General features: G+C 42.5%; 1 protein-coding gene across 1 annotated transcript; it reads left to right on the top strand.

Annotated features, from left to right (window-relative positions):
• Window positions 1–14,008: 14,008 nt before the first annotated feature.
• Window positions 14,009–38,641, top strand: OPRK1 (opioid receptor kappa 1). The gene is made up of 4 exons (XM_044928767.1): window positions 14,009–14,192; window positions 14,563–14,858; window positions 28,344–28,696; window positions 34,829–38,641. Exons 2-4 carry the CDS (start codon window positions 14,602–14,604, stop codon window positions 35,359–35,361), a joined length of 1,143 nt encoding a protein of 380 aa, XP_044784702.1. The 5' UTR covers window positions 14,009–14,192; window positions 14,563–14,601; the 3' UTR covers window positions 35,362–38,641.
• Window positions 38,642–72,089: the final 33,448 nt, after the last annotated feature.

Genomic DNA, 72,089 nt, shown 5'->3' on the forward strand with positions numbered 1-72,089 from the left:
TCTGGGGATCAATATCCTGTGTTTTTTACCTCCTGAGCCCCCTTGGAGCTCACCCTGGGGGGTGGCTGCAGTCTGCTAGAGGGCAAATATTCTTTCCTTCCTGAGTTCCCTCAGGGCTCAGGGGCTCACCTTCCAAGGTGGCTGCAGTCACCCAAGGTGGCTGCAATCGCTGATGACATGATGGTGACATCCTTTGTTTACTGACATGCCAGGAAATATTCTGTTTCTCACCCTTAAACATAAATATGTCCATGCTCACGCCAGCCACAAATGTATAGGATGGGTTATTTACTTTTAAGTAATTAGATGACCAAGATAATCACGATGGTGTGGTCACTCACCTAGAGCCAGACATCCTGGAATGTGAAGTCAAGTGGGCCTTAGAAAGCATCACTATGAACAAAGCTAGTGGAGGTGATGGAATTCCAGATGAGCTATTTCAAATCCTGAAAGATGATACTGTGAAAGTGCTGCACTCAATATGCCAGCAAATTTGGAAAATTCAGCAGTGACCACAGGACTGGAAAAGGTCAGTTTTCATTCCAATCCCAAAGAAAGGCAATGCCAAAGAATGCTCAAACTACTGCACAATTGCACTCATCTCACATGCTAGTAAAGTAATGCTCAAAATTCTCCAAGCCAGGCGTCAGCAATACGCGAACTGTGAACTTCCAGATGTTCAAGCTGGTTTTAGAAAAGGCAGAGGAACCAGAGATCAAATTGCCAACATCCGCTGGATCATAGAAAAAGCAAGAGAGTTCCAGAAAAACATCTATTTCTGCTTTATTGACTATGCCAAAGCCTTTGACTGTGTGGATCACAATAAATTGTGGAAAATTCTGAAAGAGATGGGAATACAGACCACCTGACCTGCCTCTTGAGAAACCTGTATGCATGTCAGGAAGCAACAGTTAGAACTGGACATGCAACAACAGACTAGTTCCAAATAGGAAAAGGAGTACGTCAAGGCTGTATATTGTCATCCTGCTTATTTAACTTCTATGCAGAGTATATCATGTGAAACGCTGGGCTGGAAGAAGCACAAGCTGGAATTAAGATTGCTGGGAGAAATCTCAATAACCTCAGATATGCAGATGACACCACCCTTATGGCAGAAAGTGAAGAGGAACTGAAAAGCCTGTTGATGAAAGTGAAAGAGGAGAGTGAAAAAGTTGGCTTAAAGCTCAACATTCAGAAAACGAAGATCATGGCATCTGGTCCCATCACTTCATGGGAAATAGATGGGGAAACAGTGGAAACAGTGTCAGACTTTATTTTTCTGGGCTCCAAAATCACTGTAGATGCTGACTGCAGCCATGAAATTAATTGATTACTCCTTGGAAGGAAAGTTATGACCAACCTAGATAGCATATTGAAAAGCCAAGACATTACTTTGCCAACAAAGGTCTGTCTAGTCAAGGCTATGGTTTTTCCAGTGGTCATGTATGTATGTGAGAGTTGGACTGTGAAGAAAGCTGAGCGCTGAAAAATTGATGCTTTTGAACTGTGGTGTTGGAGAAGACTCTTGAGAGTCCCTTGGACTGCAAGGAGATCCAACCAGTCCATTCTGAAGGAAATCAGCCCTGGGATTTCTTTGGAAGGAATGATGCTGAAGCTGAAACTCCAGTACTTTGGCCACCTCATGCGAAGAGTTGACTCACTGGAAAAGACTCTGATGCTGGGAGGGATTGAGGGCAGGAGGAGAAGGAGATGACAGAGGATGAGATGGTTGGATGGCATCACTGACTCGATGGACATGAGTCTGGGTGAACTCTGGGAGTTGGTGATGGACAGGGAGGCCTGGCGTGCTGCGATTCATGGGGTTGCAAAGAGTCGGACATGACTGAGTGACTGAACTGAATTGAATCAGATGTCACTTAAAAGCTATCTCTTCCATTCACTCAACTGGTCTGTAAGAATACAGAGGTATAGTCTAATTCTTGCCTTTAAACAGAAAAGTGAGGAAGATGGATCCATAAAAAAAACCCTCCACATCCAATGAAAATGGTAGAGGAAAGATATAGAAGTTGTGTGCAAGAGATTTGATGGAAGAAATACAGTGTGTAGGCAGCTAGAGGCGACTGGAAGGTGTGAAGTAGTGGCTTGTTCTGTTCAGGGTCTCATTCTGGACAACACACTAGTTTTGTGGAGGGTGGATGTGAGGGGCCAGAGAGTCAGGTTCACAGGGAGAATATATGGGAGAATCCCGAGAAAATGGCCGATGTCTGGTCCTCTGGTCCTGGGAGCAGACAGGGCAGCCTTGGTTTCCGACCAACATGTCAGCACAGGCATCACCCCAGAACCCACCCCTCGGGGGCTCAGCGTTACTTGCTGACCTTTTCCTAATAAACTCCATTTTTGTTTGAATGGGCTCCACATCACCTAGAACAAAACCCAAACCAAACAAACAGCCTAGTGAGGAAGACTGCCCAGAAGACCCACTTTGGGGAGCACTCACATCCGGGGAGAGCTAACATTTATTAAGCCATGCAGCTCAAACAGTGCCCCAGTCCTGGTGCTTACAGAGGCTCCGATGACCTTGTTTAGGAGGAACAAGCTGCAGGGCCTTAGTGGTGCTGTGAGGACCTGGATCCCATGCAGCCTGTACTCACAGCCATCCTCCCCCCTCTTCTCAGCACCTGCCCCTCTGCCCTCTTCACACAGTAAGACTCTGCTCTCCAGCTTCACTCATTCCCAGACCCTGCCCTGTGCTTGGTATCCCTGAGCTCTTTCCTCTGAATCTCTACTGGGCAGAGCTCCCCTTGCCCTTCCAGATGCAGCCTGACTACCAGCACCTCTCCTCTGAACCCGCACCTGACACAGCAGGCCTGAGGAGCCTGGGACACGCCTGCATTTGCAGTCACTGCCTTCATCACTTAACGTGGTTATTTCCCCACGATGTGTTAATCTTTTGCCAGGAGGCGGCATCACATCTGGCACATAGTAGGTGAATGCCTGGGATGAACAACCTTGTGAATAAATAATGACTCATGGCACCCCACTCCAGTACTCTTGCCTGGAGAATCCCATGGTTGGAGGAGCCTGGTAGGCTGCAGTCCATGGGGTCGCTAAGAGTCGGACATGACTGAGCGTCTTCACTTTCAGTTTTCACTTTCATGCATTGGAGAAGGAAAAGGCACCCCACTCCAGTGTTCTTGCCTGGAGAATCCCAGGGATGGGGGAGCCTGGTGGGCTGCCATCTATGGGGTCACACAGGGTCGGACAAGACGGAAGCAACTTAGCTGCTGCTGCTGCATGTGAGTCAATGGTGCTGGCAACTATAGGAAGTATCTGCCTTGAGCCACAAGCTCCAGGAGCAGGATGGAGGGTTTTCAGGTGCTGGGTGGACCCTCAAGTCTCAGGAAGGAAGGAACTTTAGAAATATAAGCAGTGACGATTTGAAGACATCTCTCTTATGCCATGTTCCCTGTTTTCCAAGACACGTTTATTATGCTGTGGCCGATGGGCAATAATGAGCTATTCATGGTTTCCCACCAACCAGAGATGCCTGTCAGTTGCCTTGACGTGCACACAGGAGTCAGTATCTGCCTGCCACCCCATCTGGTCTCTTGGCAGACTGTGTGCACCTGGAACCCCGTGCTCCTCTTCTGTGGCACCATGGCTGTTTTGCCCATGTCGCCCATGTTGCTGGACAGCAGCTGCCTGTGTGACATCTGCCCTGGGTCTGTTAACTGGTGGAACACTGAATGGGCAGCACGTGGCAGAGAGTTGGAGGGGATGGATGGGAAGATGGAAACAGACTCATGGTCTTGCATGTGCTGTTAGAGATCTTACATGTACGCGGCAACATACAAAGTTCCTTGTGCTTTAAACATATTTTATATTACAACATGAACTATGGATGTGTACGTGTCAGCTGTTGGAATCAGCTGGCGCGGGAATGTTGTGGGGCCATCTGTATGTGTCAAGAGAGAAATGGCAGTACTGCTGGAAAGATGCTCTCCCCGCCTTAGAAGGCAGGAGGGGGACGGCTTTGTATTGTGTTAGTTTTAACTGGGAGAGTCATAGAAATCAAGAGCAGGTTCATAAGACAAAGAAACTCCCTGTCTCTTTCACAGGAACCCTGCCCCTGCAGTGAGGAATAACTCTGTTCCTAAGGTGTCCTAGACAATCAGACCTCATTATCTCAAAGGAAAGTCAAAGTTTTAGTTACTGTTAACTCAACCAGGGGAGGTCTGGTTGTTTTCAAGTGTCAAAGCTTTGTAGTTGCTTTGTATTATAAATGTTTGTAAGGCACTTAAAACACACACTGCACAGAGACTTGGATAAAGTACTCACACATGCTCAAATGGGAAATGGTTTATTTAACTGTTGTGTCCATTCACTAGAGAGCATGTCCATGTATGAAAACTTGTGAGTAGGTGGAGAGCCAGGGATCTAAGCTGGGGATCTCAGAGATAGGACAAATCTACTGAGTAGAGGTGCATGGAAGATAGATGGCTTTTTTGGAAGTGATTTTGGGGCTTTCCTGGTGGCTCAGATGGTTAAAAATCTATCTGTAATGCAGGAGATGAGGATTCAATCCCTGGGTCAGGAAGATCCCCTGGAGAAGGGAATGATTACCCACTCCAGTATTCTTGCCTTGAGAATTCCATGGACAGAGGAACCAGGTGGGCTACCGTCCACGGGGTCACAAAGGGTTGGACTTGACTGAGCAACTGGCACTTTCACTTTTTCACACATCAGCTGTCATTTGTTATGAGACTGATTTGCTCCTCATCTAAGAACCACAAGAACAAAGTCCCACAGCACACTGTGAAGCTGATCAAGCCTGGCTTAGGCACCTGCTTTCATGAGGTCGGTCTCCAATTTCACTTGGTGTCTAGGGTACCTGCCAGGGGTCACACATCCATGTACACGTTTAGGGGCTTGAGGTACCCAGTGGGTGGCTGCAGTGCCAGTCTCTCCTCTGCTCAAGTGTCTCTCAGTGCACCCTTCCACAGCCTTGCTCAGCTCTGATCATGCTTAAAGTGCTGGTGGTGATGTTAGCTGTTGTTACCATCTCAGAGGTCTGTGGATTTTCCCAGGGAAAATCCTTGTTTCATCCTTCAGGTCTGAAACACCTACACAAACTAACAAGAATGGAGTCCAAACAATAAGGTGCTCTTTATTATGACAAGTCAAGATTTGAAGCAGGTGCCGAATTCCCTGGCGATCCAGTGGTGAGGATTCCATGCTTTCACTGGGGGGGCCCCGGGTTCAATCCCCGGTTGCAGAACTAAGATCCTGCAAGCCACGTTGTGCGGCCAAAATAAATACATAAAGGAAAGCAGGTGCCCATCGAATGATATCCTGTAGGTTTGGAGAGCCATCTTACTTTTGGGATGAGTCTTGACTGAGTGCTTGGAGAGCAAAATGGATGGACTGAGGAAGAGAGTAGGGAAAGTGGGTAGAAGAAGGAGATGACACCAGATTTAGGACACCTTGAACCACCTGGGGCAGGGGGACAGCAAGAAGCAGGTGTCTGTGCAGCCGTGATCATGAAGAGAGGAGCACACAGGAAAAGGAATTCACAAGTTCACATTGGAATTTTAACTAGATCTACCCTTGTTCCCTTGTGTTCTCATTTACTCAAACTGATTATCTCGGCATATTAGAACACTACAGTAGCAAACACAGTATTTGCTTGTCAACAAGCTCCCTTCATGTTTGCATTCTCCAAAAATCCAAGTAGTTTAGCCCTGTTGCTTCAATCCAGAAGCCACACTCACATGACATGATATTCATCACTACAAAATGTGTCAGCAATGCTCTACATGAAATATGAAAGGCCAAGGAAAAGCAAAAGCTATAGTATTTTCTAACTTTTCTTTGTCACCAACCAGATTAATGAAAGCAAAATAAAATGGCTATTGAAAGTCATACATTGTATAATGTTTATTTCCATCAAAGGAAAAAGAAAGGTCTCAGAAACCCAAGAGCTCGAGACTGATTGCATATTAATAAAAAGCATCACATTTTTGCTTCATTACATTAATCCTTCACTTCATCACACTTGGTTGAAAGAAGCCAGGTAGTCACAAAAAGCCACACATTCAGGCCCATTTTTCTTTTCTTTGTAATTTATTATTTCTCTGCAATCACTCGATTTATATCACCATTAAAAGAAAACATTTATAGTTGAGGAAAGGACAATACTTAATTTCCTGCATAGGCAGGTGGTGTTAAATGCCAAAGATGAATGGCCCTGGAGGAATCAGCAGTAGACTTGAATTTAACATCCCAGTCAATTTATTGGTTACCTTGAAAAAATGGTGTATTACCTGCTAATTTTTTTTTACCTGCTAATTTTTAAACTGCAATTACAAACAACAGTCGACTGGCAGTGGAACAGAGTTGAGAGCAGCTAAAATGCAAAAATGCCAAGAATTCCCAGGCAAATCCAGAAAGAAAAATGTTTATACAGCATGTGTGCATGTGTGCTAAGTTGCTTCAGTTGTGTCTGACTCTTTGCAACCCCATGGACTGAAGCCTGCCAAGTTCCTCTGTCCATGGAATTCTCTAGGCAAGAATACTGCAGTGGGTAGCCATTCCCTTCTCCAGGAGATCTTCCCAGTCCGGGGATAGAACCTGGGTATCCTGCATTGTGGGCGTATTCTTTACTGCCTGAGCCACCAGGGAAGCCCTGTGATGTAATAGAAGCTTGCAAAATAGAAAAAAGTAATTCTTGAAATTAAATGCTCAGTGGATCATTCAAAGAGCAGATTGGACACATCTTAGAGGAAATTAGTAAATGAGAAAAGTGACTTGAAATACCTATAATATAGCACAAAGAGATGAGGAAAAGGTGTTGGGGAGATTAAGAGACCTGGAGAATGGGGGGTCTAAGAGACACTCTATATTTGAGAAGGAATGAACACAGAAAGGGAAGATCTAATATTTCAGGAAAGAATGGCTGAGTAGTTAAAAAATTGTTGAAAGACATACAGACTCATAGTCAAGAGGAACACAATATTCTCAGCAGGATTTGGGGGGAAAGCAGCCTGCTGAGTAATTATAGCTGTTATATCAATTGTGCAATTGATAATTGTAGTTAGAGAACTGAAAGAGCAAAGACAAAGATCTTAGAAAGCAGGCAAAAAGCAAAGACAGATGTCTGCAAAGCAGTGATACTTGGACCAACAGCTGATGTGATTTACAGACACTGGAGCCCAGGAAGCAGTAGCGATATGACAATATCCACAAAGGGCTCAGAGAAAAGAGCAGTGACTCTAACGTGATGTAGTCAGCCTTTCATTATAAATAAGTACAGGGACTTCCTGGGCAAACCAGTGTTTAAGACTCCGCACTTCCAATGCAGGGGCGTGGGTTCAATCCCTGGTTGGGGAACTGAAACTAACATCCCACATGGCCAACAAAACAACAGCAACAAAATTCACGAACAGATAGGTACAAAACAAAGACACTGTCAAACTATTTCCAAATACCAAAAGGACATTTGAATTTTAAACATTCACTATTTCTATGTGTAGGAAAGTTTCTGAATGAAATTATAAAAGGAACAATGCTCTAATATTTTTTGAAAAATGGTAATATTGTTGGTATAAGCATAATTTTATATGTCTCAATATATTCTCTTTCTTCCTTCCTCCTTCCCTCTTTATTTCCTTCTTTCTTCCCTTTTTCCTTCTTTCTTAATGACAATGCTTTAAGCTTATAGCAACTCACTTTTGTCTCATAAATCCAAAAATGTGATTAGATACTTGCATATGTATGATAATTTAAAAAGTTGATTTGTCAACAATTCTAGACAGAGAAATGAAGAGAGATAGGAGAGTCCAGTCTCACCCTATAATCTATGTATTAATACCATTATACTTTTATATTGCACACTGGAAGTCAATTTCATGCCTTTGCTTTATTCTAAAAGCTACATATATGGAATTAATTCCGCGTAGGACCTTCTATCTTCTCACTTGAGGAATTTTATGTATTTAAAAGAAAAAACTAACGTTATTCCATAACTAAATTTATATTACTGTCTCTGCCAGAAAAGAAAAGGCAGGATTGTCAGCAAGTGTGCCTAAAACAAGTGTCAGTCATTTGACTCTCAGAACACGCGCTGAACACGATTCATAACAGCACTAGGGCCCGTGTCTCTGAGGTGCCTCCTTTGCAACTTGGGTACAATAAACTTCTCAAAGGCCAAAGTTCCACCGAATAACTGTTAGAGAAACGTTAATTAATTAACTTTGAACTTTTTATTTTGCATTGCAGTATAGCCAATTAACGATGTTATGATAGTTTTAGGTGGACAGCAAAGGGACTCAGCTATACCTATACACGTATCCGTTCTCCCCTCAACTCCTCTCCCATCCACACCACCACGTGACATTGAGCAGAGTTCCCTGTGCTGTACAGTAGGTCCTTGTTGGTTATGCATTTAAAATACAGCAGTGTGTACCTGTCATCCCAAACAAGACACATTAATTTATATGCAATTTTCTTGAAATTAAACTGGAATGAGTAATGTAATACTTTTCTTCACAAAAGAAACTAACCATCAGATCAAAAATTGATACATAATTGTTTGCAATGTCTATAAAAATGTAAAACAACTGTTGACTTGGAGAGAAGGTGACAGCGGGAGATTAAAACAATCCAAATTTCTCTTTGAGAAGGACTGGTTACACAAGCTGATAGTTCCATGAAATGAAATGCTCTGAAACAGTTAGATTCTTTTAAAGAGAATGAAAAAACTATGTATTGACATAGCACTATCTATAGTATATACTGTTACATGAAAACCACATGGTGCAGAACAATGAATGCGTTTTTCTGTGTAAAAATGTAAAGAAAGCAATTTAATTGCATGTGCATAAAGGCACACCCTCAAAATACAAAGGAAATGAAAAAAATTTACTTATATGAGATGGGAGTTGGATGTGGAAAACAGAGATAAGACTACTTACAATACCTTTGTAAATAGTTCTGAGTTTTGGTCCATGTAAATGTATGGGAAAGACTGAAGGCAGGAGGAGAAGGAGACAACAGAAGATGAGATGGTTGGATGGCATCACCGACTCGATGGACTTGAGTTTGAGCCAGCTCTGGGAGTTGGTGATGGACAGGGAAGCCTGGTGTGCTGCAGTCCATGGGGTTGCAAAGAGTTGGACACGATTGAGTGACTGAACTGAACTGAATGTCTAAGCAAGTAACAATCTTTTTAAATGAATAAAATCATTGTCCATTTTAACTATAAATGATATTTTCTTAATGTTTACCAACTAAATGATAAATCACACTATATTTCTATAATTATAAATAATTGTATTTCTTTCATATGTGCCATGTAACCTTGTTCATATCAATTATTTTTCCCAGAATTAACATATGTGCAATCTTTACTTATTCAGTATCTTTCTTTGAATCGACTGTGGAATTGATCAGTCTACCTTCCTTCTGCTTTAGTTGTCTGAATATACCCCCTTTAAAGGGGAGTTCAACATACTGACATTGGTGTAATTTTTCAACATAATTTCCATTGTATTTATCTCCATTTCATAAAATAGATTAACCACCTCTTGCATAGCGGACAACGAAGCCACAGCTCATGCTTCAATGTCAGAGCAAACACTTGACATTCTGCTCACATTTTAATTTTACTTGTGTGACTCATCTCTGCTTTCATTCAAACTACAGTATCTGTGCAAACTGGGACGGTGAAAAGATCACAGGGTGGGATTTAAAGGAACAATCCTGTTCCTAGTACCTTTTCTTATTAAATGATTACGGTTATGCAACTTAACCCCTCAAAGCCTGCTTTTAATTATAAAATACAGACAGGGTTATTCTGCATGAAGCACAAGGAAGTTATCATGACCAAGTGAGATATTATCATGGGAAGTACTCTGACAGAATCAAAGGCTTGTACACATTTTTATATTGTTATTGCTGTTGTTTAGCTGTTAAGTCATGTTCAACTCTGTGACCCAGTGGACTGTAGCCCGCCAGGATCCTCTGTCCATGGGATTCTCCAGGCAAGAATACTGGAATGGGTTGCCATTTCCTCCTCCAGGGGATCTTCCCCACCCAGAGATGGAACCCTGTCTCTTGCTTTGGCAGGTGCGTTCTTCACCACTGGGCCACCTGGGAAGCCTATGATCTTTTAATATGCTGCATAGATTTTGAAATCAGAAAGAAAAACTGTACTTTTCTAATAAATCTGGGTTCAAACTTTGCTGTTTTATTGAAAAAATATTTATATGTCGGTTCTAATTTTATTTACTTGCATCTCTTTACCTACTCCCTCTGCTGTTCAACTATCCTATTAAACTGGGGAATGGGGGGAGGTCAGAAATGAAGTCAAACAGGATTCACCTTGTGTCACCCAAAATATTCTTGTAATTATCTCTTTCTAAGGGTAGATTCCGAGAAGGCAATGGCACCCCACTCCAGTACTCTTGCCTAGAAAATCTCATGGACGGAGGAACCTGGTGGGCTGCAGTCCATGGGGTCGCTAAGAGTCGGACATGACTGAGCGACTTCACTTTCACTTTTCACTGTCATGCATTGGAGAAGGAAATGGCAACCCACTCCAGTGTTCTTGCCTGGAGAATCCCAGAGAAGGGGGAGCCTGGTGGGCTGCCGTCTATGGGGTCGCACAGAGTCGGACACGACTGAAGCGACTGACTTAGCAGCAGCAGCAGCAGCAAGGGTAGATTATTCAAACATTGGGGTTTTTTTTGGTAGCTTGTAGAACTAGGCTTTGATAGTCTTTTAAAACATCACTCTTTGGGTGCAGTCTAAAAGTTTTTAATTTTAATGGCACATGCTTTAAAAATGCTAGAAATTGGAGGAGGTCTTATAAGACAAAGGAGTCAGCAGAGATGTATTATTAGATTCAGGAGCCATTATGGCTTCTCCACTCAGGGGATTTTTGTTTCCTGACTCTGAGTGCTAACCAAATCATCATGAAATTGATTGCAAAACAAGAAACATTTTTGGCAAGCACTGCCTCCAAATACAAAGCTTGATCTGAGTCTGAACTCTTTGGAGTCATGAACTGCTAAGTTTTATTAAGTTTGGTGAGTTTATTGATCTTAAAAGTGCATGATGCTCCATAGGATACAAAGGAATCCACTAACCCATTTTCTCTAGATTTGTTATCCCTTGACTTCCGCCACTATGCTTATAATTTTGCTTGAAGACTTATGTAAGAAAAAGGGAAAGAAAATGCTAATCAAATATAATAACTGTCTCGAGTTAACGCTACCTTTCAAATTCATGCTAACCTTCCATTAGCATCTTTTCTGTTTCCAAGCCCACACATCTGCATTTGCCTTTTTACTGTGAAGTATGCCATATTCTTTAAGAAATTAATTAATCGGTTTAAATGTTTTATTTTGTATTGGGGTATAGCCAATAAACAATGCTGTGATAGCTTCAGGTGAAGACCAAGGGGACTCAGTCATTCGTATACATATATCCATGGTGGTGCTAGTGGTAAAGAATCCACCTGCCAGTGCAGGAGATGCAGGAGATGTGGGTTCAATCCCTGGGTTGGGAAGATCCCCTGGAGAAGGGGATGGCAACCTACTCCAGTATTCTTGACCGGAAAATCCCATGGACAGAGGAGCCTGGTGGGTTACAGTCCATGGGGTCGCAAAGAGTCAGACACGACTGAGCACACACACACACACACACACACACACACACACACATTCTTCCAAACTCCCCTCCCATCCAGGCTGCCACATAGCATTGAGTAGAGTTCCTTGTGCTGTATGTGAAATATGACATATTCTTAATTCATTCAGTTAATATGTGTTTTGTAGATGCCAGACAGTATATGGGGAACATCAGCAGTAATATCATTAGGAATATTTATTAAGTCAAAATGTTTTTCACTCTTTGCAAACAGAACGGTGGATTTGGTGAGGTTGAGTGAATGAGGCAGGGGGTGGCAAGGTTTTGTGTCTGTGAGAGGCCCTGGCCACACTCTGAGGGGTCCTGCCTGGCTCCCCTACCCTGGCCATTCAAGGGCAAGACAGAAAGCCAGGAGTCCCTCAGACCCTGGGAAACCAGTTTCCCTTCAAACCTGGAGTCAGTCAGTTCCTCAACGATGGACAGCACCTTTGTCAGCCGGCCCCCAATGTCCTTACTGCTAAGCTGTACAGCAGCAGTCATGGTTGTTCCTGACATTCTTGTTCTCCCTTGAAACTATCACTCCATCACCTGGTGCCTGACGTGGGATTGGCACTAGAGTTTCAACTCTGTGGATTCAATTTGATCAAGAGTTTCAGAGTTGTAGAGATTAAATGTTTCAGGTTTAAGCCCCTGCTCCATGACCACAGGAAAGTCATGTGCATGACACGCAGGTATGGGGTTCACTAAGATGCCTTTGTGTTATGACAGTGCATGACACTGATTTGCAGTGGTAAAGAATCCACCTGCCAGTGCAGGAGACGCAAGAGACACAGGTTTGATCCTTGGGTTGGGAAGATGCCCTGCAGCAGCAAACGGCAACCCACTCCAGTTTTCTTGCCTGGAGAATTCCACAGACAGAGGAGCCTGGTGGGCTACAGTCCATGGGGTCAGAGTTGGACACGACTGAGTGACTGAACAAGAACAAGATGTGATAAAACATTTTCAAACCTCCAAGGGCACCAGGGTTGAAAGGATACAGTTGGGCTCACATCACATTTCTCAGAGGAGCTGCACATTTCCAGGCTGGGATACAACTCTGGAAGGTGTATCTCATTTGGGGGGTCATTGTGTCACAGAAGAGGTGGGAGCTCCCTTCTGCTGCCCGTCGATGGGTGGGATGACTGTCTGGGCCGTGAGTGCCCAGGTGTGGGCGCAGATGCGAGCCAGGGCAGCAGCAGTGGGCTCTGTTTGTCTCCAGAGGTCAGTCAGTCTTAGACAGGAGTCCACTCAGGACACTCCGGTACCTTGGTCTCCTGGCACCTGCCTTCCAACACCAGCTGGGTGAGGCGGACTTCCCCAGTCTCCCTCAGGGTCTCATCACAGCGCCTGAGTCCTGCTTTCTTACCCTCTGGTCATTGTACTGAGGGCCTCTCTCACCAGCAGAGTCTGCTCCCTGCACTGGCAGAGTCATGCGGAGGAAGGAGGATGGGATTTCTCTTTGGGGCTCAGGCTCTTGGAGGTGTCAGAGAAAAGCTGCCTTTGTGAGGGAATGTGATGGCTTTCGAGGCTAACGTGGGAGAAAGGACCCTGTCACCGAGCCGCACCCACACTGTGGCCTGGCCTGGGGAGGGCCGTGTCTTCTCTCCGGCAGCTGACAGCAGGACATACAGCTGGTACCGCAGGGTGCATCCCGTGCATCCAGGAGAATGAAAGGGACAGAATATTCTATTTATGTATTTGTTGTTGTTCAGTCGCTCAGTGGTGTCCGACTCTTTGCCACTCTATGAACTGTAGCACGCCAGCTTTCCTTGACCTTCACTATCTCCTGGAGTTTGCTCAAATTTAAGTCCGTGAGTCAGTGATGCCATCCAGCCATCTCATCCTCTGTCATTTTCTTCTCCTCCTGCCCTCAATCTTTCCTAGCATCAGAGTCTTTTCCAGTGAGTCGGCTCTTCGCATTGGGTGGTCAAAATCAACCATTAAAACCGTGTGGTCTGGTCTTGCTCTAATTGGATCATTTTGCTACTGTATTTGGACGGGTCACTCACATAAAATAACCATTTTCCTCCTCAACCCGAAAGCAGACGTGTTCTGAGAACTAGGCCGGCAGCAGTTCTAGACACACTGTGAGTAACCCTGATGTCCACTCGCACTGGACAGGCGCACCCTTCTTGACCCTAAGTCTGAATCGCCCAGCGGTTCACAGTCAGGCGCCGGGGAGTCCGGGTGCCATGGATGGAAGCTGTGCTCCGGGTGAGCCGGGGGGCGCGGGGCGGGGGGCGCGCAGCCGGGTAGGCGGGGCGGCAGGGGCGGGGTCGGGAGGGGAGGGATGTCTGGGGACCGCGCGCACTCGCGGCGTCCAGCCCTGTTCAGCCGCCGCCGGTCGTGGGAGCCGCGCGCGGAGTGGCGGGGACGCGCTCGGGGTTGGGGGGCGGCGTCGGCGGCCAGAGCGCGGGGTCCGGGTCTGAGAGCCAGCGGCGCAGGGCTGCGGATGCACGGCGACCCGCGAGTGGGATTCGGGAACGCTGGGTTCCGCGCGGTCCAGCATCGGTGTTCCGCTGCGCGCATCTCCCGAGCCGGAGGTGAGCCTTGGGATTTCGAAGCGCGGTCCTTGGCAGCGAGGGCTCTGTGCTCCAGGGGTCTCTTGTCCCTGGGGTCTCCGGGCCGCAGACTGGGGACAGGTCCTCCCGGGAGCCGTGCCTAGAAAAGTGTGGGGGATTTCAGGCACCAGGGGAAAGGACGGCGCGCTCTCCGCCTCTCCTGGTACCCGCGGCGCGTCTGCTGGCCGGGGTGGCACCCAGAGAGAGGTCCGTGCCCCTGTGCCTCCCAGGGGTCTTCCGGCCCGAGTGGGTATGAGCGGGTCCCAGACCCAGGCACCGCCGCGCTCGCGCGCTGTCTCGGACGCGGCCGAAGTTCGCTTCCCGGGTCCAGTCGGTTCTCTTGCCCCAGCAGGTGCCGCCTGTCCTCGTCCCGCTGCCGTAGCCGCCGGACATGGAGCCCCCAGTCCAGATCTTCCGCGGTGAGCCGGGCCCCACCTGCTCCCCGAGCACCTGCCTGCCCCCCAACGGCAGCGGCTGGTTCCCGGGCTGGGCAGAGCCGGACGGTAACGGCAGCGCGGGCTCGGAGGACGTGCTGCTGGAGCCGGCTCACATCTCCCCGGTCATCCTGGTCATCATCACGGCCGTCTACTCCTTGGTGTTCGTCGTGGGTTTGGTGGGCAACTCGCTGGTCATGTTCGTGATCATCCGGTGAGCGCGGGGTTCCGGCGCTACAGTGGCCGCAGACGGAGGGAGGGTCGGGTTGGTCACCAGGACGCGCGGAGGGACGCCAGCCGGGTAGTGGGGACCCCATTCCGTCCGGGCTCCGGAGAGGCCCAGAGGGCGGCCTCTTCGAAGTGAGATTTCCTGGGAGACGTTTTGCTGTGGGACTGCGAGGTTAGCCCAGGACGAATCCAAGGGACCAGAGGTGACGTGAAGGTTTAAGGGTGACCCTCCCCTGCGCCCCAAATCCCTGCAGAAGACCCTTCGGATGGAGATAATGGGGTGTCCCTGCAAGGGACAAAGTCAGTGTCTCCTGGGAAGGAAGCTAGTCCAATCGCCTGGCCTTTTGCCTGATTGCCTGCACCAGTTTGGAGCACTTTGTTTTGCCCCTGCAAATATTTCTTTAGATAAAATTCATGCCCACTCAATGCCCTGAAGAGAATTCAGGATTTCCTGTGACTCATCAGAATGATGTTATGGTTTATGAAGCAAATCCAGTATACTATTTAGGTACCCACATGTGAGCCTTGTAGTACTGACATGCCATCTTATTGGTTTAGAATGCTGGTCACTTTGGTACCGAAACCATCTAGTATTTGTCTCCTCAAGTATGGGTGCTGGAGGTTTCCAAAAATTGTTTTGCTTTTTATCTCCCACCGTGGGAACTGGAGCTTTCTTTTTATTGTTCTTTTGTGGGCGCATTGAAGTCAGCTTCCAATAATAAATACCTAAATATCTGCATATATGCTAATTTTCTGGAAAGTGAAGTGATTTCTATTTTGGCCTCTCATAACAAAGGAAGCAAGAAAAAACAGAAATCCTACCATTGTCTGGATACCCTTTGAGAAATTTCCCTTCCTGGGAGACTTCATGGTTTTCAGCTGCACATTTAAGAGTGAATATGAAGATGAGACGTTCCTGTGAATAAAGGAAGGATGCAAGTCAATCTGCTTAGAAGCATAGAAAGGATGAAGAACTTTTTTTTTTTTATCTTGACTTTAGTTTTGAAACATGCTCTTTATTTATTATGAACTTTAAAGACAGTATCTGCAGTAGCATGAATCTTTCAAATACGTGTTTCATTTCTCTCTCTCTGACTTGGGAATGTCACCTCTTTTATCCTCATCTGTGCTGCAGAACTGAAAACCATCTTTTAAGCCTCCAAATACATATTATAAAGCTCTTTTCACCTACAGTTAGTGTCTCTAGCTTGGTGACCTTGCTTTCCACAATTGCTTATTGCCTTCCACTGGACTTCTATCAGTGATGAGTACAGGCTACAGAAGTAATATTTTACAAGCCAATTGTTCTTCCAAATCCTTAGTAATTGCAGGGCTACTCTCCATTAGAGAGAAGATTATAGTAACCAAGAGAAAAGAAAAGACAGCTGTACTCTAAACTATAATTAAAATTTCTAGGAGATCTTTGCTACAGAGGCTGTTGTTTTACAATCAAACGTTGTTACAGAGAAAGGGGATGCCAGGAGCAAACCCACTCTGTTCCTGCTCCATCATACTTAGGTGCTTGAGTGAAACAGATACACTTTACTGTCACTTGAAAGAGAACTTGAAGTTTTGAGTTTGAGAGGGCTTTTTAAGTTGCTCTATAACTCCTTGTATAGCCCTGCAGTCTAGGATTAAAAAGAATAAAGAATCCTAAAATATGTGAAAAGATAACTCCACGAGGAGCATTAGACATGTCAGAAAGAAAGAAGAGTCACTGTAGATTGACTAGAATTTTTAAGATAAATACAAAGAAATATAAATATAAGCTAAATATGTCTACCTCAAAGACATCCAAGACTAAAGTTTGTGAAAAGGGGATAAATTCAGCTAAAAATACAAAAAGAGTTATAGAGTTCATGTAATAATATTATGCATCTACCCACTCCATTTGATAGTAAATGAGGAGTGAAGAGTTCTATTATCATCTTGGAAAGCCAAATATCAAAATAATAGTTGGCTTAAATCTATAGCAAAGAGCATTAAGAAGCATTTAGAATTTGTTCAGACTGATACAGGGCCAGAGAATTGAAAAATAAAACCTTAGAAGAAAACTTGATGGACTTGGGTTTATTTTGCTAAGGAGAAGAAAGGACTGAAGGTTGGAGCCAGGCATCAGACGCCATGTGCTCATCAGAACTCAGAGCAGAACCAGAGGGTGGAATTCAAGTGTGGCTTTTGTGATTGACCTTGGCTGAACAGTGTCACTTGAAAAGATGGAGGATCACTTTTGAAAAGGATGTTATTTTAAAATATTGAACTTGCCTAAGGGTCCTGGTTGAGTCATCTAGGAAATCATCCTAGAGATGGAATTCAGATGCTCGGATGGCAGGGCAGGCGCAGGTCTGGGATGGCCATCTCAGACCTGGGAGGACGTGAGGGTTGTGGAAGAAGCATTGACTGCTTGTAGACCTGCCTTACAAATGGCTTTTCTCCCTTCAGCACCTGGAATGTCATCCGGTATCTTCTGAAGATCATCTAATGTTTCAAGGATTTTCCTCCTTTAATGTGTAGCAACTACTACAGTTGCCCAGTGTTCTGTAACCTTTCACTGTGAACACCTTAAAATTCAAGCACTGCAGCCTCCCTCTCTCCAGGTATAAGGGTTTGTGGTCCTGGCTCAGGAAGGTCTTACCTCAGCCCTTGATTCATGTCCTTGGGTCCCACCAACACCTTGGGGTGCCCATGGTGATCCTCAGGGTCCTAACCCCATGTTTGCTTCACTTCTCCTGTGCAGGTCACCTGCAGTGAATGCTATGATGCCCACCCAGCCCACGCCTGGGACATTGCCAGGCAGCCCCACCTCTAGTACCTTATATTCCTTTTCCCACCCTAACCACAACTTCCAACACATATGGCTGTCTCCTCTCTTGGTGAAAATGATTAACATTTAATGAACACCTAATATATGTACTCTTGCCTGGAAAATCCCATGGATGGAGGAGCCTGGTGGGCTGCAGTCTATGGGGTCACACAGAGTCGGACACAACTGAGCGACTTCACTTTCCCTTTTCACTTTCATGCATTGGAGAAGGAAGTGGCAACCTACTCCAGTGTTCTTGCCTGGAGAATCCCAGGGACAGGGAGCCTGGTGGGCTCCCGTCTATGGGGTCACACAGAGTCGGACATGACTGAAGCGACTTAGCAGCAGCAGCAGCAATATATGTCAGGCTGGTAAAGCTGTGTGGTGGTTGGTGGTTTAGTTGCTAAGTTGTGTCCAACTCTTGTGACCCCATGGACTGTAGCCAGACAGACTCCTCTGTCCATGGGATTCTCCAGGCAAGAATACTGAAGTGGGTTGCCATTTCCTTCTCCAAGGGATCTTCCCGACCCAGGGATCAAACCTGCATCTCTTGTGTCTCCTGCTTTGGCAGGAGGATTCTTTACCACTGGAGCCATGTGGAAAGTCCATGGGTATGTTTCCACATACCCATTTAACAGATTATGTTCCCTTAGCTAACATCCTTTCTTCCTCCTGTCTGTCTTGGGTAAACCTCTTGGAGGAATAACCCCTGCCCATCGCTTTGGTGTCATCCATCTGTTACTCAATCAGGGCACTTGAGTTTCCTCCCTGATGCTCGTCTCTCGGACGTGTAGGTCTCACGTCCCAGGTGATGTCTCAGGCTGGCTGTCCCTCAAAGTCCATGGGGATTCAACATGCTGGACCAATCTCACCTTCTCCTTGACTTCCTTCCACACACAATGGGTTTCTTGTCAGTCTCCATCACAGGCTCCTCTTTCCTGATGTGTCCTAAATTATCATCTTTTCCTGAGCCTTCTTAGCTTTCTTTGTACTCTCTTCATATTAGTCAGGATTCAACCAGAAAAGCAGAACCTGTAGGGGATATATGTGTGTGTGGAGGGGTTTACTACAAAGACTTGGCTTAGGTGATTGTGGGGGTGGCCAGTCAGGTCTGTAGCCCTGAGGATAGGCGTCAGGAGAGGCAGAACACACTTCCAACATGGAATCTCTTCTTTCTCAGAGAAGCTGTATGCCTTGTAGTTAAGACCCTTTGACTGATTAGACCAGGCCCACCCAGGTACTCTAGGATCATCTCCTTTGTTTAAGATCAACTGATAACGGACTTTAACCACATCTACAAAACACCTTCAGAATAGCATCTTGATGAGTGTTTGAGTATTTGAAAACCATAGGCTGGCCAAGATGGCTCATCAAACTGACCATCACTCTTGATGGTATTATCCATTCTTGTGGCTATAACTGTCAGGGAAACTCTGAACAGTCCTAAACCTGTGTGTCTGTCTTCCACTTATTTGTCCCTACTTCACACTCATCTGCCCTCCCTCCTTCTGGATGGTTCTATGGGATTGTCTTGTAGGTTTCTCAGATTTCTAGTGAATCTGCCTTGCTAAGGCTGCCATAACAAGGACCACAGACGGGGTGGCTTAAATCACAAAATTGTGTTCTCTGCTTGCAGTTCTAGAGGCTGGAAGTCCAAGATCAAGGTGCTGGCTGGTTTGATTCCTGCTGAGTGTCTCTGCTTGCAGGTGACTGCCTTTTCACCCTGTCCTCATGTGGTCATCCTTCTGTGTGGACATTCTTACTCTCTGTATCCTGATCTCGTCTTATAAGGACACTTGTCAAGTTGGATCAGAGCCCATTTTACCTTAATTTTACCTCATTTCATCTCTTTGTGCTCAGTCGCTTCCGTCGTGTGCAACTCTTTTTGACTGTATGAACTGTAGCCTGCCAGGCGCCTCTGTCTATGGGATTCTCAGGCAAGAATACTGAAGAAGGTATTTTTGTTTGTTTGTTTAATTTAAAGAAAAGCTTTACTCTTATAAAGGTATGTTTCTTTTTAAATTAAATGTAAGGATAGTGTTAGTCACTCAGTTGGGTCTGACTCTTTCCGACCCCATGGACTCTTTGCGACCCCATGGCCTGGTAGGCTCCTCAGTCCAGGGAATTCTCCAGGCAAGAATACTAGAGTGGATTGCCATTCCCTTCTCCAGAAAATGTAAGGATAAGCAAGGAAAAATTATTAGAAAAAATTACAGGAAGCAGAAAATTATTTGGTCCTTGATCGTATAAGTTGTGCCTTTTCTTATTAGTTTTCATTAATTATTTGCTATCACAATAAAGACACAATAAAGGGATCAGTCTTCTGGTGACCTTGTCTTGCTCATAGAAGGCTTTGGCTTCCCTGTAATTCAGCCTGGGCAGTGTTGGAATATCCCTAAAGGGGTAACTTTGTAAGGGGTGTATTCCAGATTCTTTTAAATGTTAAGGGAGCCGACTTAGCTCATGTCACCTGAAGACATGCAGGGAGACGTGAGAGGAAAGGCAGAGGTACGTAGTCGTCAGTAACTACTCACTGCTTCCTGTTCAATTGAGCAGGCTTACCTTAGGTGTTGATTAGAAAAAAATAAGTATGTTGTAATTTATCCTGATCCTCTCTTGGAATCAGTGCTCAACATTTCCTTTAAAGCAAGCATAGGAAAGATAATTTCAGAAATTATTTTCAGAGGAGCCTATCTTGAATGTCCCAAAGTAATTTTACTGTTTGACAAGCTCTTAAGAGAAAATTGGCTTCACTGCCACTGTTTACATGGATTAGCTAAATGAGATTATTTTCTTCAGTGTGGGACATGTGGTCACGGAAGCCCAAATCTTCATGGAGCTATTTCAGAGATCAGAGACTGCACAGTTGCTTGAAAAGGAAGGAAGGAGGAAAGGAGTAAGGAGGGGAGGGAGGGAGAAAGAAAGAGAAAGGAAAAAAAAACAGGAAAAAATAAAAAGAAAGAGAAAAACAAGCAACGTGGTTATCAGGTCAGAGCTCCTAAGATTTAACAGACTCAGGCAAAGTTGTAGTCTTTAAAATCACTTTTGGATGGTGGTGCCAATACAGTTTTTTTGGCGCCCGTCTTAGAGTTATTTTTAGGAGGGACTGACTTCTCGCTGGGAAATGGCAGCTTCTATTCATTTTCTGCCCAGCGATGTCTTTGGGCAGCAGGCAGCATCTTCATGAGAACTGGGCAGTTGGCATCTCCTTCTCCCTAGATTAACCTGTGGAGACACTCAATCGTGGCTGCCCTGCTTCGTGGGAGATGTGCCTCTGTGCTCAGCTAAAAACCTAAAATCGTATGTCTGCGGGATGGTTTCCTTTGTAAGATTTGGCTTCTGTGTTTCAGAGGTAGAAGGTTTTACAGGCTTTATAAAATACCGGGTTAACAAAAGATGGTTTCAGAATAACACTCATGTATTCCTCAACAGAAAATCAGCCAGTGTATTTTGTTTGTTTCTCTCTTTGGCTGGAATGCTGGCTTATATCTTAAATAAGGAAGACTTACATGAGAAGAATGGATTTTAGGAGTGGGGATAATGTTGTAAAAGGCTTATGCCTTTTTATTTAACTCACTCCACTGGCCAAGCAAGTCAGCATTTAAATGAAAAATGAGAAAAACATAAAACATGTGGATGAATTGAGATACGCCAAAGGAATTGATCTGAAGTTGAGCGGGGAAGCCTTCAGACTAAGCATGGCTGGAGTTACGTGCCTTTAGAGATAGGCTGTAACAATCAGAGCGATTTTCCAAGATTCTGTTGAATATTAATTCTTTTAAGTTCACAGCACAACTCTAAACTCTGCTTTGCTGTGTTGCTTTCCACCTAATGCAGGGGGCTCTTCCTTTCCACAGAAGACAGAGCAGGAGAGTGAGCTTGTTGCCTCTGGGTGGCACCCTGTGGCTCACCTTAGCTAAGTCAGTTTTCGGTATAAAAATGGGAAAATAATTCCAGAAGTCTACATACGTCTAGGTATCCAGAGAGTTGTACACTAGGAAACACTGCATCAGTCATTTGAGATTCGTAGTAATAGTTTTCTACCTGCTGGTGTTGTTTAGTCACTAAGTCGTGTCCAACTCTTTGAGACCCCATGGACTGGAGTCCACCAGGCTCCTCTGTCCATGGGCTTTCGCAGGCAAGAATACTGGAGTGGGTTCCTGCGTCCTTCGTGATAAACTCTCACCCTGTGTGCACTGCTGGACACTCTGGACAGTACCTCCTGGGGAACAGGGCTGTGACTCCAGGGAGGGGAGCACTTCCTGGGGCCCGGGCTAAGGCAGTGAAAGCACTGCTTCAGCACTGCTTCCTCCCCTGCCCCACAGCACCCTCAAGGACAGCCCACCAGGGCCTGAGGAGGTGTCTGTCTGCCTTCTGACTGCACCTCACTGCCAGCCTGGTACCTGCAGTCCCAGGAGTTGGGGCTGGGGTATACCCCGCCCCCTCCTCTGTTCTTCTCAGAGCTTTTGCTCAGCCTGTGGTACAGTGTCAAGGGCCTGATACCTACATGAATACGACGCCTTTAGAGTACTATCAATTGAGCCTATTTCAAAGTCAGATCATTGGAGAAACAGCAGCTCAATTTCCCTTTTTTTTTTTTTTTTAAATTGCAAGCTACTGCCCTTTAGTAAAGAACCATAATTTCAGTAGTAAACAATCTAAAAGGATGTTTAGCCAATTCATTGAGATGAACTGGAAATATCTGGATAATTTAATGAAGCAAACTTATTATATTTTGTAAAAAAGTTCCCCTGAGAATTTGCATTGATACAGCTGTTATGTCTGGCTATTTTATTTTACTTTTTCAAATTTTGTTTATTTATTTAGCCAGGTCACCTGGCATGTGGGATCTTGGTTCCCCATCCAGGGATTGAACCCATGTCCCCTGCATTGGAAGCACAGAGTCTTAACTACTGGACCACCAGGGAAGTCCCCAATGTCTGGTTATTTTAAACATAAAATCTAGAATGCTGTGTATCTGGAAAACATGCCCAGGGGGATGAATACGTCATATGGAGAAAAGATGCTGAAGCCCACTCTCACAGTGCTGTTCCCCCACCACTGGTTAAAGAGGGGTGCCTCCTCCCTGGGCCTGCAAAGCCTCCCCTTCCTGAGTTTGGTGTTCAGCCTTGCGTCTCTTGGTCCAGCCCCGGCTTGTGGGGTAGCGGCCAGCTGCCCGTGGGGCAGGTCACACTGATGTTTTCATCAGATCAGCGTTTGTTCAGGTGCTTTCTGTTGGCCAATAGGTATTTGCTGTATTAAAGGAGTCTCTTCAGATAATTGGCCAGTAGGGTGTTTGTTTTTTTGTGATGTTGAAGCCAAGATTCTGTGTCTACTCAGAAGGCTCACATTTTACTTTTCCATGGTCTCTCGAATTTGAGGAGATCACTCACTTCCTCTTCACTGAGTTCTCTCTCCTGAAAGCCACGGACATTGCTCATAGACAAGCTGAAACACCATAACCTGCGTGATGGCCTTTGTCTACCGAGGGGTCACATGCTGTGTTTTGTGTTGATATTCCCTTCTGGCTCCGGCCCTGCTTCTTCATGTCAGATGCTTCCTGCCCTCACAAGGTGCAGTTAACCACACTTACCAGAATGTCTCTCAACCTTCAGCTGCTGGAAGGAGCGGAATTCCGAGTATCCTGTCATTTCTCTGGTACAGTTTCTGACTCCTTAAGAAACTTTGGAATATGGCCCTGAATTCCTTTACTTATTAGAGATTAGATTCTCCTCCTGCCCTCAATCTTTCCCAGCATCAGTGTCTTTTCCAGTGAGTCGGATCTTCCCATCAGGTAGTCTATTCTTCTGGTTTGTGTTACAATCTTGACTCAATTAACGTAGAAGATCCTGGGGGCAGGATCTGTGTCAACTTGTTTTTCAGTCGCCTCAGTGTCCAGGATGCTGCTGTGTATGGAGTAGGCGCTAAGACTTGGTGTTGAAATGATAAGAAGATGTGGCTGGGGAGGGAGCATGAGCCAGCTGAAGAGTAGAGAGGATGTCAGCCTGGCAGACGAGGGCAGGGATGAGCCACAAAATACCAAAATCCACAAAACCGAGAATGTGTCTGTGTTTAAAGATATATGGTGATTAGCCATCAAGATTAGGGGTTTATTATGCTGCACCAAAGCTAAAAAGCATCCCCTGATTTAAAAAGCCTCATACATTTAAGGAAAAGCACTGGGGCAGCACGCCTCAATAGTAAGGGATAGTAATGCTCCCAGAGTAAAGTCTCTACCTGGATGGTCTGCACCGGGCAGGTGCAGGGCCGGACAGGAAGCCGTGAGCCTGCACTGTCACAAGGTCAGTTCCTCCCGCGACAGCCGTGCTCTCCTAGAGTCTCTGCCTGGTGATAGGCTCTGAGTCAGCTTCTCCTGCGAGAGCCTTGCTGTCCTAGAATCTCTACTTGGTGACATTGGTTCCTGAGAGCTCCACAGATTCCCTTGTTCCCCTCAATATCACACTAGCATGTATGGCTGCCAGTTTAGAAGCCACTCAACAAATCTCTCTGATGAGGACCATGCTAGGAAGATCTTGAGTTTATGTGTGATGGGGAGATTCTAAGCTCCCGGGGACACCATCCAGGACCTTGCCCTGTGCTGACTTCCTCATGGCTGGCACCCTGGGCTCCCTCCTGATCCTTTTCCTGGCCTGCTTCCCGCACCCCACCATTGTCTCCAGGTTTGTGACACTGGCAAGTTTGGCGGGTACAGCCTACACACTTTGCTTTCTTAATGCCACACGCTCCTGCAGCGTGTACGCCAAAAAGTGCAGCCGCCCGCTGCCAGCCCACCCCCAGCTGCTCCACACAAGCCAAGAATTCCCACTCACACAGTGCCATTTTACTTGAAAGACTTGTGAGTCTTTGTCAGGCAGCATGGATGAAATGGAAAGTGATTTCCTATCTGATCGTGGTAAGAAAGCTTACTCGTTTATTTCCGCCAGCAGAGAGATAATAATTGAAATAACACATGCTGTTCTGTTCTGGTTCAACGCAAACAATACCCATACCCAGGGGCTCAACCAGGTTGTCTTTGAGGTGGGGGAAGGTCTTAAAATCCTGTGTTCACTGGATCCAGTCCAGTGGAGCACATAAAAGACTTAATATATATTCCTTGTACTCATAGTCTATTTGTTGTTAATACTTGTACCTGTTGAGTTCTCCTTTTCAGGGTTGTAGGCTTGTAAGCACATGTCTTCCAGAGCCCTGGAGTCAGGGCTGAGACCTGCTGCCCCCTCCTTATCCTCCCACAGGGCCCCTCCCTCTCTGACACTAGAAAAATCAATTTACTCTACTGAGTCTACTTTCTTCAGCCATATTAGGGAAAAGGCATACATGCCCTGGGCAACTCGAAGAGCAGTTGTTGTGAAAATCAAATAGGATATGTGGAAGTCAAAATACTGGGTGGGCTTTGTAAGTTATGAAGTGCTGCAGAGATGCAAGAATGTGGGCATGAGCTCAAATCCCTGGGTCTGAGTTCCTGCAGTGCCTCTTCTAACCATGCGACTCTTGAGACATTTACAACTTCCTGCGGTTCTCAGTGCCTCGTTTCTAGAGTGAAGATGCTGGTACCCACCACGCAGAGTCACAGTGAGGACTGAGTGGGATACGGCATGTGGCGCACACAGCAGAGTGTGACATAGGGAGTGTTCGGAGATAAACGGTTATTACGATTACTGTCATGAGCATGATCCACCCCATGCTCAGACATCGGATGTCGGCAGATGCAGGGGTCTCCACAGCAGGGGCTGCCAGCATCTCCCTCCGTCCCTGGCAGACGCTTTTGGCCCTCGAGCTGTAACAGAGAGCCCCTACAGGAAGTGTATGGGGAGAGACTGTTTCTTGGGGAGCACCAACTTCTGCTGAAATTAGTTTAATTGCGATCAATGTCATTTATAGACATGTTTGTTGCAGGTTGTCATCTGTCTCATTCTGAGATCTGATGACAGGGTTTGAACTCTTTGAAAGTTCAAGCCTTAAGCAATTTCACACACCTAATAAAAATATTTTTGAAAAGCTCAGGGCAAGTTATCATCCAGTATTTTTTGACTACCTGAAAGACACATATGCTGCTTTATTGTAACTCATGTATCTTTCCATTCATGGTGTGCTAGCACGTAAGGTTGCATGCTTCATTTTTACTTTTATCTTTCCTATTCAAGCTGAAATGGGTAAATACAACCAGAGGTGTTAACTACAAACTGTGTTCCCTTCTGCTTCCTCTGGTAACTGGTAGCTTCCACCCATATTAGAGCAGGGAGAGGAGCTGGAAGCATGCGATAAATTCCAGACAAAATCCAGATCAGGTGCCTTCCCTTGGTTATCTCAGGACCACTCAGAGATAAGTGTTAAGTTTCCCATTCCAGGGTGGGGAAACTTAAACTCAGGGTTTTTAGTGACCTCTCCAAAGTCTGTCAGTTGGAGGGAAAACTAAGGACTAGAACCCAGGTCCACCTAAATGTGTAAGGCAGAGAACATCAGTCTAACTTCGTAAAGATAGAGGAGAATATCATGTTACAAAACATGATAGCAGAAGTCACAGGTGTTTCTGGCTCGAGTCCTTGCTGGTATTAGGGATTGAAAGAGTAAGAGGCTGGGTTGTAAGGTGCATTTTTCAAACATAAAACCATATTTTAAGAAGACAGTATTTGAACAGATAATGTTCCCTAGTGGCTCACATGGTAAAGGATCTGCCTGCCATGCAGGAGACCTGGGTTCAATCCCTGGGTTGGGAAGATCACGTGGAGAAGGGAATGGCATCCTACTCCAATGTTCTGCCTGGAGAATCCCATGGACAGAGGAGCCTGGTGGGCTACAGTCCATGGGGTCGCAAAGAGTCAGACACGACTGAGTGACAAACACACCCTCCTACACTACTCATAGGACTGTAAATTGGTGTAGCCACTGTGAATAATCTATAGAGTTTCCTTAAAAATTAGAGCTACCAGATGGTCCTGCAATCTCACTCCTGGGCAGATATCTGGAGAAAACTCTAATTTGAAGAGATGCATGTACCTCAGTGTTCTTAGGAGCACTATTTATAATAGCCAAGACATAGAAGCAACCTAAATGTCCACTGACAGATGAATGGGTAAAGAAGACTTGGTTTATATACACAATGGAATATTACTCAGGCATTAAAAAAAAAAGACAGCACAGACACAGTGATCCACAGATACCACTGGTAATACTTTATAGCCCAAGCAGAAGTCATTTTCCGTAATCAGCTCCTTACAAATAACCTTCAGTTAAACTCAGGGCCCTAATATGGAAAAAAGTCTGGCTTCTTGAAGATACATGGGACGTGGTTGAATTAATTGTGATTAGGTCCACAACCCTGGGGTGTGTAGAAAATCATTTCCCTATGGATTTCCTCACCATATTTTAGCATCTGCCCTCAGAAAACCTGCTGAGGTAGTCTGGAACATTTCCTGCCCTATAGATCCCTGAGGAAGCATTCTCTAAGTAGAACAATCTTATTAATTCAGTTTTAATAGAAGAGGCAATTGTTCTAAACTTCATGTGAAAATGGAAAGAAGTAATTTGGGCTTAAAGGCAATCTTTCTGACTTATTTTGAAATTTTCTGTTCCCTCAGTTGGAAGATGAAACAAATTGTGTGCTTTATAAACCTCTCAAGATGAAAGTGAAAGGAACATATTTATTTCTCACATACCATACCAGATTATGTTTCATGCTATACTGTGTATAAGAGAACTCAGCCTGTTTTTTTTTTTTCACATAACACATTTAAAATTAAAAGGTGTAGGTCACTGGTTAAAAAAATCTACACTTGGTTGTGTTGTAGTTATTGAAATGGAATTATTTTAAAAATAAACCATTTAGATTTTCAAAAGACATAATTACAATGATTGATTTCTCAAAGTAACCTTAAGGAAAAGTTGGGTATGTTTTATCTTTGTTTTACACAATGAAAAAAAAAAAGCAATAAAAAATAATGAAAACCAAGCAGTCTTGTGTAGGATTAAAATGTTAGTCACAAAATAAAGACCTATATGACACACAAGTTTGTTGACAAGATCTATATGTATATTTATCCACTTGTCTATCTATTCTCGTTTCTTTTGTTGTGTTGTTTTTAGTTGCTAAGTCATTTCCAACTCTTTGTGACCCCAAGGACTGTAGCCTGCCAGTCTCTTGTGTCCATGGGATTTCACAGGCAAGAATTGTGGAGTGGGTTGCCATTTCCTCCCCCAGGGGTTCTTCCTGACCCAGGGATTGAACTCGAATCTCCTGCACTGGCAGGCAGATTCTTTACCACTGAGCCACCAGGGAAGCCTGCTTGTTTCTTGTGCTGTTGTTCAGTCCCTAAGTCATGTCTGATTCTTTGCAACCCCATGGACTGCAGTATACCAAGCTTCCCTGTCCTTCACTATCTCCCAGAGTTTGTGCAAACGCATGTCAGTTGAGTCAGTGATTATCCAACTCATTTCTTTACCCTTTTACAATTAAATAGATTTTGGAACAAAACACTAGAATAAAAGCTAAATAAAGTTGGAAATATTTGCCCATTTTTCTACTACCCCTAATGTCTGCATGATAAATACATAAAGAATAAGTGGATGAAACATTCAGTAATCCAGAGAAACATTTACCTCATAAGTATGGTATGAAGATGGAAAGAAATGATCTTGTTTCTTGTCTCTTAGATACACAAAGATGAAGACAGCAACCAACATCTATATCTTCAACCTGGCTTTGGCGGATGCACTGGTGACCACGACTATGCCCTTCCAGAGCACGGTCTATTTGATGAACTCCTGGCCCTTTGGGGACATGCTGTGCAAGGTGGTCATCTCCATCGACTACTACAACATGTTCACCAGCATCTTCACCTTGACCATGATGAGTGTGGACCGTTACATCGCCGTGTGCCACCCCGTCAAGGCTCTTGACTTCCGCACACCGCTGAAGGCGAAGATCATCAACATCTGTATCTGGATCCTGTCTTCATCTGTTGGCATCTCTGCCATAGTCCTTGGAGGAACCAAAGTTAGGGAAGGTAAGGGTGGATGTTTGCACTGGAAAAAAAAAAAAAAACTTTGTGATTTATTTTGTCCTTGTTTATAAAATAAAAAAATAATTGGAGTATAGCTGATTTATTGAAAAATTATTGAAGTGTGGTGTAGTTTCAGATGTACAGAAAAGTGATTCAGCTACATTATTTCATTTTTAGAATGTAGCTTCTATTTATACAGACTCTTAATTTGGGAGTGAGTAGGACTCATGTGTAGAAGAAAAGCCAAAAGCCAACAGAAAAATAATGCCTAAATTCATGGAAAATGAGAAAGAAAACAATTTGCATTCCTTCCTTCGTCTAACACAAGATGGGATGATGGCGTGGCCAGAACACAGACACCATCCTATCCCCTACTTAGAAAGTGCTTATGGAACCCGGAGGTGTGAGGACAAAGTAAGGAACCACAGGCATGTGGATTTTTAAAATACAATTTTGTCGCATCCTGGCAATACTAAGATATACTTCGCTCCTCTTTTTCCTCCCTAAAAAGGGTCCTAAGTCATCAAAGTCATAGGCTGCCTCTTCACTCTTTTTCCTAATGGGTTAATTTCCATGGCAACTTTATTTGGTGGTGGTTGTTGTTTAATCACTAAGTCATGTTTGGCTCTTTTGCGACCCCATGGACTGCAGTGTGTCAGGCTCCTCTGTCCATGGAATTCTCCAGGCAAGAATATTGGAGTGGGTTGCTATTTCTTTCTGCAGGGGATCTTCCCAACCCAGGAATCAAATCCATGTCTCCTGCATTGGCAGGCGGGTTCTTTACCACTGAGCCCACAGGGAAGCCTTCTTCTGAAGGTAAGTCATTCAAAATCATGTTCACAATGGATGATAGTACAGATGAGCAAAGCCATCAAACTTTGGACTCATTGCTTTTCACCCCATGCAAACAGGACTTGATGTTTTCTCTGTATTTCCAGGACAGTGCTTCTGACTCTGGGATGCATGTTAGAATCACCTGGAAGTTCACCTTTAGAAAAACTCTGCTGCCTGGGTCCCTCTCTGGAGGGTTCAGTTTAATTGATCCAAGGCACAGTCTGGGTGTCAAGAGTTTTAAGATTTCCCCAGATGACTCTGACCTATAGCCAAGGCGAGAACTTCTGCTCTAGGAATTTAGCTTTACTAGTGAAAGATAAAGCTATGAAAATATCTTTGTTTTAATATAAATTCACTGGGGTGAGGGGAGCTATTTATTGCCTTAGCAGGTATCTAAATGCTCCAGGTTATGAGAGAGGTTCATGATACCTGTGAGTACAGATAAGCAGAGACTTTCCAGGTCATAGTGAAAAGGCAGGTGCTAAAACCATAGCTTCTCCTGCATAGTACATATTTTTAAATGAAGCATAATCTTTTTTCTTTTAAAATGAAGTTACAGTGTAAATACCACAGATGTTAAGCTATAATACTTGATAAATTTTAAGAAATGCCAAGCTTTATTAGAGAACTTTAAAGTATGATTAATTCCACTAATTACATCGCAATATTACTAATTTAATGACTATTTAGTATTAATTACATTAATATGATTAATGGATATGAATTTGAGCAGACTCCGGGAGACAGTGGAGGACAGTGGAGGACAGAGGTGTGCTGCAGTCCATGGGGTTGCAGAGAGTCGAGCATGACTTAGCAACTGAACAACAGCAACAACAATTACACATAGGATTTTGCTTCTTCATGCACACAACACATGAAATAAAATTGCAGGAAACTCTTCTGAGCCTTAGGGGTTGGTGTGTAATAACTTAGGTTCAAAAGGAGATGCTCCATGAACATGAGAAGACTGGGGTTAATAATAAAAGAAGAGAGATTGTTTTTCCCAGGGCAAATAAAGAATTGATTTTTACATTTTACGTTATACCTGTTGACTTAACCACTACTCCTGTAATTGCTGTCAGAAAATGACATTCTCGAGGAATTGGGTTTCAATTAGGTTTTTGAAAGGAAATAAAGATAGATGCGGGTTTTCCTGGAAGGAGTTGCTGTAGATGAACGTGTGCAGATGTGATGGAAGAAAAGACGCAGCGGTGTCACCAGGGGATTAGTTTGTGCAGCAAATAGAGGAGGAAGGAGAGAAAACTAGTCTTGTAGGAGGGCTCCATCCTTTCTATGTGTCTTTTATTTTGTAAACACACTTGTATTATGTGATGAGAGATTGTCTCCAGGCCCGCTAGCCTGCTCATTGTGGTGTGCTGCATCACATGCGTGTCCAGATCCTGGCAGACTGAGGAGTCCTTTAGGTCATCTCCATGCCCTTGAGGCAGAGCTGACTGGCACTGGTGAGTCACAGAGTCACGGTTGTGGAGAAAACTCACTGAAAGGAGCCAGGTGTCAGTGCCTTAGAACACAGCCACCTGGACAGGAAGTCTCAACCCATGCATCTTAAATGCTTGGATGCATCCATCTGGCACTTGACTTTTCTCGTAAGGAGGCTTTTCTTTAGCCCCAATCTCTGTATCTGTTATTGGTCTAATCAGACCAATGTCTGTGTCCTCAGATTCAGTCTGGTAGGCTGTATGTTTCTAGAAGTTTATCTGTTTCTTCTGAATTGTTCAATTTGTTGGCATATGATTATTTAGTGTCACCTTTTATGATCCTTTGTATTTCTGTGTTATCGGTTGTAATGTCTCCTCTTTCATTTATATTAATAATTTTACTTATTTGATTCTTCTCTCCTTTCTTCTTAATGTAGCTGAGGTTTTTTTATTTTTATTTTTTTTAAAAAGCTGTTTTTCTATTGTTTTCCTAGTCTCTGTTTATTATTTCTGATACATTCTTTCTCATTTCTTTCCTTCTACTAACTTTGGGCTTAGTTTGTTCTTTTTCTAGTTCCTTAATGTGAACAGTTAGGTTCTTTATTTGAGATCTTACTTTTTTCTTCATGTAGCTATTTATCATTATAAACTTCTCTCTGAGAACTGCTTTTGCTACATCCCATCAGTTTTGGTATATTGTATTTCTTTTTCATTCATCTCAAGCAATTTTTTATTTCCCTTTTGATTTCTGTTTCCACTCCTGGGTTTTTAAGACTGTGTTGTTCAATTTCTACATATTTGTGAATTTTCCATTTGTTTCCTGTCACTGGTATCTATTTTCATGTGGTCAGAAAAAATACTTGATATGATTTTGATCTTCTTAATTTGTTAAGACTTGCTCCATGTCCTAACATATGATGTGTGTGTGTATATACATATATGTATATATACATATATGTACTGTAGACTATTTCATGCACGCTCAGGAAGAATTTGTCTTCTGCTGCTCTTGAGTGAAATGTTTTGTGTATGTCTGTTAAGTTCATTTTTAATTTTTCAAATCTGCCATTTCTTTATTGATTTTCTATCTGGATTATTTGCCCCTTGTTGAAAGAGTGGTATTATATTCCCCTACAATTACTGTATTTCTATCTATGTCTCCCTTTAGTTCTGTGTATATATACTTTGTATATTTGGGTATTCCAATGTTGGATGTATCATTCAGTTACTAAATCACTACTTAAGTGATTTAAATCATTAAACATTTTTGCGTTCCTACTACATTCAAGAGAAAGCTGATCCTCAGAGTTAAAAGATGTCCCCAAATTAAACATCAGCCCTTATGTTGCCTTGATTATCTTATCAAATTACTCTTCCATAATGACTACTGCACTGAGTCCATATTTTCAAGGATTTCCATGTGGTATTCATTTGTTTATTTAACAATTTATTCTCCTCAAACACCATATGTTCCTGCCTCCTTGGGTGGCAGGAATTGAATATTATTCAAGGCAGACTGGGTCCCTACCCTAAGATAGTTTACATTCTGGATAGAGAGAAAAACACTGGGAAAGGCAACATATTATTACGAAGAGCTACTGTCTGGTTTCTCTCTGGCTTCTGTCTTTGAATAATGATAAAAAATACAATGAGCATAGTCTGCTGCTGCTGCTAAGTCGCTTCAGTCAAGTCCGACTCTGTGCGACCCTATAGATGGCAGCTCAACCAGGCTCCTCTGTCCCTGGGATTCTCCAGGCAAGAATACTGGAGTGGGTTGCCATTTCCTTCTCCAGAGGATAGTATAGCGGGAGAATACAAATTTCAGAGAAGGGGACTATTCAAATGGATCTGCCTCTGTATAAATGTGTTTTTTACAATTTTATTTACTTATGTATTTATTTCTGGCTGTGCTAGGTCTGCACTGCTACGTGGGCTTTTGTCTAGTTGTGCCAAGCAGGGGCCATTCTCTAGATGCTGTGCACAGGCTTCTCTTTGTGGTGGTTTCTTTTGTTGCTGAGCACGGGCTCTAGGGCAAGCAGTCTTCAGTAGTTGCGGCTCCTGGGCTCTAGAGCACAGGCTCAATAGCTGTGGGGCACAGGCTTAGTTGCTCTGCAGCATGTGGGATCTTCCCAAGTCGAGGACTGAACCCGTCTCTCCTGTATTGGCAGGTGGATTCTTTACCACCCAGCCACCATGGAAACTCTGTATAAATGTCTTTAAAGTGACATTCAAGCTGAAGTCAACCACAAGAAAGACACTGTTGGAATACACAGAATTTAAGCAGGAAAGAAAAAAACCTTCAAAGAAGCCAGATTGCAATGTGCCATCCTAAAAAGTTGTTTAATAAATACATTTTGAACTATGATTATAGTGGTGAATTTTTTAAAAGGTGATTTTAACTGTTCTTATTCCCATAAATACTAAAGCAAAAACTAAGAGAGATGCTTGTTTGTTTCTTTTAGTCTTCCTAGTAATAGTACTTAGGACAAGAGCTTTTTAGGGAATCAAAAATTATAAGTTAATTGGCTGAAATGATTATATTCTTTGTATTTTAAAGCATGTCTAATTGACATTCTAAGATAGATTTTGTTTTACAAAGGGATATATGATTAGGAGCACATTAAGACGTTTTAGAAAACATGATTAATAGAGCTGTTTCACTGCTTGAAAAATATCCTTGTGCTATTTTTGAAGCAGATTTTCCAATGTCAGAAGACACGTTTTCATTATAAAAAACTACAGCTTAGTATCATTCATTGTTTCTTTATCTGTAAGGAAGAATCAGGGCAAAAAGAATTTAGCCTGCTCTGGGCTCAGTGGCTAGAGCTTGGGGAGGGTGGGTGGCCTCTGGGAAAATATTATAAAAGGTACTTGTCCTGAATCTCTGCTCTTTCTAATATTATGGTCACTCCAAAGAGAATGCTGTCCAGCAAAGAACAGCAGAGCAAAATAAAGTCATTTTCTAAGTAATCATATATTTGTTTTCCCTGTTACATAGTCAACATTGGCAAAAGTAAAAAATGTGTCTGATTCGTGAATTCCCTTGAAGATGATAATACTGTCTTCTTCCTCCTCCCCTTTCTTCTGTTTCCTTTTGTCTCCTTTCCTCCTCCTCCTCCTCTTTCTTCTTCAAAAGTTTCCTCATGTTTCAGCAATGCTTTTAATCACAATGACCACCACTGGTTCTATTAAATCACAGCAGCTGGGTGATATTTAGACAAATTTTGTTTACATGCTTATGGACCTACATAGTGATTTCCTGTAAACCACTTAAGGTTTTTCTGACAAGTTGGCTTTTGTTAAGTCGACTGGCTGGTTTTGCAATATTTTATCCTTTATTGCAGATAGGAGAAGGAAATGGCAATCCACTCCAGTATTCTTTCTTGGAGAATCTCGTGGGGGCTACAGCCTCGTGGGCTACAGTCCATGGGGCGCTAGAGTCCAACACGACTTAGTGACTAAACCACCATTAGTTTCTATTGCCAGAGCCTTAGATCTGGGAGAATTGTTAATACATGGGTATGCATGTAAGTACTCCTGCTGTAAATTAACAGGTAGCTCTCCTGAAAATAGTCAGCATCAAACCAGCCTCCACAACTAGATAATTCGTACTGCTGGCTAATCTTATTTACTCTATAGCAGTGTGTTTGTTACCAGTGAATGGTAACCTTTCTGACTTCATTGTTCTATGTGTGAAAAAAAAAGATGGTTAATACACACGGCCCTCATTCCTAGCTTGGTGATCAGCTTCAGGTAATATCACCTCGCCATAACTGGACCTTTGTAATGAAAGGAATTGAAATCCACATTTGAAACCCTTGGCTAACGGATTTCCCTTTTGTGGCTTTGTCCCCTCCTGCAGACATGGAAGTCATCGAATGCTCCCTACAGTTCCCAGATGACGATTACTCCTGGTGGGACCTGTTCATGAAGGTCTGTGTCTTCGTCTTTGCCTTCGTCATCCCCGTCCTCATTATCATTGTCTGCTACACCCTCATGATCCTGCGCTTAAAGAGCGTCCGCCTCCTTTCCGGCTCCCGAGAGAAAGACCGCAACCTGCGGCGGATCACCAGGCTTGTGCTGGTGGTGGTGGCGGTCTTCGTCGTCTGCTGGACCCCCATCCACATTTTCATCCTCGTGGAGGCCCTGGGGAGCACCGCCCACAGCACGGCTGCCCTCTCCAGCTACTACTTCTGCATCGCCCTGGGCTACACCAACAGCAGCCTGAACCCCATTCTCTACGCCTTCCTTGACGAAAACTTCAAGCGGTGTTTCCGGGACTTCTGCTTTCCCATTAAGATGAGGATGGAGCGCCAGAGCACAAGCAGGGTCAGAAATACCGTTCAGGATCCTGCCTACGTGAGGGAGGTGGATGGGGTAAATAAACCAGTATGACTAGTCGTGGAGATGTCCTCTTATAGTCCTCCGGGTAGAGAAGAGTTCAATGATCTAGGATTAACTCAGATTACTACCGCAGTCTGAGATGGAAAGGGAGAAATTTTAACAAACTTTTAGAAATCTTGTGGTTCTGAGATCACAAGATGCAGGCTGTGTTAGTGACTCAGGTCAGTGGAAACATCAGGGCCCTGGGGATGGAGCACAGGAGATCTGAGCGAGCAGATGCAGCCCCTTCTAGAAAGGGCAGAGAAGCGGTGCTGACTCCAAGTTCCTTTGATGACCCAAGAAATAAGCCTTTTTCTTCTGGTTCCCTACCTTTAGTTCAGGACCCATTCTGCTGAGATTTTCCTAAGCAACGTGGTGTCAAAAGCTCTATTTGGGAAAAAGAAAAATGCAGTGATTTCAGAGCTTCGTGGCTCTCCAGTCCAGAGACAACTTCAGACAGCAATGACCTCGGTAAGAAGAAGACTGTCCAGGGCCCTGCCCAGCTCACTTTATGCCAAGTGGACATGCATTTCCTGCAGCTGCATGGTGAGGATTTCAGCTTAAGACCCCACCCCTGGGGTGTCTGCTGTTCATGTGTAGCAGAAAATTATCCTGATGTTTACGAAGTTATTTAAATATACAAAAGATATTTTCTGACATCGTTTAATTTCTTGAAAACTATGGTTGGTTTGTTTCTAGCATGCTCTTCAGACAGATAACCTCATGATAAAGCATGTTCTGTTGTTAAGAGACACAAAGTGGTTTCAATACCACCAAAAATATGTACAGTTTCATCTGTAAATAATAGTATACATGCAAATAAGGAATGGGCTTGTCTTCCCACCAAGTGGCTTCCCTGGGACACGCTGATGAAATCCTGAGTCATTTAGGGCTGATGCAAAGATGTTTCATTGATGCATAAGCTTTTGTCTGGGATCAGTCATGTGTCACATCCTCTGAGTCCCTGAGCACTGTCAGCCCTTTTTAACTGGGCTCAGAACTCATATGTTAATGAATCAGGAAATATTTAACTCACTCCCAGGTGGTAGCCTTGGCAGAATCTAGTTTGTAAGCAGTATCTTTTTATGAACATATCACTATTACCAGATTCTCTCTGTTCATGGAAGGAGGGCATCTTGCTCATGTGAATCTTGAGATACTATTTTGCGGCTTTTAGCCGGAAGTGAAATTGATCCTAATGGTGGGGGAATGAGGACATTATGTCACTCTCGGTGCTGGAACATAGCTGGCACAGTATTCTGCGAGGAGCACACCTGCTGAGGATAATGCTGGCAGGGGGCACATTTAGAGCAATTTTGCTAGAACTTCCAGATAATGTATAACTTCTTCCTTCTTTCCCCTGAAACTTATGGTTTCAAGGTAATGGCTTTTTCTGCAGTTTGCCTGGGCAGAAGAAAGGGCTAATTTAGAAATAACACCCATCTCTTCTTTAAGCCTGTATGTTAGGGCAACACCCTCTGGAATTTATAGCAATGTGAAACGTAACTACAGACATCACTATGTCTTCAAGATGTGTTCACTGTGGACTTTCTACTGTGTGTACACTCTATTTTTGGAAATGTACCTTGCATGGGAGGTTTTTATGTGGCTCCAGAATTTCACCGTGATGTGTGTGCTGAGTCGCTCAGTCAAATCTGACTCTTTGCCACACTATGGACTGTAGCCTGCCAGGCTCCTCTGTCCATGGGATTTCCTAAGCAGGAGTACTGGAGTGGGTTGCCATTTCTTCCTCCAGGGTTACTGTGATGATGTGTTTTGTGTTCCAAATTTTCACAACACCTAACATGGATGGGTGAAGACAGCAGGGCAAGGTTTTCCCTAATGAAAATGAAGTGTTCTTTTGAGCATTGCTTACATTTCATTGATTTTCTTAGGTGTCCTTGTATTCTTATAACTGAAAGCACATAGGAATGGCTTGAATATTGGTTGGCTTTCACCCCATGGCTGAAAGTTCTTACCATCCTGTGGGAGGGATATTTACATGGAGAGTAGTTCCAGGAAGAAATCCTGCTGATGTGGGAAATAGGAAAACCTCCTTAAATTCACATTCCACGTGTCCTCACAGCGTCTTGCCATGACTGGAGTCTAAATGTTAGACTGAACATTGTGTAGCTCTGAGCATTATGTAGCTCTTCATGTGTAAGTTAGCACCCCAGGAGAGAGAGATACAGCCCTCAGTGCTCATGAGGTCATGGTGTTCTAAGCATCTCCTTTGTCACAAGCACCTTTGTTACCAGACCGGAAGAGGAGAGGATGGAAGAGGAGAGGTGTCATTTTGGGGCAGGACTTTAAAGAATGATGAACTGAATCACATTTGTTAGGAAAAGTACCACTTACACAGATGTATTTCTTTGTCAAAAGTGTGTATGTGTGTGTGTGCAAGTTGAGTGTATATGTGTGTGTGTGTGTGTGTGTGCATGTACCATATGTGACTATGTGTGTGTCTGGGTTCCATCTCTTAATATTCCTGTCTCACATCACAGCAAGGAGTGCAATGTCTGCTGTGTCTCTTTAGGACCAGAAATGCGTGTTTCTAACCTTGAATTCAATGTCCTCCATGAATTCTTTCCTCCCTGGTAAAATCTTCTTGGAGACAGGACCTAGTGAAGGGTCAGGAAAAATGCATAAAAAGGAAACACCTTACAGCCATGAGGATAAAAAAAATTCCTGCAATTCTGATCTGAAGGAGATTAAGAACCACTATTAGCGTCTTGGATTACTCTTATGAATCTGGATGCATCCCCTATGCAAAATTTGAGTCAAAACTCTAGGCTTAATATTAAAAAGGAAGCATAGTTTGGAAAGATAGTTTTCCAAAATCAAGGAAAATTCACAAAAGTCTTAAGAAAAATGGTTTCATTTCATGATGCATTGCTGAGAAATGAAGTCCTTAAATCTGCATAACTGTTATCCAGGCAATTTATAGATGCTTCCTCTAGTATTGGGACATAAGATAGGTAATTGGAATAAAAGGAATACATCAGCTGGCTTTAAATTAGAGCTTTTTAAGGAGAAAACTGTGACAGGGTTGTATGTCCATTCAGTGGGGTTTATTTTCCAAGCAAGAGCTGTTTGGAAGATTCAGCATAAATAGGAAATTTTTATCCCCAAAGGCCATGAATCTGCTTGCCCTAAGGCAGTTTTCTTCTCTGAGACAGGCATATTTATATATTCTTTAATGTATATGATTTATATCTTGTACTTTGTGATGATTATGCATTGTATATATAATTGTGTGCCTTGCAAGAAAATAAAAACTGTACCTGCTAAAGTCACAGCCTTTCCATTACTGTGCTCAGTCATCTGCTCTTTAATGGCTTTAATGATGCTGCACTTCAGCAAGAACGATGCTCACTGAGTCTCCAAAACATAAACTGTTGCTTTAATTTTCCATCTACAACAATGTTGTGGACAGTTAATGGAAAAGAACAGAACAGGTGGGAATCTAAACGGTGTGTGATCTTAAATTCTGAAACCCACTTAGGACTTCCCTGATAGCTCAGTTGGTAAAGACTCTACCTGCAATGCAGGAGACCCTGCTTTGATTTAGGGTCGCGAAGATCCTCTGGAGAATGGATAGGTTACCCACTCCAGTATTCTTGGGCTTCCCTTGTGGTTCAGCTGGTAAAGAATCTGCCTGCAATGTGGGAGAACTGGATTTGATTCCTGGGTTGGGAAGATCCCCTGGAGAAGGGAAAGACTGCCCACTCCAGTATTCTGGCCTGGAGAATTCCATGGACTGTATGATCTATGGGGTTGCAGAGTCAGACACGACTAACTTTTACTTTCACTTTTACTTTATCAATCACTTAGGAAAATGTATTTGTTTCCACAGTAATGCAGCCATGATTCCAGAATCGATGCATACTGCCTTCACTATGAAAAGCCACTATTTCACTATGAAAAGTATGTGCAATTCAAACTCAAGCTGTTCCACCAATAAAAACATGAAAAAATCAAATACTCCTGGAAACACATGCAGCTTCTGTCCTGCTTCCAATGAAATTCACTGTCGTGAATGGTCTCTAAACCTCATGGTATTTGAACACACAAAGAGCAATGTAAAATCAGCATCTTGACAAAAGAAAGATTTTTTTATAAATAAAAACTTAGGGAAGGAAAATGAAAAAGGGACTCCTTGGTAATTAAGGAGAACATACTAGCAAGTTGTAGTCTCACTTAGAAGAGCACATTTCTTATTACTATTTAATTGTTAACTCAGTTTTTCATTAGAGATTGGAATTCAAGTGTGTTATAAGATCCCCTTTTTGGTATATCCTTCAGCTTGCTAGTAAAAGAGGGACCAAATAGAATTGGAAAAAGTCTAAGGAAGCAATAGTTTTTCATTTAAAACAAAGTCCTTTCCTTGAGCAGGATGCTATGTATTTGGTTGTAAAAATGCTGGAATATGCGGAACATGATTAGAAATTTATTTTTTAAGGAAATTGTTAATTTACTTGACTGGAGGGAAAACTCAACATGTAAATTTTAGGCAGTTTGTTCGCCTCCTAACTCAGGGATGCGGCGTGTCTCAGGTGAGAGACACAATGGACTCAACGCTCAAATGATGACTTCAGGGTTTGTTTCACTCCTCATGTCTTTGTTCTGTGTTGCCTTCATGTTCAGGCAGTCTCTCTCTAAGGGTGGTACTGGCGGCCCCAGGCTCACATGGTCCTTACAGCTCATGATACCCAAGGCTCAGAAGGGCCGTCTATTTTCCCATACATCCAAGGAAGGGATTCCAGCTGCCCCATCTCCTAGTCAATCCCTATTATTGTGGGGTCAGGGATGCAGTACTCCATTGGCCAAAACTTGTTGATGTGTCCTCCCCCACCAGCCCCAGGGGTGTACCAGCATGGAGGAGTCCGGGAGGACAGGTTTGCCTTGAACCTCATAAAGTGGATTTCCACTGGAAGGAGGGATCCACGCAAAAGGGACTCTGGAAAGAGAAATACAGCAGCTATCCACCAGTGTGTCCATCTAGTCAAACTTAGGTCTTTTCCTCAATGGCCCTACAGGAAGAAAGGGGAAGAAACTGGTGGGAAGAGTAACATGGGGACCACAGCTTTGAAAGGAAAGTACCTGTAGACGGTGTTTGCAGGTCGGAAGAGGGTGAGCTGAGGTGTGGGGGAGCACAGGAGGGCAGCAGTAGGTAGTGTGAGGACCGTAGGATCCAGGGACACGGCGCTCTGACAACCTACGTCACATCTCTCCTTCTGTTCAGAGAACTGGGCTCCAGATTTATGTACCACCAAGAAGAAAACCCACACTCCCAATATTTATATTCCTAAGTATTAATAGCAATTAGCATTCAAATTTACAAATTTTGGATGAATAAAGGAGAATAGGGTACTCTCAAAATTAGCAAGTAGAATTTAACACATGAACCACAAAATAATGAATGCTTAAAAGAGTTCTAACACCAACATTATTTTATAAATAACACAAGGTGACATTTGTTAGGAAAAAAATTAATATTTGCAGATATTGGAATAGCACTGAAAGTGGCACTGCTAATGCAGGATACGGCGTACTGTTATCACCGGCAACTAAATCAATGCTTTCCTACACCTGCCATACCGTCCATGTCTTACCACTTTTTATATCTTCCATAAAGATGAGGCTCTGTCATATGGTGGCTATTTATACCTCCATTTAGCCTGCAGCTATCAGGTCTAAATTAGACATCATTTCAAGGAGGGTAGATCCAGGCATTTGATTGCCATGGAGAAGGGATTGTGACACAGGGATGGTGAAAGGGAAACTCACAGAATGATGTGTTCCCATCTGTCTACAGAGAAGAGGGTTCTGCCATTTGCCCTGTAGCACCACACAAAGCCATGACATATGCCAGTTGGAGCGTGTTTCCATTTGAGTGAAAATTAAGAGTGTTTGTTTTCTGAGATAATTGGAGGAATAGTGCATCGATAAACACCAAATAGATTTTTTTTTTAGTGCTGGCATTTTTTTTTTTTGTAAACTAAAATATTTTTTTCCATAGCCTGCTTTCATTTTTGAGTTCTGCATAGATGCACAGTGATAAGACGACCCTCTCAAGGTCCTTTGCCAGTTTTTATTTTTCTTTCTCCCTTCCTTCCTCTTTCTTTCTTTTTCTATGATATATCTCCTCCCAACTTTATTTTCAGATTTAAAAATAGATCTCAGTGTTTCTTTAAGTTATATTTTGAAATTGCTCCTCTGTATATAAGCATTTGTTTTGAAGGACTCATTGTTTAAGGGCTGCAGGGTATTTCCATTTAGATCAGTATTCAGGCAAAGTTTATTTGGCTTATGGAGATTTTCTTGATTATGTCACTCAAATATTAGTTCAAATGCAATTGAGGACTTAATTACCCCACAATGCATACACAAATCTCAAATATTTTGTCAGGGAATAAAGAAAATTGAGCCAACATTGTCTTTATTATGGATTGATTTGGCTAAGGTTTTCAAGCACCACTAGACGTTCATGTTTTGAGATTCAGCTGCAAGTTGAACTGAATTTTCCTGCCATGTGCACTTGAGCAGGCTTTGTAGTGTCTTCATAAACGTGCCCATAGAGCAGATCCTAATTGGTAATCCATGGATAAAGTATTAGAGCTTCCACATCCTAGGACCACAGACGGAACAAAGATCCAGCCATAGACAGTGGATATAGTAATACAATCAACTTCCGATGGTCTTTAAGGAGAGACTCATGGGATGAATAAGGTTTAACTGAAGATAGTCCCAGATCATTTATTCTTTTCATATTTGTACCATTGGGAAATCACATAGCTGATAACATTATAAAAGTATAGTTTTAAGATTTGACTCATTGAACCATTGGGAAATCACACAGCTTATAACGTTATGAAAGTATATTTTTAAGATTTGACTCATTATGGCAGATGGTATTTTCCAGAATGGCAAACAGTATCGTTCTTTCCAAGTGACCGTCATACAACATGGCTGATCTTGGTGTTCTTCCCATCATATGTCCCGCCCTTGAACTTGGATAAACCAGGATTGCTATCTCAATCCCCAGAATGTGACAGAAAGGATGCCATGCGATTTCTGAGATTAAATAATGAATTGTGTAATTCTACCTTTCTCTCTTGAGATGCTTGCTCTTGGAACCAGCTGCCATCTTGTGAGGAAGCCCAAACAAGCCCTCGGAGAGGCCAGGTGGAGAAGCCGTGGGTGTGAGAGCCGCGGGGATGTGTAAGAGCCCAGCTGAGGCCCCCAAAACCCCACGGCACCCCTGCCAGGCCACAACTCCAGACCCCAGCTGTGAAGTCACTGCCCACAGAGAACCCAAACATTGTGAACAACAGCAAGCCATCTTGCTATTTCCTAATTCCTTACCCACAGAGTCTCTGAGCATAACAAAGTGGTTGCTTCCTCCCATTCTGTCACATAGCAGCTATATGACACACAGGGACATATGGACAGAAGCATTCAGACGTAAGTGCCTCCCTGCATCAGTACCTCCCTGGTCACCTGTCCACAGTGCAGATGGAGAAGTGATGAGAAGGAACATCCTGGAAGCAGACTTAGCCTGGCTTCCAAACCTTGTACACCCACCACTCAGCATCCTTTCTAAAGAATTTGTTGCTGTTTGGTCGCTAAGTCATATCCAACTCTTTGCAAGCGCATGGAATGTAGCCCACCAGGCTCCTCTGTCCATGGGATTCTCCAGGCAAAAATACTGGAGTGGGTTGCCATTTCCTCCTTCAGGGGATTTTCCTTACCCAGGGATCAAACCCACATCTCTTGCATTGCAGGCAGAGTCTACCACTGAGCCTCCTGGGAAGACCTCCTAAGGAACAGAATACACAGATACTAAAAACTCATCTTAGACCCCCTCCCCTCCAACCACCACTGGACCAGAAGCAGCAGACAATGAATACATGAAAGACCTCTCAATATCAGGAGATAAAACAGCTGTGCTTTTATTAGTAGTGGAAACCATGATTGCAGGCATCTTATAAGAACACAGAGACTAAGTTTCATGTAGAGATGTTTCCCTATCACAGTCATTTGCAGAAAGTAAGTTTCATTGTATATTATCTCAGATTTCTAAATATTATTGTATAAAATTATACAAATGTCATCACTGATGACATTGTAGGAAAGTTGAAAGATGGTGGGTTTGTGAGGCAGAGCAATTTGAATTTGGAATTACCTGCATTAACTGGCTTGATGACCTTGAACATATTATTAAACAGTTCTCAGTCTTGGCTTCTTTATGCACTTAAAAAAAAAAAGAAAGTGTCCACTTTGTTAATATATTATCAAGTTAGATTGTTTGAATTTGGATTCAGAAGTCAGAAACACAAAGAGATATGTACTTTGGGGTACAATGGTGAATATATTTCCCAAGACAAATTATATAATGTTTAATAGGCTGAACAACACAGCAAAGAGCCCATAATTATATGTCCTCAGAGTGGTGGCATTTATTTGTTCTGAGTCAGTGGCAGGTGGGGCACGACTAGAAACGAGAGCAGGTTATTAAAGCTTTTATAGAATAAGGAGGCCAGCAGGGCTCACAGTCCACTCTCTAAAATTCAAAATGTTTTGAGTTTAGTGTCCATGACTCTCCTTTAAGACTGATAACAGGTCTTTCAGGCAAACAAAGAAGGTGGGGTTGGGGGGTGGGAGGAAGAAGTTGTATTTCTACTGTTCTCCGTGAAAGAGAAGCAGTAATTCACTTAAATGCCGGGAAGCATTTACTTCATGACCTGAAGTGCATATCTGTTTATCTCTGTACACAAATGCACACACACACTCACACACTCCAACTGTGCCCCCAGTATGATGCACAAACTTCAAATCCTCCCACCCTCACTGTTGAGCAAAGAGCTCCCAAGGCTGGTGTGCCCCCCCTACCCACAGGCTGTGAGGTGCTGACAGGGCCTGGAGGTGGCTGCCACCCCCACCTCTGGGCTCCCATCGGCAGGGGTGGTAGACAGGGCAGTGGGCCCACACCTTGGGGGAGATGTCGTGAGCAGGGGCCTGGGCCTGAGGGAGACGCTGGGATCCCGGAGTGGACCCTCATTCTTGGCCATTCCTCCACTGCAACAAAAGTGTGCATGGGAAATCCAATGATGAACGAGCAATGCGATGGCTTCATGGGAAAGAAATCCTAAAACTCCGTGAATGGTTTGAAAACAATTAAAATGACTTGAACTTGCCATGGGGTTGCCAAGAGTCAAATGCGACTGAGCAACTAAACACACACACACATTCTAGTCTTACCTTTGAAGGCCCTTAATTTTCACTGATGAAAGTAAAAGAGGAGAGTGAAAAAGTTGGCTTAAAACTCAATATTCAGAAAAGTAAGATCATGGCATCTTGTCCCATCACTTCATGGCAAATAGATGGGGAAACAGTGGAAACAGGGATAGACTTTATTTTTTGCGGTTCCAAAATCACTGCAGATGGTGATTGCAGTCATGAAATTAAAAGACACTTGCTCTTGAAAGAAAAGTTATGACCAATCTAGACAGCTTATTAAAAAGCAGAGACATTACTTTGCCAACAAAGGCCCATCTAATCAAAGCTATGGTTTCTCCTGTAGTCATGTATGGATGTGAGAGTTGGACTATAAAGAAAGCTGAGCACTGAAGAACTGATGCTTTTGAACTGTGGTGTTGGAGAAGACTATTTAGAGTCCCTTGGACAGCAAGGAGACCCAACCAGTCCATCCTACAGGAAATCAGTCCTGAATATTCATTGGAAGGACTGATGTTGAAGCTGAAACTCCAATACTTTGGCCACCTGATGCAAAGAACTGACTCACTGGAAAAGACCCTGATGTTGAGAAAGATTGAAGGCAGGAGGAAAAGGGAATGACAGAGGATGAGATGATTAGATGGCATCACCGACTCAATGGACATGAGTCTGAGTAAACTCTGGGAGTTGGTGATGGACAGGGAGGCCTGGCATGCAGCAGTCCATGGGGTCGCAAAGAGTTGGACACAACTGAGCGACTGAACTGAACTGAATTTTCACTACAAACAAGAAGGTGTGAGCAATAATCACAAATATTTTATTCTGGAGTAAACCTAATCCTTGCCTCCACCTTTATTCCTCTCTGATTTCCTGTGATCAACTTAGAGGGGAGTGGGGGGAGTTGGAAGTCAGCAGGGAGAAGAAGGTTCAGCTTTTTCCTCGAGGCATTAGTCCTCAAAACAGGTATTTTTGTCACTCAGAGCTGGGCTGAAAATGGTGCAGCTGGAAATGCCCTTGATTGGGAGAACAGGGAGTGGTCCTGCTGGGTACTTCTGAGTGGTTTCTTTAAAAAAAAAAAAAATCATTTCCTGAGATTACTTTCTTCATAAAGCCTTTCTCCTGTACTCCTGTGTATCTAGTCTACACTGAATTTGTGATAAATGTTAATTTGAAAATTGAGAGTAAAACAGATGAAAGTGTTAGTCACTCAGTTGTGTCTGGCTGTTTGTGATGCTGTGGACTGTAACTGCCAAGCTCCTCTGTCCATGGAATTTCCAGGCAAGAATACTGGAGTGGGTTTCCATTCTCTTCTCCAGGGGCTCTTCTCAACCCAGGAATTGAACCCAGGTGTCCTGCATTGTAAGTGGTTTCTTTACAGTATAGCCACAAGGGAAGCCCTAGTAAAGCACATATTATGGGCTAAACTGTGCCCCCACCCACACAAAAGTTCATGTGGTAAAATCCTAGCCCCCAGAACCTCAGAAAATGACTGTATTTGGATATAAGGCCTTCAAAGAGGTACTTGAGTTAAAATAAAGTCATTAGGGTGATTCTTAACCCAATGCAGCTGATGTCCTTATAAAGAGAGACAGACACACAGAAGACAGACCCTGCAAGAACACAGGGAAAAGACAGCCATCTGTAGCCAAGGGGACAGCTGACCCCGGTGATGCCTTGATCTCAGACATCTAGCCTGCAAAACTGTGAGAAAACACATTTCTGTTGTTTAATCCACTCAGTCTATGGTACTTTGTTATGGCCGCCCTAGCAAACTAATACAGTACATAATAGATCTCAAAATATTTAACTTATAAACAACACTCTTTAATTAGAATTTAAGTGGAAACAAGACTATACAATCAAACCGTGGAACTTTTAGAAAATTCCAAATTTTATCAGGTTTCTTTCCAACAAAATATTTACATTTTCCCCTCAACTTTATGCAGATGTAATTGACATATAGGGTTTCCCTGGTGGCTCAGTGGTAAAGAATCCGCCTGCCAACCTAGGAGGTGCTGGTTCAATCCCTGTGTCAGGAAGATCCCCTGGAGAAGGAAATGGCAACCCACTCCAGTATGCTTGCCTGGAGAATTCCATGAACAGAGGAGCCTGACGGGCTACAGTTCATAGGGTCACAAAGAGTTGAACGCAACTGAAGAGACTGAGCAAGTATGCCAAGGTCATCATTGTAATCACCATGGTGAGGATTGCCATGGTATTTGCAGCTGTCTTAGACAATGACAATAGCTGTCTTTATTAAGTGCTTTTGGGTGCCTGCCAGTCTAAGCAGTTTCTATGCATTAGCTTATTTAACTCCATGTAGGCCAACGACATAGACAATACCACTGGTCTCATTTCTTAGGTGAAGGATTTAAGGTTTCAGAAGGCTAGACAACCTGTACAAGCTTATGCTCTGGGGCCCAGTGTCAAAGTTTTTTGCAGAGAGCTGCCTCTATCTTTTTTTTTTTTTTTTTGGCTGCACTGGGTCTTTGTTTTCATGCGGGCTTTTCTCTAATTGTGGCACGCAAACTTAATTGCTCCACAGAGTGTGGGATCTTAGTTCCCTGACCAGGGATCTTCCTCTGCATTGGAGGATGAATTCTTAACCACTGGACCACCAGGGAAGTCCTGAGCAGCCTCTGTTCTCTGAGACTTTAATCGACGAGGGTGACCCAGATTCAGAGTCTCACAGATCCCATCTGGGAGGACACGACTGGTCCTGGGGAGAAGAGCTTTGAGGCCCTGATTGTACTCTATGGCTGCCCTTTACCGTGGAAAAGTGTTCATCCCTGAGAATGAGGAAGGGTCTGCGTGGACTAGCTGTTGCTGGAGCCCCCACCTCAGAGGAAATACTTGCTTCTTTCTCACTCTTGTACAATGACCTGAGAGCAAGAAGAAAACCCATCACTCATTGGTTTCGACTATGCAGAAATCAACCTTTGAAAACAGTATCTTCCCTAGATGCTCCCTGATTTGATCCTGGGACTGCCAGACAAAGTACCGCAAAATGGGGAGCAGGAAACAACAGGAAATTTGGACTCGGTAGGGAGACTAGAAGTGTGAAGTTGGGATGTTGGCAGGACCAGGCTCCCTCTGAAATTCTGGGAGGCTCCCTCCTTGTCTCTTAGTTTCTGGAGGTGGCTGGCCATTCTAGGTATTCCTTCCTATGAAGACTCCAGTCTCTGCCCTGGGTCACATAGCCTTCTCCCTCTGTGTCTTTTCCGCCTTCTTGCTCCCCTTGTAAGGACACCAGCACACCAGTAGGTCCACTCTAAAGCACCATCACCCCATCTCAACTGGATCTTAACATATGCAAAGACCCTATTTCCAAATTAGGTCATATCTGGGATTTGGGGTGGATATGAATTTTAGGGAGACACTATTTGGAAGATGAGTAGTTAAATAAATATTTGCCCCAGAATTCTGCAGTGGAGCAGAGCCAAAAGTCTGGGGTCAATTCTTCCCTGTCACAGCAAACAAAGGACAGCCCTTGGGGGTCACATGTCAGTTCTCTGCCTACCCAGCTGACGACGCTTGCAAACCGAACCCTGACATCTGACATGGATGGAGGGAGCAGAGAGCAGCAGAGTCAGTACCCGGGTGTACTCAGGCTCGGGTTGTCAATGTTTTCAAAGGTTACATTTGAAAGGAAAGGTTGGCTAATTTCTACTCTGATGCCAGTCATCTTGAGAAAGCTGAAGATTTTATTTGGAAACCTGAGACACTTCAGGTCCTCTCGATGCTTGGATATTTTTAACTGTTAATATTCAAAAACAATTGGCAGTATTTCTGTTGCCAACTGTTTGTTGGTTTGTCACCTGTGATTATATATAAAAAGCAAAGCATCTGTATGGATTTATTTTCACAGTCAGTGACCTGATGAAAAAAGTGAAAAAGTGAAAGTGTGAGTCACACACTCATGTCTGACTCTTTGTGAACTCATGGACTGTAGCCTGCCAGGCTCCTTCTCTGTCCATGGGATTCTCCAGGCAAGAATACTGGAATGGGTTGCCATGCTCTCCTCCAGGGGATTTTCCTGGTCTGGGGATCAAACCCAGATTCCTACATTGCAGGCAGATTCTTTACTGTCTAAGCCACCAGACTTGATAAAAGCATAACAAACAAGGAAACAGGGGGTCATGGCTGAAGTTCACTTGATTCTGTGTTTGAGTCACAAGCCTGTTTGATATTGCTGTGTACATTGTTATTCACTCTCTTTTCAAAAGTCTTTATTTTATTTTTTAAAAACAATGCTCATTTATTATCTCCAGATTTTTGTGGGTCAGGAGTCCATGCAGATAGCTGTGCCCTCTGCTCATGGTCTCATGAATCCACAGTCAGGGTGCTATGGTCCGGAGCCTGAATGAGGAAGAATCCATTTTCAAACTCATCCATAATTCACTTCCTTGTGTGTGATGGAGCTATTGAATTTGTTACAATACTGCTTCTGCTTTACGTTCTGATTTTAGGCCTTCTCCAGCCCTGTGGGATCTTAGCACCCTTACCAGAGATCAAACCTGCACCCCCCCCCACCATTGGAAGCAGAAGTTCTAACCACTGGACTGTCAGGGCATAGAGCCTTCCCTTAGAAGGAGTTGGTAGACAGCTTTTTAACATATCCAACAAAGGGAGTTTTACTAGTAGAAACAACTCTTAATCCTGTGGACAATATGCTCTCATGAAACCCTTCTCAGTTATTCATTGCATATTGATGGAAAAAACTCATTACAATTTGGTAGAAACTTTTGGTAAGGTCTCTGTCTAGACGACACGTTCGATAAAGAGAAAATCAGGAAAAGCAATGAAATATATTTGTCCTAAGAATCTCTACAAATTCTCTACAATAAAAAAGCACATTCTCAGACTCTCTGAAAACATACCCATTTTCAAGTGAAGTTGAGTTTTCCTGGAAATAGAAGTCAGAAACAAGCCCATCATCTTTTCTGGATTGCTCCTAGTTTCTGTGAGAAAGAGCAAAGTGTTTGCCCTAACTACTGTGAACACCAAAGAGATTTTTTTGAGGAAAAAAAAAAAAAGAGAGAGAGAGAGATTTTTACTGCAGAAAGATTTTTAGAAATTATTCATGTTGAAAGTTCCATTTGGATTTATGGATAAACAGATTGCAAATTAAACAAGCTTACTAGACATGGAAAGAATGTCTACATTTGCCCTCACATCTCTGTAGCCTTGGCTTGGCCTGATGTATGTTTATTCTTATACAAGCATCACAGTGTGTGTAAGTCACTTCAGTCTTGTCTGACTCTTTGAGAACCCATGGACCATAGCCCACCAGGCTCCTCTGTCCCTGGGAATTCCCAGGCAAGAATACTGGAGTGGATTGCCATTTCTTTCTCCAGGGGATGTTCCCAACCCAGAGATCAAAGCCATGTCTCCTGCATTGGTAGGCAGATTCTTTTTTTTTTTTTTAAACGGAGGATAATTACTTTACAATATTGTGGTGGGTTTTTTTTTGCCATACATTGACATGAATCAGCCATGGGTGCATATGTGTCCCCCCATCCTGAATGTCCCTCCCTTCTCCCTCCCCACCCCATTCCTCTGGGTTGTCCCAGAGCACCAGCTTTGACTGCCCTGCTTCATGCATCGAACTTGCACTGGTTATCTATTTTACACATGGTAATATACATGTTTCAATGCTAGTCTCTCAAATTATCCCACCCTAGCCTTCTCCTACAGAGTCCAAAAGTCTGTTCTTTACACCTATGTCTCTTTTGCTACCTTGCATATAGGATCGTTGCATAAAGGATCGTCATTACTATTCCATGCGTATGTACTAAGTTGCTTCAGTTGTGTCTGACACTTTGCGACCCAATGGACTACAGTCGGCCAGGCTCCTCTGTCCATGGGATTCTCCAGGCAAGACTACTGGAGTGGGTTGCCATTTCCTTCTCCATCTAAATTCCATATATATATATATATATATATATATATATATATATATGTATTAGTGTTTCTCTTTCTGACTTACTTCATTCTGTATAATAGGCTCCACTTTCATCCACCTCATTAGAACTGACTCAAATGCATTCTTTTTAATAGCTGAGTAATATCCATTGTGTATATGTACCACAATTTCCTTATCCATTTGCCTGCTGATGGACATCTAGGTTGCTTCCATGTCCTAGCTATTGTAAACAGTGTTGCAATGAACATTGGGGTACACGTGTCTCTTTCAATTCTGGTTTCCTTGGTGTATATGCCCAGCAGTGGGATTTCTGGGTCATATGGCAGTTCTATTTCCAGTTTTTAAAGGAATATCCACACTGTTCTCCATAGTGGCTGTACTAGTTTGCATTCCCACCAACAGTGTAAGAGGGTTCCCTTTTCTCCATACCCTCTCTAGCATCTATTGTTTGTAGAGTTTTTGATGGCAGCCATTCTGACTGGCATGAGATGGTACCTCAATGTGGTTTTGATTTACATTTCTCTAATAATGAGTGATGTTGAGCATCTTTTCATGTGTTTATTAGCCATCTGTATGTCTTCTTTGGAGAAATGTCTGTTTAGTTCTTTGGCCCACTTTTTGATTGGGTTGTTTGTTTTTCTGGTATTGAGGTGCATGAGCTTGTATATTTCAGAGATTAATTCTTTGTCACTTGCTTTGTTTGCTATATTCTCCCATTCTGAAGGCTGCCTTTTCACCTTGCTTATAGTTTCCTTCATTGTGCAAAAGCTTTTAAGTTTAACTAGGTTCCACTTGTATGTTTTTGTTTTTATTTCCATTATGCTGGGAGGTGAGTCATGGAGGATCTTGTTGTGATTTATGACAGATGTGTCCTGCCTATGCTTTCCCTCTAAAAGTTGTATAGTTTCTGGTCTTACATTTAGGTCTTTAATCCATTCTGAGTTTATTTTTGTGTATAGTGTTAGAAAGTGTTCTAGTTTCACTCTTTTACAGGTGGTTGACCAGTTTTTCCAGCAACACTTGTTAAAGAGATTGTCTTTTCTCCATTGTATATTTTTGGGTGGATGGATTCTTTAGGGGAAGCACTTTATGCTGAAAGGAAGTATTTTTCCTTGCCTCTTGCAGCTTCTGGTAGCCCCAGACTCTCCTTGGCTTGTGGCAACATAACTCTAATCTTCACACAGTTTTCCCAGTATGTATGTCTCTGACAACATTTCCCCTTTTTATAAGGACCTCAGTCACACTGGATTAAGGCCCACCCTAATGACTTTATTTTAATGTACCTGGTGGTCGTTCAGCCGTTAAGTTGTGTCTGATTCTTGCAGCCCTGTGGGCTGTAGCCTGCCAAGCTCCTCTGTCCATGGGATTCTCCAGGCAAGAATACTGGAGTGGGTTGCCATTTCCTTCTCCATGGGATCTTCCCAACCCAGGGATGAAACCCGGGTCTCCTGCATTGCAGGCATATTCTTTTCCAGCTGAGCTATGAGGGAAGCCCTTTTAAAGGACCTACCTCTGTAGAAACTGTATTTCCAAAAAAGGTCACATCTTTTGGTCCTGGGGCTTAGTGCTTGAAGTTGTCTTTATGAGGGAAATAATTCAACCCTGTAGCAGGTAATGCCAGCTATTCTGTTTGAATTCCTATTTGATACACACAGTGTTTGCCTTCTCAGGGGCTCACTGTATGAGTTCCAAAGAGGCAATTAGAAAATCAAGTGCAAATACAAATGAGACGCCATAATCATGACATATGGATGACTAACCAGCTCCTTCTAACAGTTGCTTTGTTCCTTTGTTCTCTGGCCAGATTTCTGGAACTTCATGCAAAGGCCTGAAATAGTTTTAAAACAATACATTCTTCCTCTTTAATTAAGTTTCATCCTTAGGAGAATGTCTTCCATAACTCAAGGTTGTTTACTCATTCTCTGTGCTCAGTGATGGCTCTTAAAAACAGTCCATTAAAGATGTAGACCTAAAAAAAAGATGTAGACCTTTCCGGCATTCACGACCAGGGACCATGTGACTTTTAATTATGTGGTAATTGCTATTGTATAGGCTTCAAGCTGCTCTGTAACTGAGAAGTCTTATTTTAAATTTAAAAAATAGTTCATCTTTCTATTTGTAAATGAAAGTCATCATGTTGGAAAAGAGTCAAATGAAATCTTTTCATGCCTAAAATGTGCACATAGTCATTTTACATTTTTGAAAATCACTTTAGTCCTGGTAGATGTTTTGCTATAAACTATTTTAGAATGCATTTTATAGACAACAGAATTCTGGAGGAACAGGATTCAGAAGGTCACTAAATCCATTTTTCTTCCTTTGGGCAGAGTCACCTTGGCTAAAACCTACCACCATGATGGATGATTTTTAAGGTTAAAATGTAAACTCAAATTGTGTGGTAATGAACAAGGTCTTACTCCAGAGCTTTGGTCTTCTGTGTGTTGGCAGAAATGTGACCTTTGGCATGGCTCTGTGGCTGTGCCTTGAAAGAATAAAGACTTTGGCTCCAAGACTCGAAACTATTTTCCTTAGAAGAGGCATTTTTATGTTTCTTCCTTCAAACAGACCTCAAATGATTCTTAAGGAGGGAAAACAAACAATGAAAAAATTTTGAAATATTAATATATTCCTTATTTTGTGTTGCAAAAGTCACCTTAGGCATGCCAGCAACAATGCCTTTCTATAACAGTTTGTGGCAATAAAAGCACCATAAACTACATCATCTCCTTTTGTATGTCATCATCTTCCTTGTGAATATTATCATAACCATTTTCTAAGGGTGGGCACTCTGCTTGTGGAGACTAAGCATGTTTTTGAAGGGCTGACAAAAAATCAGGACTAGACCTGTATTTCTGGAGTTGTCCTATTATATCTGTGAATTGAAGAAGTATACTAAACTCACAAAGTGGCTGAGATGAATAAATGAGTCCCTAGGATCTAAAACATTACTGGCCATCACAAAGGTGCTACACAAATATTTGTTGAACAAACAGAATGAACGAAAAAATAAATATTAAGCCTGCCAGGCACAGAGTATGTACTCAACAAATATTAGCCATTAATGTTAAGGACAGATGAAGAACCACTATTTCTTTCAAAAAAAAAAACTTTATTTTGTATTAGTATATAGCTGATTAACAAACAATGTTGACTTGTTGTTGAAAATATGTTCAATAACCATGAGTTGCACTCAACTTTGGGTGGGGCAGAAAAGCCAAGAGAGAGATCCTCAGTCACGTGCATTCTCCAGTGACAATGTCTTTAGATCAGACGGTCCATGCATCTCCCGTAAGTGCACTGGCAGGGCCAAGCCTTCTGGCCCCACCTCCCTGTAAGGGTGAAGTGGTACTGCAGTGCTGGAGAGTCCACTTGTCAAAGTCATAGGGAATCACAGTCACAAACGACCCCAATCTCCAGGACCAGCCACAGGAAAGGTGTTTTTCTTATTCACGTCGCTGTCAAGTGCAGTCCAAGTGGATCGTGGCTTGTCTCCAAGCTGTGACGCAGGGACCCAGCAGCTCCTATACTTCAGCTCTGCCCTCAGCCCAGAAGAGGAGCCCCTGCTACTGGGTGAGCACTGGCAGTCTTTTTCACACTACCTGATATGTATTCCAGACTCAAGATGAAAGGAGGTGAAAACATCAAAGTTTGATATATTGTGAGTTATCAGCAGATTGAAATATATTCCTTCTGCTGTTATTTTCAATGGCCAAGTGGAAACATTGCTTTATACTTGATACCACACACCAAATACTTAAATTGATCTCAGTGGTCAATTCTACAAGTATCTGGTTTATGGAAGTTATACTGAAATGTTGCTCTTTCTATTGTTTAGTCTTGCAATAGTGTCCGACTCTTTTGCAGACCTCATGGACTGTACCCTCCGGGTTCCACTGTCCATGGGATTTCCCAGGCAAGAACACTGGAGTGGGTAGCCATTCCCTTCTCCAGGGGATCTTCCTGCCCCAAGGATTGAATCCGGGTCTCCAGCACTGCAGGAGGATTCTTTACCATCTGAGTCACCAGGGGAGCCCATAGATACCACACAATTAAGGAATGTAGTGTAAGACCTTGCTGAGCCTCACTGAGGGATATCCAAGGTCTGATACTGCACCAAGGGGCCAAAAGTGTATGTTTAATGACACATGAGCTTCCATTCACTCTTAAACACAAATCATTTGCAACCTTTTATAATAATAGAAGGGCCTTATATAGAAAAATAAAATCATTTCAAAGAAAAGTCTTTTATTATTCTACAAAGCTGAGGACAGAAGAAAGAAAAGCTCTTCATTATCTTTCTTTATCAGATGTTGTGATTCATTGCAGCTACCAGCTACAACCAATACTTTCCTGCTTTTAAAGGAATTCTTACTTGGTGTAAATGTCCAACATTTTAAATCTTCCATTCTGTCTCTTCTCTCTTCTTTCTTTTTAAACAAAGTTGGTGTCAATTGGAAAATATGGTATCATTAAATCAGCCACTGGATTTCATTGAGTTTTTGACATCACAATAACTTAATGGAAAGAATGTCAATCAAATGTTCATCAGTCAGCTTAATTTAGATATTGTGAAAATTCAATGAAAAATAAAATAATTAGGATGTGTCCATTTTTGTTGGCTGTCTTTATTGACAGCCAGTTGTACAAATTGGCATTTGTACAATGCCAAAATGATTGTACAAATAGGCATTCATTGTGGTGGCAGAGAAAACCCTGAATTATCAGAAAAGATTGTGTTTAGATGGAACCACTGAGCAAGTAAATGTCAGGCCAGTTCAGTATGGTTCGCATTGTCCATCCCATTAGGTTTCAGACACTTTGACATCTACAGATTTTGAGAAACTTTGTCTTACTTGTGTTGATATTTCTGTAGAACCCAGAGAAGAGTTTGTGCATGGGTACTGAAAATTATAAAACACAAACATGAATGGAAACAAGATGCTTTGAATCACAATTGTTTGGAAACACAAAGCATCTAGCTCCCATTTCTATTTTATCTCATCGTCAGACCCAGGAGGTTTGGTGTTGAGATCTTCTCTGACCATTCTGTTATGTTTACATCTGATGCACAATTTCACACCCAGAAAATGAAAAACTTCTTTATTAAGTACCAGACGATGTGTTAGAAATTTTCACATGTGTTATCTTATTCAATCATTAGACATTTGACGCTAAAATGTTGGTAATATTATTCTCCTCACTTGAGGGGGAAACTGAGTTTCAGAGAATTTAAGTAAATTTCCTGAGGTCACAGAGATAATTGGTAAATCGGAAACTGAGCATGGCCTCTAAAAACTAGTTCTCCTCAGTTTCTAAACATTCTCTCGTCTCGAGACTGTTCTCCCAAGGCATTTCTGACCAAACTATTTCCCTTTGTCACATCCATAGTCTTCCCCTTCACCTCAGTCTCGGTCTAGATGTCATTTGCTCTGAGTAAATTTAACAACCCCCAAGATGGGCACGTGGTCACTGTGGTCAACGTGGAATGGACATGTGGCTTGGAAGAGAAATAAACTTCTGCCACCATGAGCCACTGAAGTGTTGGTGTCATTTGATATCAAAGCATGATTTAGCCTGTCCTGATGGATAAGAAAGGTCCTCAAATTCACACAGTGGCAGATCTTGGACTCCAATACAGACCTACAAGAATCCAAAATGAATGCTCTAAACCCTATAAATGAAGCTATGAGCCAAATCAATTTAGGTGATCTCTCTTGTGCTCTAGAAATTATATTGGTAATTTTGATAGTATCAAAGAGGTCAAGACTGTGAGTAGAGTTATGAAAACCAGTTAATCACAGTGATTCTGTGTTTAACAGCTACTGGCCAAGATCAATTCAAAAGGACCTTTATGTTTTGAATGTGAAGAAATTTAGACATTTATTTTGTGTGTGATTCTGTAGGAGGATTTTTACCTTTAATTTTTTACTGTGCATGCGTGCTCAGTCACTTCAGTCATGTCCAGCTCTTTGCAACCCCATGAACTATAGCCCACCAGGCTCCTCTGTCCATGGGATTCTCCAGGCAAGAATACTGGAATGGGTTGCCATTATAAACTCCAGGGGATCTTCCCAACCTAGGGATTGAACCAGGGTCTCCTGCATTGCCAGTGGATTTGTTACCAACTGAGCCACCAGGGAAGCCTTTGTATCTCAAGTAAATAGCATTTATGATAGTAGGTTATTAAGAAAATAATGGTACAATTTTGATAGTTCAAAATTGTAAATTTAGGATTTGTAGCAAGAATTTACAGCCCTATATCAATCTTAGAATTAAACTAAATCATAAGACTTAAATACCAGTCCTTTTCACTTAATAACATGATTTAAGGATGTTTCTCAATTCCTATGACTCAGCGCCTTAAATTGTAAATTTGTAATTGGATGATATTATGTATTGTGTACTTGTAAGAGTAAAAAGAAAGAATACTTAGGAAAGCACTTTTATGTTATAAACATTATGGAAGCAGTAAAGTTGTATATTAAAACATTTTCTTTAGACTCAGAAGACATAATAAAAAACACTCCCCAAATTTCAGTCTAAAGTGGAACCGGAAATAAGAAATGAATCTCAACCATTTGCCCACAGGAAAATGAACTTTATTGAAATGTAATTTCCCCTAAATGCCTGACTTATGGAAAACTGGAACACAAATATCCTGACTGCTGAGCATCCAGAAGAATCTCAAGCCATCCTCACTCAAGCCTATGAATTTGCTACTTGGACCCCTAACTGGGTTCTTTGCATGCCTTCTGCAATAACACAGCCCTCCTCAAACCAAACAGCTTGTGTTTCCTGAACTGCAATTCCTCTGCTATTCTTGAATAAATTCAATTTCTGGTAATTTGAAAGAAACAAACAAAAAACCCTCCCTGAGAGTATGGAACAGTGGGAAAATTAGAAAATAAAGAGAGAAATGAAAAGATGAAACTGAAGAGATGAGGCACGATCAAATCTTAGTGTTCCTCATAGTCACACGGAGAAGTCTGGGCTACATCCTGAGTACGTTGGTACTTCACTGAGGGTCTCTCTTCTGGCCCTGTTGGGGCCGCAGGTCAGATTCATGTTTTCTGAAGTTCATTCTAACTGCACAGTGGAGAATGCTGGCTAGTGTCTTTCTCTATATGTTGGGTCTTCTTTGCTATTGCACTCAAATTGGACAAGCGGTAGTTTCTGAAATGTTAGTTACAATGTGGAATCTGAAATCATTTCAAACATTTATACTCTCTAGTATAGAAATGTACCACACTTTTCATGGCAAAAGACTAAATTCAAACCTCTACTGATGTACACAGACCTGTGGTTTACCTCAAAGCCTACTTAACTTGAAGAGCACAAACATGAGGAACAGAGTGACGGAGTTTGGAAGGACATCATGAGAGTAGTAGCCCCAGAACCTTGTCTTGAGGACCTTCCGTGTGTGGCGGTCCCTTTATATCCTTTCTGTGTGTGGGAGCCCAGGTGAGAACCACCAGGCTCATTACACTCATGAGAATACAGGTTACAAAACATGTTCCACTCATTCATACCTGTGACTGTCTTGCTCTGTGCAGCTAACAGTCTGGGTATGGACTCCACCAGAATCCCACCAAATGCCCGCCCCCATGCCTGGCAAAAACACTCACATTGTATGCGCTGTTGGCTTGTTTCAGCCACTCCAAACCCATATCTGAGCGCATAACATTACAATCCTCTTGAAGGAATAGCACATCATTAGTGCACTTGATGATCTTGTTGATATTTTCATAGCTTCCAACAGCAATGGCAAATGGATTTTTAGAAACAAAATGTTCCCCAAAGACTATGACTATCAATCATTTCATTTTTAAACCTAAAAAAAAAAGTAATATGTTCTCCAGCTTAGAATTTTGTCTTTTAATGATAAGTAAGTAAACATCAGCTAATGTTGACCAGTCCACAGCCTTGAACAAATAGATTCAGTTCAATTGCTCAGTCGTGTCTGACGGACTCTTTGTGACCCCATGGACTGCAGCACGCTTCCCTGTCTATCACCAATTCCCAGAGCTTGTTCAAACTCACGTCCATAGAGTTGGTGATGCCATCCAGCCATCTCATCCTCTGTCGTCCCCTTCTGCTCCTGCCTTCAATCTTTCTCAGCATCAGGGTCTTTTCTAATGAGTCAGTTCTTTGCATCAGGTGGCCAAAGTATTGGAGTTTCAGCTTTGACATCAGTCCTTCCAATGAATATTCAGGACTGATTTCCTTTAGGATGGACTGGTTGGATCTCCTTGCAGTCCAAGGGACTCTCAAGAGTCTTCTCCAACACCACAGTTCAAAAGCATCAATTCTTCAGCTCTCAGCTTTCTTTATAGTCCAACTCTCACATCCATACATAACTACTGGAAAAACCATAGCTTTGACTAGACAGACCTTTGTTGGCAAAGTAATATCTCTGCTTTTTAATATGCTATTTAGGTTGGTCATAGCTTGTCTTCCAAGGAGCAAGCATCTTTTAATTTCATGGCTGCAATCACCATTTGCAGTGATTTTGGAGCCCTCCAAAAAATAAAGTCTGCCACTGTTTCCCCATCCATTTGCCATGAAGTGATGGGACCAGATGCCACAATCTTTGTTTTCTGAAAGTTGAGTTTTAAGCCAACTTTTTCACTCTCCTCTTTCACTTTCATCAATAGGCTTTTTAGTTCTTTTTCACTTTCTGCCATAAAGGTGGTAATCATCTGTGTATCTGAGGTTATTGATATTTCTCCTGGCAATCTTGATTCTAGCTTGTACTTCATCCAGTCTGGCATTTCGCTTGATGTACTCTGCATATTAAGTTAAATAAGCAGGGTGACAGTGTACAGCCTTGACATACTCCTTTTCCTATTTGGAACCAAGCTGTTGTTCCATGTCCAGTTCTAACTGTTGATGCTTGACCTACATACAGGTTTCTCAGGAGGCAGGTAAGGTGGTCTGGTATTTCTATCTCTTTCAGAATTTTCCACAATTTGTTGTGATCCACACAGTCAAAGGCTTTGGCATAGTCAAAAAAGCAGAAATAGATGTTTTTCTGGAAATCTCTTGCTTTTTCTATGATCCAACGGATGTTGGCAACTTGATTTCTGGTTCCTCTGCCTTTTCTAAATTCAATTTGAACATCTGGAAGTTCACTGGTCACGTACTGTTGAAGCCTGGCTTGGAGAATTTTGGTTGCTCTGCTGTAAATTTAATATGTATGTAACTATTAGTGAGAGGGAGCAGATTTTTTTTAAACTTTAACATTTTTATTACAGAAGAAAACGATGCTCTTACTATAACTTTACCTAGTCAATCCCTTTAAATTTTCTCTGATCACTTATTTTCAGTGGGTTTCTTGTCAATAGTCTGAAATTAGACTTTTCTTTCGTTCTTTTTTACCCTGTATTACCAACTTTGCTTACAAAGAGAGGATGTATTATATTTTTAGTGGTGCAAAATATGCCATAAATAAATAAATAAAATTCGCTGTAAAGAGATCCAAAAGAAAGAGCAAGGCTTCTGTGAGATACATGGAGATAAGCCTCATGGGTCCCTTTCAAACTCTTAATCAACTTCTCAGTCTGTAGTGTATGAAGACTTTTCCTGAATTTGCTGCTCTTACATCCATTTTCATCTCAGATGAAAGCAACAGCATCCTTCTTGTTGTTTACTCAGCCCTCGGACTCATTTTTAAATCCTCTCTTGATCTCATTCCCTCCATCCCCTCAGCCAGATAATCCTCCTGGCTCTCCCCTGGAAGTATTTCCTGAATCTAACCATCTAATCTCTGTTCCTGCCTTGATCCTGTCCACGCCACCAGCGTCTGTCACCTGTGCTGCTGTATCACGTGGTCGGCCATTCTTCCCACCCGGACTCTGTTCTCACCCTATCTCTTGGGGTCTGTTCGCTACACAACACAGAATTATCTTGTAAAAATATAAGCCAGAATCATTGCTCTTCTATTTAAAACTATCCATAGATCTTATTTTGCCTACTTAAATGTTAAACTGCTCTTCAATTGCTAAAATGTAAATCAAGAGAGTGGAAATGTGCATTTCTTTTGTTCTCTGGGGCTTCCAAGAACAGAACAGTGCCTGGCACATAGTTGGCACTCAGGAATATTGGGTCAAGACATTGATAGTCAGTTGTTAGTGTGAAACGCTCTTAAGAAGCACTCCAAATATTATCAAAAGTGTTAAAAGAATTTGAACTGCTGAGTCATCAATTGACTTTAACATTAATATTAAAAGCAAAACTCAGCCTTAGAATTCACTAACATGGGTTCCCAACAATGTGGGCATAGAAGGACTACTACATCACCAAGTACCCTAGGAGTGGGAAGGCACTAGGACAGTATGTTTTAGAAGTTTGATTCCAGAAAAATATTCTAAAATGATGACAACTAAGGAAGCTAGTGTTTGCTGTAACCAGAACATGAACTTGGAGCAGATCTATATTCAAATCGCCATGATACTAATCAGCTGTGTGACCCTGAGATGGTCTTTCACATCTCTGCATTCATATTAGGCTTCTAGTCAACTCATCAGTTTTAAAGAGAATTTCTTCCTTAGAAAGAGGCAGAGAGTTTCAAGGACAATTTTGAAAGTCCTCAATTCCAATCACAATTTTCTTTGTAAGGAAGCTAGGAAATGAGATGTAAACAACAGCAAATCCAAACTAATTACCGTTCGAACAAAAGAAGTGGCCTGAATGGAAACTGTAATTGCTAGTGAAAACCTTCTATTAAATAAATATGCTGCTTTGTCAAAATAATATGGCAAAAGGATTTAAATATTTTCTTTCTTCTTTTATTTTGATATCTCATAGTTAAAAAAATTCAAACCATTACCAGATGAATAACTGAAAAACATTCTCCGAAAGAGATGATATTTCATCAATCTGATGAAAATTTGAGCTCCTATAAATAGTTCCTTAGCTGGGATAATAGGCATTTTAGGAGGAAAGCTTAGCTAGGAGATTTGATAGTTAGAAAGCTTGACTGTGAACAAAATTATTTTTGTACAATTAATTTTCTCTGTATTAAAAATTCTGTCTACTAATATGATTCAGGAACTCCTAACTATAAAAGAACTAATCTTTGCAAAGTTCTTTTATTTTTGCCAAAGTTCTTTTAAAAGTCAGCTTGGGATGTGAAAGACATTTTACTCTAGAAAATAGTTACATATCTATAAAACTCACAGAAACTTATGTAATCACTTGGATGACTTATGTTAATTTAAAAAATGTACATATTATTCATCTCTGTGGTTAAATTTCGGAGAAGGCAATGGCACCCCACTCCAGTACTCTTGCCTGGAAAATCCCATGGATGGAGGAGCCTGGAAAACTGCAGTCCATGGGTCGCTGAGGGTTGGACACGACTGAGCAACTTCACTTTCACTTTTCACTTTTATGCATTGGAGAAGGAAATGGCAACCCACTCCAGTATTCTTGCCTGGAGAATCCCAGGGACGGGGCATCCTGGTGGGCTGCCGTCTATGGGGTCGCACAGAGTTGGACAGGACTGAAGTGAGTCAGCAGCAGCAGCAGTGATTAAATTTATTCCTATTTTTTTTTTGACACTCTTATAATTGAAATTTTTATTTTTTTTATTTTTTTGTTTACTTATTTTATTTTATTTTTTATTTTTTTTAATTTTATTTTATTTTTTAACTTTACATAATTGTATAAGTTTTGTCAAATATCAAAATGAATCCACCACAGGTATACATGTGTTCCCCATCCTGTACCCTCCTCCCTCCTCCCTCCCCATACCATCCCTCTGGGTGGTCCCAGTGCACCAGCCCCAAGCACCCAGTATCGTGCATCGAATAAATTTTTAAAATTTATTTTTCAGATAAAAATGTATAGAAACACAACTGATTTTGTATGTTGATTTTTATCCTGCAACTTTACCGAATTCATTTACTAATTATAACAGGTTTTTTGCAGAGTCTTTAGAGTTTTCTGCATACAGGATCATGACTCTTGGATGTTACAAGGAAAGTCTTAGGTGTCATGTTGGACTCCTATTTGGGTATTTCCTGAGACGATAAGGGTCAGATTTATGATTAACACTTTATCATAGAGGGTGTCATCTCACAAGCTAGTACAGTAATGCTCAAAATTCTCCAAACCAGTCTTCAACAATATGTGAACCGTGAACTTCCAGATGTTCAAGCTGGTTTTTGAAAAGGCAGAGGAACCAGAGATCAAATTGTGAACATAAGTTGGATCATCAAAAAAACAAGAAAGTTCCAGAAAAACATCTATTTCTGCTTTACTGACTACACCAAAGCCTTTGACTGTGTTCAGTTCAGTTCAGTTCAGTCGCTCAGTTGTGTCCAACTCTTTACAACCCCATGAATCGCAGCACACCAGGCCTCCCTGTCCATCACCAACTCCCAGAGTTCACCCAAACACATGTGCATCGAGCCGGTGATGCCATCCAGCCATCTCTTCCTCTGTCATCCCCTTCTTCTCCTGCCCCCAATCCCTCCCACCATCAGGGTCTTTTCCAATGAGTCAACTCTTTGCATGAGGTGGCCAAAGTATTGGAGTTTCAGCCTCAGCATCAGTCCTTCCAATGAACACCCAGGACTGGTCTCTTTTAGGATGGACTAGTTGGATCTCCGTGCAGTTCAAGGGACTCTCAAGAGTCTTCTCCAACACCACAGTTCAAAAGCATCAATTCTTCAGTGCTCAGCTTTCTTCACAGTCCAACTCTCACATCCATACATGAGCACAGGAAAAACCATAGCCTTGACTAGACGGACATTTGTTGGCAAAGTAATATCTCTGCTTTTTAATATTCTATCTAGGTTGGTCATAACTTTCCTTCCAAGAGTAAGTGTCTTTTAATTTCATGGCTGCAATCACCATCTGCAATGATTTTAGAGCCCCCCAAAATAAAGTCTGTTTATTTTTCCTGTGGAAAGTGTTTCCACTGTTTCGCCATCTATTTCCCATGAAGTGATGGGACCAGATGCCATGATCTTAGTTTTCTGAATGTTGAGCTGTGTGGATCACCACAAATTGCAGAAAATTCTGAAAGAGATGGGAATACCAGACCACCTGACCTGCCTCTTGAGAAACCTGTGTGCAGGTCAGGAAGCAACAGTTAGAACTGGACATGGAACAACAGACTGGTTCCAAATAGGAAAAGGAGTACGTCAAGGCTGTATATTGTCACCCTACTTATTTAACTTATATGCAGAATACATCATGAGAAACACTGGGCTGAATGAAGCACAGCTGGAATCAAGATTGCCAGGAGAAATATCAATAACCTCAGATATGCAGATGACACCACCTTTATGGCAGAAAGTGAAGAAGAACTAAAGGGCCTCTTGATGCAAGTGAAAGGGGAGAGTGAAAAAGTTGGTTTAAAACTCAACATTCAGAAAATAAGATCATGGCATCTGGTCCCATCACTTCATGGGAAATAGATGGGGAAACAGTGGAAATAGAGACAGATTTTATTTTCTTGGGCTCTAAAATCACTGCAGATGGTGACTGCAGCCATGAAATTAAAAGATGCTTACTCCTTGGAAGACAAGCTTTGACCAACCTAGATAGCATATTAAAAAGCAGAGACATTACTTTGTCAACAAAGGTCCGCCTAGTCAAGGCTATGGTTTTTCCAGTAGTCATGTATGGATGAATGTGAGAGTTGGACTATAAAGAAAGCTGAGAGCTAAAGAATTGATGCTTTTGAACTGCGGTGTTGGAGAAGACTCTTGAGAGTCCCTTGGACTGCAAGGAGATCCAACCAGTCCATCCTAAAGGAAATCAGTCCTGAATATTCATTAGAAGGACTGATGTTGAAGCTGAAACTCTAATACTTTGGCCACCTGATTTGAAGAGCTGACTCATTTGAAAAGACCCTGATGCTGAGAAAGATTGAAGGCGGGAGGAGAAGGGGACAACAGAGGATGAGATGGCTGGATGGCATCACCGACTCAATGGACATGAGTTTGAATAAACTCTGGGAGTTGGTGATGGACAGGGAGGCCTGATGTGCTGCAGTCCATGGGGTCACAAAGAGTTGGACACAACTGAGTGACTGAACTGAACTGAACTGATGGAACACAGAGGGTGTTCCATTCTGAGCAAAAGTGACTTTGTAAAGCAGTGTATCTGGAGAACTTAGTCAAAATCAGAAGAACAAGTGTGACTCCCAAATATGTCATAAAATTTTCCTCTTTATCTTCATTCTGCTAAGCAACAACAACAACAAAACTGAAGTAAATGCTACACAGCAGAGTGACTAAAATAGGGCTTTTTCCATTTGGCTCAATACAGAAACAATACAGGCTCTCAATAAACACCTGTTAAATGAATGAATGATAGAATGAATTTCCTCAACATCAACCTTAAGTCCTGTATTTTTTATCTAAAAGCAGATTGAAAAATGCACAAAGTCTAGAATACATGTGGAGAACAAAGTGCATCAGTGGGGTGTAACTGGTATAACACAACTCTACGACACAAGTTTAAATAGGGAGTAAGGATCTGAATGCTAGAGTTTACCTACATTATCTTATAGATGTAGTCGTATCAGCTCACCAAGACTCTAAACACACAGAAGTTGACATAGAGAGATGTATAGAAACAGACATATACACCCCTTTTTCTCCCCAAAAAAGAATGGATTTGCTGACCACCTTGCGATGGTTGAGACCTGAAGTTACTACTTAGTTTTTTTAAAATTAGTTTGTCTTTTTTGTTATTTATGGTAGATTTTTATGTACAGTCTGGATATGTATCCTTTGATGAATGGCTATGTGGTTGTTGTTTAGTTGCTCAGTCATGTGTAACTCTTTGTGACTCCATGTACTGAAGCCTGCCAGACTCTTCTGTTCATGGAATTTTCCAGGCAAGAATACTGGAGTGGGTTACCATTTCATGCTCCAGGGGCTCTTCCCGACCCAGGGATCAAACCCGGGTCTCCTGCATTGGCAGGTGGATTCTTTACCACTGACCCACCTGGGAAGCCCCATAGCTTTTGGACTGAAAAATCTTAATTAGTCAATTTTTTGTTTGATATTGCTTAAGTGTATTCAAACAAACCAAAAAATCAAACGATGGAACCATTTATTAAAAGAAAAACAAATTTCCATTGACCTTGGCAAACAATGTATTATATTAATGGCACAACAACCCTTACCTGTAAGAAGGCTGCATCTGGGCTGTGTCAGGGCAAGGTCTCCACCTGTTTGCTCTTTCTATACACGTTCCAGCTGTGAATGTGTCCATTTTCTAGCCATTTATTTTTATTTTTTATTCTTCCTTATGAAAAATGATTTTAAAAATACATTTTTATTTGGTTGCACTGGGTCTCAGTTGTAGACCCTTGCATTGTGAACTTGGAGTCTTATCCTCTGAACCACTAGGGAAGTCCCTCTAGCTGTTTATTTTTCAGGTATCATCATGTTCAGTTAGCAACTCAACTGATGGGAACATGCTATATTCATTTGAATTCCATCTGCATAATTTACTAACCAAACTATTTTTCTGCACTAATACAGCCTTTTGCTTGGAAATAATTTGAATTCATTATAAAACTGTTTATTGAATTATACAAATACATTAAGTTTAAGACCAAAATGTTTATGGCCAATAAAACTGATTATTATTTCCATATCAGTTTAAGGTAATGCATATCTTTTAGAGAAAAAGATAATAAGTCATTTTTATGACCTTTCAATGGTGTATAATGTACATTTTGATGGAGAGTCTGTCCTACTAACAGTCAGTGCAACTTCAGTCAGAGAGCTTAATCCTGCCTCCATTCCTTCTCATCACCACCCCCATCAAACAGCAACACGAAGATTAGATTCATTAACAGTTTTATTTAAAGTCCCCAAATGCATTTTTCCCAATGATAAGGTTTTAAGAGAGCAGTAAGAAGATTCAGATTTCAAAATCATCCCCATTTTTTTCCCTGGGAGCCATTAGCTCTTTTCATAGTATAATAATGGAAAATTGCCTTAGTGACATCTCTGGGAATTTGGGTTAAATTCATTTGTGTCCTTAGAATTCTAATATTATTAGATAGGGCACAGAACATCACAACCAAATATTTAGGGCTTATCTTTCCATCCACTATTCAGTTCTCTTAATGAAGTCTTTGTGAAAAGTGAATGCATTCAAAAAAATGTATCTTTTTGCTGAGAAGAGAGACTAGTGACAAAATCTGAAAGATGCTGTGTCAAAATGATACTTTATCTATCCCCTGTTGGACTTATAGTAATTATATATTCTTCTGTCCTTTATAGAATGAAATATATCCTCATTTTTAATGCATATGTTTAAAAAATCTGATACTACCAATTAATGATATATTCCAAAGATGCTTAAGACATGCTCATGAATTGCTCTTGAAAACAACCTAAAAAGTAAACAAGATGCCTTTAAAAAAAAAACTGGAAAACACCTGAAACCCTGAAAAGTTATTGGAAAGGTGTGGGAATAGTTTAGAAGTATGGAAAAATGCAACAATAGCATAACTGTATCACAGAAATTTTGGAACAAAACTGACAAAGTTTACACCCAGAAGGAAAAGTATATACACAGATGTGAAAACCCCAAATCTCTTGCTTGCCAAAAAGGGGACAGGATGTTCTTTGGGACATATTTTGGCTCCATGAAGCCAAGGACAATTAGGATGCATGAAAAATCACATAGTTAAGTCACATTTGCAGGAATCACATATCTGTTTGTCCTGATGAGAGAGAACAAGAGAGACATTCACGATGAACAGCACGTATGGAGCTCACCGAATTGCTGTTTATTTGTTGCTGTGAGAACATCAAAGCTCCGTTCTCATAACAACTTCAGTCCTGCACCAGATCCTGGAACTTAGTCATCTTATAACTGAAAGTGGTACCCGTTGACCTACACTCCCATTTCCCTCACCTGTAGGTCCTGGCTATCACCATTTACTTTGTGTTTCTGAGTTCTATGTTTTGTTTTGCTTAAAATCTTTGGTTTTGGCCGCACTGCACAGCATGTGTGATGTTAGTCCGGTGACCAGGAATTGAATCTATGCCCCTGGCAGTGGAAGCTCAGAATCCTAAACACTGGACTGCCAGGGAATTCCGTCAATGTTTTTTTTACTTCACACATAAGTGAAATCATGGTGAATTTGTTTCTCTGTCTGATTTATTTCACTTAGAATAACATCCTCAGGGTCCAGCCACATTGTTGCAAATGACAGGATTTCCTTCTTTTCTTTTTCTGGATTAATAATTATACTTTGGGGTGGTCCTAAGATGGCAGAGGAATAGGAGGGGGAGAACACTTTCTCCCCCACAAATTCATTGAAAGAACATTTGAACGCTGAGTAAATTCCACAAAACAACTTCTGAATGCTGGCAGAGGACATCAGGCACCCAGAAAAGCAGCCCACTGTCTTCAAAAGGAGGTAGGGAAAAATATAAAAGCTAAAAAGAGAGCCAGAAGAGGTAGGGATGGAGTTCCGTCCTGGGAAGGGAGTCTTAAAAAAGAGAGAAGTTTCCAAACACCAGGAAACACTCTCACTGTTGAGTCTGTGGCGAGCCTTAGAACCTCAGAGGGCAACATAAGTGGGAGGAAAAATAAATAAATAATTAAACCCCACAGATTACTTGCCCAACAGCAACTTCCAGCGGAGAAGCAGTGCAGACGCTCAGATCCACCACTAGCAGGCGGGGGCTGGACAGGGAGGTGCGGGCTGCATTGCTTAGGGTAAGGACTGGGCCTGAAAGCCCTGAGGGCAATCTGAGGGAACTAACTTGAGACAGCAACCCAGACTGTGGGGTAGCTATCCTGTGAAAAGCCCTAACCTAGGACACCGCCAGGCCCACTCACAGAACAAAGGACTGAGCAGAGCTAGACAGCTGTGGACCGGCCCATTCCCCGCCGGAGACAGGCAGGTGAGGGCAGCCAGAGTCAGAAGGGGGCGATCGTGGCCCCAGAGACGCATCCTCTACCAAACTGCAAGCAGGCTTCGTTGCTAACCAAGACTTCTTTGGATTCTGGACGGACGACATCAGCCGGGAGGGTTGCAGCCAGAGATCAGCTCCCCAGAAGAGATACACGGCACACCTGGGAAGGCGCGTCCGTTGTACACCCAGAAAACCGAGTGGCAGGGACTGGGGAGGCGATAAGTCGCAGCCTCCAACTGGGGGCAACCGTGCTTGCCAAGCACCTGGTCACCTGAGCTGCTAGGACCTGTGAAGGGCACAAAACACAGGCCCAACCAAGTCTGCACCTCTGTGGAGTACCGGAGAACCTGAACCTGAGTGGCTTAGACCTGGGAAGTGCATACAACTCAAGGCCCACCTCAGACAGTTCCCGGCAGAGCAACCTAGAGCCTAAGCAGTGTAGACTGGGAAAGCATGCACGCCGTGAGTGGGGGCAAACCCAGTGTGGCCCAGACACTGCGAGCGCATGCCAGTGATATTTGTTTGCAGTGTTCCTCCCTCCCCGCAGCAGGACTGAACAAGTGAGCCTAAAAAAGTGACTGCCACTGCCCCCTTGTGTCAGGGCAGAAATTAGACACTGAAGAGACCAGTAAACAGAAGAAGCCAAAACAAACAGAGGGACCTGCCTTGGAAGTGACAGATGCAATGGATCAAAACGCTGTAGTTAGCACCAACTACATAGAAAGGGGACTATAGATCTTGAGAAGTGTAAGCTGGATCAAGGAAATATCTGAAAATGAACTGACCCCACACTGTCCACAACAACACCAGAGAATATAGGAGTGGCACCTCACTCCAGTACTCTTGCCTGGAAAATCCCATGGGTGGAGGAGCCTGGTAGGCTGCAGTCCATGGGGTCGCTAAGAGTCGGATAAAAATATATCCTCCTAGATATATTTTTACTATTATCATTTTTTAATTAAAAAAAAATTTAAGTCCTCTATTACTCCTTTAATTTTCATTTTTATAACCTACTATTACTTTGCAAAAAAAAAAAGACCCTATTTTTTAAAGCAAACTTCATATATACATAAATTTAATAATTTTTGTGACTTTGTTTTTTTCTTTAATATTGTATTTTAGAGAATCCAACCTCTACTCTAGATTTTTAATCTTTGCTTTTTGGTATTTGTTATCAATTTTGTACCTTTAAGAGCCCAATCTTCAGTACCCATTTTTACTTGGGAGCAAGATTACTGGCTTGACTGCTCTCTTCCCCTTTGGACTCTCTTTTTTCTCTACCAGGTCGCCTCTATCTCCTCCCTCCTCCTTCTCTTCTCTGCTACTGCTACTGCTAAGTCACTTCAGTCGTGTCCAACTCTGTGTGACCCCATGGACGGCAGCCCACCAGGCTCCCCCACCCCTGGGATTCTCCAGGCAAGAACACTGGAGTGGGTTGCCATTTCCTTCTCCAATGCATGAAAGTGAAAAGTGAAAGTGAAGTTGCTCAGTCGTGCCCGACTCTTAGCGACCCCATGGACTGCAGCCTACCAGGCTCCTCCACCCATGGGATTTTCCAGGCAAGAGTACTGGAGTGGGGTGCCATTGCCTTCTCCGTCTCTTCTCTACCCAACTCTGTTAATCTCTTTGTGTGTTCTGGGCTGTGGAGAACACTTAGGGAACTGATTACTGGCTAGATCTGTCTCTCTCCCTCGATTCCCCCTTTTATCCTCCTGGCCACCTCTGTCTCCTTCCTCCCTCTTCTCTTCTCTGTGTAACATCATGAACATCTCTGAGGGATCCAGACTATGGAGAGCACATAGGGAAGTGATTAGTGGCTAGCTTGCTCTCTCCTCTTTTGATTCCCCCTCTTCTCCTCCTGGTCACATCTATCTCCCTCCCCCCTCTTCTCTTCTCCATGTAACTCTGTGTACCTCTCTGGGTGTCCCTCACTGTGGAGAAACTTTTCATCTTTAACCTAGATGTTTTATCATCGGTGCTGTATAGATGGGGAAATCTTGAGTCTACTGTAAGAATAAGACTGAAAACCAGAGACAGCAGGCTTAAGTCCAAATCCTGAGAACACCAGAGAACTCCTGATTCCAGGGAATATTAATCAATAGGAGCTCATCAAATGCCTCCATACCTACACTGAAACCAAGCACCACCCAAGGGCCAACAAGCCCAGAGCAAGACATACCATGCAAATTCTCCAGCAACACAGAAACATAGCCATGAGCTTCAATATACAGGCTGCCCAAAGTCACACCAAACCCATTGACATCTCAAAACTCATTACTGGACACTTCATTGCACTCCAGAGAGAAGAAATCCAGCTCCACCCACCAGAACACTAACACAAGCTTCCCTAACCAGGAAACCTTGACAAGCCACCCAACCCCACCCACAGTGAGGAACCTCCCCAATAAAGAGGAACCACAAACTGCCAGAATATGGAAAGGCCACCCCAAACACAGCAATATAAACAAGATGAAAAGGCAGAGAAATACCCAGCAGGTAAAGGAACAAGATAAATGCCCACCAAACCAAACAAAAGAGGAAGAAATAGGGAATCTATTTGATAAAGAATTCCAAATAATGATAGTGAAAATGATCCAAAATCTTGAAAACAAAATGGAGTTACAGATAAATAGCCTGTAGACAAGGATTGAGAAGATGCAAGAAAGGTTTAACAAGGACCTAAAAGAAATAAAAAAGAGTTGCTATATAATGAATAATGCAATAAATGAGATCAAAAACACTCTGGAGGGAACCAACAGTAGAATAACGGAGGCAGAAGATAGGATAAGTGAGGTAGAAGATAGAATGGTAGAAGTAAATGAAGCAGAGAGGAAAAAAGAAAAATGAATTAAAAGAAATGAGGACAACCTCAGAGACCTCTGGGAAAATGTTAAATGCCCCAACATTTGAATCATAGGAGTCCCAGAAGAAGAAGACAAAAAGAAAGATGATGAGAAAATACTTGAGGTGATAAGAGTTGAAAACTTCCCTAAAGTGGGGAAGGAAATAATCACCCAAGTCCAAGAAACCCAGAGAGTCCAAAACAGGATAAACCCAAGGTGAAACACCCCAAGACACATATTAATCAAATTAACAAAGATCAAACACAAAGAACAAATATTAAAAGTAGCAAGGGAAAAACAACAAATAACACAAAAGGGGATTCCCATAAGGATAACAGCTGATCTTTCAATATAAATTATTCAGGCCAGGAGGGAATGGCAGGACATACTTAAAGTGATGAAAGAAAATAACCTACAGCCCAGATTACTGTACACAGCAAGGATCTCATTCAAATATGAAGGAGAAATCAAAAGCTTTACAGACAAGCAAAAGCTGAGAGAATTCAGCACCACCAAACCAGCTCTCTAACAAATGCTAAAGGATCTTCTCTAGACAGGAAACACAGAAAGGGTGTATAAACTCGAACCCAAAACAATAAAGTAAGTGGCAACAGGCTCATCAGTTCAGTTCAGTCGCTCAGTCATGTCCGACTCTTTGTGACCCCATGAATCACAACACACCAGGCCTCCGTGTCCATCACCAACTCCTGGAGTTCACCCAAACTCATGTGCGTTGAGTCAGTGATGCCATCCAACCATCTCATCCTCTGTCGTCCCCTTCTCCTCCTGCCCCCAATCCCTCCCACCATCAGGGTCTTTTCC

This window comes from Bubalus bubalis, chromosome 15 (assembly GCF_019923935.1).
Source record: "Bubalus bubalis isolate 160015118507 breed Murrah chromosome 15, NDDB_SH_1, whole genome shotgun sequence".
Taxonomy (NCBI): domain Eukaryota; kingdom Metazoa; phylum Chordata; class Mammalia; order Artiodactyla; family Bovidae; genus Bubalus; species Bubalus bubalis.

What these genes read in the sequence shown, in the direction of transcription:
- OPRK1 (XM_044928767.1), top strand. Translation starts at nt 14,602, where the DNA reads ATGGAGCCCCCAGTCCAGATCTTCCGCGGTGAGCCGGGCCCCACCTGC. An exon ending in GTCATGTTCGTGATCATCCG is followed by an intron (nt 14,859 to 28,343) that starts GTGAGCGCGGGG and finishes CTTGTCTCTTAG; the next exon opens with ATACACAAAGATGAAGACAG. An exon ending in AGGAACCAAAGTTAGGGAAG is followed by an intron (nt 28,697 to 34,828) that starts GTAAGGGTGGAT and finishes CCCCTCCTGCAG; the next exon opens with ACATGGAAGTCATCGAATGC.